The sequence below is a fragment of the Balaenoptera acutorostrata genome, chromosome 7, assembly GCF_949987535.1.
Source record: "Balaenoptera acutorostrata chromosome 7, mBalAcu1.1, whole genome shotgun sequence".
Classification (NCBI taxonomy): Eukaryota; Metazoa; Chordata; class Mammalia; order Artiodactyla; family Balaenopteridae; genus Balaenoptera; species Balaenoptera acutorostrata.
In genome coordinates this window covers 15,161,657-15,233,745 of record NC_080070.1, presented here as the reverse complement: position 1 = coordinate 15,233,745, position 72,089 = coordinate 15,161,657, and the positions used below count along the sequence as shown (strand labels likewise).

At 37.8% G+C, this 72,089-nt stretch overlaps 2 protein-coding genes across 18 annotated transcripts; both read left to right on the top strand.

The window, feature by feature from the left end:
- Positions 1–408: 408 nt before the first annotated feature.
- On the top strand, positions 409–3,911 carry FMC1 (formation of mitochondrial complex V assembly factor 1 homolog). The gene is made up of 2 exons (XM_007177073.2): positions 409–612; positions 3,617–3,911. The coding sequence occupies exons 1-2, from the start codon at positions 475–477 to the stop codon at positions 3,818–3,820; spliced, it is 342 nt and encodes a 113-aa protein (XP_007177135.1). The 5' UTR covers positions 409–474; the 3' UTR covers positions 3,821–3,911.
- An 8,614-nt stretch (positions 3,912–12,525) lies between these two features.
- On the top strand, positions 12,526–69,484 carry LUC7L2 (LUC7 like 2, pre-mRNA splicing factor). 17 transcript variants are annotated; one of them, XM_057549598.1, is made up of 14 exons: positions 12,526–13,008; positions 14,882–14,973; positions 15,934–16,017; positions 25,862–25,932; positions 26,939–27,012; positions 27,510–27,604; positions 45,116–45,214; positions 48,301–48,411; positions 52,172–52,315; positions 56,888–57,064; positions 58,473–58,564; positions 60,783–60,812; positions 64,302–64,493; positions 68,202–69,484. In XM_057549598.1, the coding sequence occupies exons 3-14, from the start codon at positions 16,000–16,002 to the stop codon at positions 68,377–68,379; spliced, it is 1,281 nt and encodes a 426-aa protein (XP_057405581.1). In that variant the 5' UTR covers positions 12,526–13,008; positions 14,882–14,973; positions 15,934–15,999; the 3' UTR covers positions 68,380–69,484. The 17 variants fall into 17 exon arrangements, with proteins under 17 accessions (XP_057405581.1, XP_057405579.1, XP_057405585.1 ...); XM_028165214.2 differs by lacking the exons at positions 12,526–13,008; positions 14,882–14,973; positions 15,934–16,017 and adding exons at positions 16,041–16,210; positions 18,739–18,839; positions 23,036–23,112; XM_057549596.1 differs by lacking the exon at positions 14,882–14,973.
- The last annotated feature ends 2,605 nt before the right edge of the window (positions 69,485–72,089 follow it).

The window sequence follows — 72,089 nt, the reverse complement described above, 5'->3', positions numbered from 1 at the left end:
CTCCCATTTCCTTCTTCTGAGCCGTAACCCCATTAAGATTTCTGCTAAGTCAATACGTTGAATTTTGACATCCCCTCTAGAAATAAAATCTCAAAACTTTCTATTTCAAATTGACACCCACTTCCGACATGCCCTGATTTTCTCCAGAGTCAGCAGTCCGTCAGCGAATGGCGTCTGAAATGACGCAGTCAGGAAAGGAACTAGGACCTTCTTTTCCCTTGCCCGGCCTTTCTCCAGGCTCTTCAGTTACACTCGGCTTTCGTTTGCTTTTCTCTTAACACCTTAGGACGCCGCTCGGCGTTCGATTAATAACGCTCCGCAAAGAAGGGAAGTGAGACATTCCACTGTCCTGCAGTCGATAGGGGGAGCCGGCAGTCTGGTTCCGACCGTACCATTAAGCGGCTGAGCAGGGGGTGGTGAGGGAGTAAGAGGGGCGTAGGGCGCCGTCCCGCACCAGGCTCGGACGACGGGAAAATGGCGGCCTTGGGGTCACCGCTGCGCACTTGGCGAGGCCTTCTCCGAGAGTTGCGCTACTTGAACGCGGCCACAGGCCGACCCTATCGCCACACCGCGGCCTATGGGTACCTCGTGAAGGCTTTCCGTGCACATCGGGTACGGAAGCCCGTGTCCGGGGGCTCCAGCGTCCCTTTCGCGGGAAGGGAGGGAGAGTCGGGTCTGGGCAGGGTGGAGCGCGCCTGGCCTTAGCCCTCATTTCTGAGGCTCTGGTTCCCTCCAAACAGATCCAGGCCGTAGTCTAAGGCCTGAGCCCGGGGACTAACCGAGGACCGGCGGGAAGGCAGAGTCGTCCTGGGGTGGAGCCGTCCCTGAGGATTTCATTGGCTGTCTTTGGCCCGTGTGGAGGGGAAAGTGAGAGGGAAGTGAAATGGCGGAAATAGAGAGGGACAAGAAAAAAGATGTCCTTGGTGGAGAGTGTAGGGTCACAGGCCACAGCATCTACCCGACACTCTCCTTTCCGGAGGAGAGCTATTCTGAGAACCAGTTTTTGATGCAGAGAGGAATATTGGGCGCTTTTTGAAGAGCAGGACTACGCCGCTTCAGGGAATGGTGCCTTGCAGGGCTGAACTAGAAACCTCTAATGAGGTGGTACTGTGAGTTACAACATTAACGTGATATGTGACCAGACAACAGTTTTTCTGCCGGTAGTAGATAAATATGTACATATGGGAGGCCATCATCCTTGGAAAATCCCTTTGTGAAATCCGCACTCCTTCTACCCCTTAGGCAAGATCGGATGGAAGATAGTTTCTTTCTTCCAAAGGGGCAACTGAGGCTCGGGGACAGTTGACCTGTACAAGCACATGTATAGGAGCAACTAGGCTCTAGGTTACTTGGTCCCCAAATAAGAGTCTTCCATTTAATTGCTGCCTTTAGAGTTACTGATCTGGCTTGGAAAGAAGTTGCAGCCTTTCTCAGAAATGATAAATTGGAGAGTTAGCTTGGGCTTTAGCAAAGGAAATTTAGCGTCCTTTGGGCAGTGTGGGAAAGGGAAAGGGGAGAACCATCATCCTAACTCTTGATTTTCTGAGCCATGGAAGTTAAAATGCAAAATGTTAGAACTAAACTTCCAACTAATTTTTAAAAGGTCACAATATTAGGGACTGTTAGGAACTTGGTTAAAAACGACGAATAAGAGCCACATGGGTGCTGTCTTTTAAGAAGCTTACGATCCACCTGAGGAGCCATATAACCAAGGACTTAGAATAAACAAGTGCTAAGGGAGTAAATAGACAACAGGGTTCCTGGCATACAGAAGGGGTAGGCTTTCAGGAGGAAGTGCATTAACCAGGGACTTGAAGAATAAATTAGAGTTAGCAAGTAAATGGGGGTTGGGGAAGATGAGGTACAAGTAAAGAAGGTGTACAACTGAAAGCCCAGCGGTGAGAGGAACTGACAGTGGAGAGCTGTTACGGCTTAGGGTGTGGTGGATGAAGTGGAGGAAGATGAGGTAGGTGGTAGGCAGGAGTTTAAACTTCATTGGAAATGTAATGGGAAGTCACTCTTAAGATTTTCAAGGTGACATGATTATAGTTGTACCTAATGGAGGCAACATGATTGCCCTTGAGAGGGCCTTGGTAATGGCTCTGAAGTTCCTTGGAAATCACCTGAAATTCATGCTAAAAATTCCAGAAACACCACTCTGTGGAATGCATATGAGGATATGGGAAAGGGTTCTATTTCCTGCTGGCTCAGAGCTAACTCAATAATCATCTATGCTCATTTTCTCTCTCCTCTCCCTAGGCTGAAGGGATTCAGTTAGCTGAATCTCCCCTTTCTCCATTGGGAAAATACAATTTTCTGTTTCATTAGATCTCTCGGTCTCTTGTGGTTCATTTACTATGTTACATTGCTGATGCTTTTCTCCTGACTCCTCATGATTCAGGCTTAGCTGAATCAAGATCAGTTATGTTCTTCCCTATACTAACATAGAATTCCTGTTTCAAATTCTATCAATTTAGACTTATATAATAGAAGTGAATGTTACCCTTTGTTGATGCTTGACATTAGTGTTGGTCACTCATAAATTTTTAATTATAAAAAGTTAAATTGATTAAAGCAGATGAATTTTATTTTTGAGCAGCTTATAGGTGCCATTTTCATATATGTGATCTGCAAATCTTAAAGCACACATTCTAGTTTTCAGATTCCAAACCTAGATATTCAAGTAAAGAAAGGTCAGAGAGAGACATACGTAGGCAGTGGTGCCCAGAGATTAATCCACACTTGAACAGGGCTCCTTAAGTCATTTGAGGCTACACACATCTTTGTCTTACCTTTCCTGCCCCTTTCTCACGGCCTCAGAACATAAAACTAGTCAAGTAAAGTCTGTGTACTAATTTAATCTGGAAGTTAATTATGATGAAGAAAAAACAAGGTTTATAGTCACTTTGGAATGGATATGGAATTTCCAGCTTCTAAAGGTCATCAGAATACAGATTTTTCAGATGAATAAGTAAATTGTGAGAGCGAGTATAATTAAGTAGTATGAACATATGCATATTACTTTTATTTATAAAACCTTCATTTTGTTACTGGTGAGGACAAAGCTATTTTTCAGAAAAATAAGTTTTTAATTTTCATTGAAATGAAAGGCATATGCCATATTAACCAAAGTCCACAGTCACATAAAATAAAGCAGCCCTTCATTTGTTTGAAGGGGAGAAAGTTCTGTATTTTATTCCTTAGGTGACATTAATGATCAGTGACCTGACTGTATTCCCCATCTCTGCCATTAACCAACCATAGAGCCTCTCTGGGCTTTAGTTCCCTCATTCGTTAAATGAGGGTGTTGAACCAAGAGATAAACTTTCTTCCGGTATTAAAATTTGAGGACAGGATGAAATGCTTCAGTGAAACTCCTTGTAAAAGTCCTCTTTGATTATCAGGTGCCAGCTTTCCTAATCATCAGCAGTTACAGTGTGCCTCTATCTATGTACAGAGTGCCTTTATATATGTTATTAAGTATGCATAAACACGTTTGTAGGTCCTCTGCAATTTACTTTTATTCTAGAGAATGCTTGTTTAATCAGTCTTTCTCTGTGGACCTGTGTCTGCAGCTGGGCTGTTAATAGAGTATCTGACCTTGCTACTTCTCCAGGTCACCAGTGAGAAGCTGTGCAGAGCCCGGCATGAGCTTCATTTCCAAGCTGCCACCTATCTCTGCCTTCTGCGCAGCACCCGAGAACATGTGGCCCTCCACCAGGAATTTCATGGCAAGGGTGAGCGCTCAGTGGAGGAGTCGGCTGGCTTAGTGGGTCTCAAGTTGCCCCAGCAGCCTGGAGGGAAGGGCTGGGAGCCATGAAAATGGAGAGATTCCTTGGATGCTGCCTTCATACAGGAATTTAATCGTTTCTATCAATATGTATTTATCATTAAATTTTTTTTAAAGTTTAGGGGTTTTCTCTGAAATTTTGTTGACTGAATTGCTCTGAAATTTTGTTGACTGAGGTTTTCTTAGGGAGGTTTCATCTTTACTCTCAGTGAATTTTCTGAAGTTCTTACACTAGGCTGATTGATGTTCTTGATTTACTTTTAAAACTCTTTATTTTTTATTTTTTAATTTAAAAAGTAATACAGGGCTTCCCTGGTGGCGCAGTGGTTAAGAATCCACCTGCTAATGCAGGGGACACGGGTTCGAGCCCTGGTCCGGGAAGATCCCACATAAAAATTAAATAAATAAATATATAAACTTAAAAAAAAAAAAAGTAATACAGCCTATTAAGGAATTAAAATGGCATAGACATATAAAATAAAGCCCTCTTACCTTTTCCCTTGTCCCTCTCTCCACTCTCCCAACCCCATTACCAGGTGGTAACGATTACTAACAGTTTGGTGTGCATCTTTCTAGATGTTTCCTATACATAAACAAACAATTATACATATATACCTTTTATCTAAAAGTACACAAATATGATGTTAAGGTCCTGGTAGGAAACAGATGGCACACTCATACAGGGTTACTGAGGAGAGTTAATGAAGGGATATTTATGAAGATATGGGTTGAATTAAGGTCAACAAGACAGTGGGGAGCTGTCATCTCCCTAGGCCTGACGGAGTTGACCCTTAGGTATAAGAACATGGCCACCACTCATCTACCGGCTGCAGGAAGACCAGGGAGAGGGCAATGGAATGAGCACACTGACCGCTCCGCCTCTGCCTTCTACCCTCCGTGTCAAATTGCTCTTCCTCCTGAATTCTGTCTCAGGGTGAAGGGCTCCGTAATGCACTTGGCTGACCAAGTCAAGAACTTGGGCTTCATTCTGTGTTTCTCTTTCTCCTCACTCTCCATATCCAGTCAGTAAGTTCTGCTTCTGCAAGAACTGTTAGCATCACCGTCTCTGTCCTAGTTCAAGCGCTGGAAATCTTTTGGCTGAACTATTAAACTAGACTCTTAAATGGTCCCCTTGCCTCTAAAGTCCTGAATTCCACAAGTAAAGATTCTCTGTGAACTACCAATAGTTCTTTATGTGTGCCCCCTTTGTGGTATATGTCAGTTTCTTCTGGTATTACAATTGTAGACATGTAATCTCTTTTTCCCTGGACTCTCAGCTCCTTTAGAGTAAGGATGATGTCTCATTCATTTCTGTAGCCTATAAAGTGTCTTCCACAGTGACTTACATAGAGAATTATTCAGTGTTTTGAATGCAAGGCTCAGTTCTGCTCACTAGGAGAACAATCTGAACAGAATACTCCAAGCACTTCAAAACATTATCTCTTTCTTCTAAGAGATTAACGTTAAAATAATAGTATTAAGAGGTCAAAACAAGCATTTGTTCAATTGAACAGATCAAAAAAAATGTTTAACATACTATTTCCCCCTGTGTTATTTCATGGACATGGGTATATTATTATCTGAAGATGTTTTACTTTGCTAAGATGAAGAAAGCAAAAGGATTAGGATAGATTGATGTTTTGATTCCTTTAGTTAAAATATTGTGTATATAACAAATAACTTTTTTTTTCTGGCCGAGCCGAGCAGCTTGCGGGATCTTAGTTCCCCGAATAGGGATTGAACCCGGGCCACAGCAGTGAAAGCGCCGAGTCCTAGCCGCTGGACCGCCAGGGAATTCCCATAACATTTTTAAAGAAAGAGATTTGAGGCAGAATTGCCTAAAAGGGTAGGAAATACTTATGGGCTTGAAGTCATATAGACCTAGGCTTTAATCCCATCTTCATAATTTACCAGCTGTGTGATCTTGGGTGGGTTAGTTGCCCTGAGCTTGTTCCCTCTTTTGTAGAATGAGAATGCCAACAAGGTGGTTGTAATAAGTGAGAATAATGTTTACATAAAACATTTGCACAGTACATAAGTGCCTGACAAAAAAGAAAAACTTGTTTTCATCTTAAACCACCGCACCCTTATTCTTTCATCATGAACCCTTCCTCTAAGCCCTATTGCCACCCGTCTTCTGAAATACAGACAACTTATTTCCCATGGTTTAAATGATTTGCTCAGGCCATTTCTGTCCTTATATAATCAACCTGGACCTCCTATCAATGGTCTTACCATCCAGAATTAGGTGAACTCAATGTTAGAAATAGACGGAATTGACTCTGGGATATGAACTGTATTAGTGATAAACTTTCTATACAGGGAATGTCCTAAAACTAGGGACTCCTGAGGTTTTGGCACTGTGTTAACTCACTGTAGTTTTTGATGTGGTACATGCTTTATCACATTCCTTTGCTGTCTCTTCTGACTGTCCTTTAACTTCAGTTGCTTCCTCTCACCGAATTCTATTAGTATTTAAATATGCTCAAGGCGCTTCCATCTAAAAACAACTATAGTTGACCCTTGAGCAATTTGGGGGATTAGGGACACCAATCCTCCACAGAGTCAAAACTCTGAGTTTAATTTATAGTCTGCCCTCCACGGTTCTGCATCTGCAGATTCAACCAACTGCAGGTCGGGTAGTACTTTGGTATTTATTATTGAAAAAAATCCACGTATAAGTGGACCAGCACGTTCAAACACATGTTGTTCAAGGGTCAGTTGTACTCAGCTTTAACTCAAATATCTTTTCAGCTCCTATCTTCTAACTCATTCCTCTTCGCAAACAAATTGAATATATTCAATGAATTGAATGAATTTATTCAGTGAATTGAGTGAATTTTCATTTTATACATTTTTTTTTTAAAGTCTTTATTGAATTTGTTACAGTACTGCTTCTGTTTTATATTTTGGTTTTTTGGCCGCGAGGCATGTGCGATCTTAACTCCCCGACCAGGGATAGAACCCGCACCCTCTGCATTGGAAGGCAAAGTCTTTTTTTTTTAATGTTTATTTATTTATTTATTTATTTTCTTATTGGTCATCCTGGAAGGCAAAGTCTTAACCACTGGACCGCCAGGGAAGTCCCCACATTTTTTAAACTTATAAAATAAGTTATATTGAGGTATAATGTACATATAATAAATATACAGGTCAATGAATAATGACAAATGAATGCATCTGTGTAATAACCACACCAATAAAGCTATAGAACATTTTCATTGCCCCCCAAAAGTTCCCTTGTGCCCATTTGCAGACAACGCCCCTTCCCCACACCTGGTCCCAGGCAACCATTGACCTGCCTGCTGTAACCATAGATTAGTTTGGCCTGTTCAAGTATTTCATCCAAATGCAGTCATATAGTATTTACTCTTTTGAGTTGGCTTCTTTTGCTCAGCATACAGATTTTGAGGTTAATAATCCATGTTGTCTCATGTACCCATTTTCTGCATTTTTCATGACCATTCATTCTTAATCCACTGCAGTCTGGTTTTTCACCCTCTACTAGAACTGCCTTGCAAATTTACAAATGACCTTCATGCCACTAAACCCAATGGATCATTCCTTATCTTGCTGACCCCTAGGGAGTATTTGTCACTGTTAACCTTTCCTTCCTTTTCTCTTGGCTTTCATGATACATTTTCTGCTTTCTTCTCTCACTCTAGCCATTTGTCCTCAGTTTCCTCTTCTGTGTATCGCTTATATGTTGGTGTTCCTCACGTTCAGACCTAGGTCCTTATCTCACACTCTACATGCTTTCCCTGGGTGATCACCTCCATTCCAAGGCTTTAATTATCATCAACAGGCTAACTCCAGTCCAGGCTCCCCTGCCAAGCTATAGACCCGTGCGTCCAGCGGCCAGACAACACCGCTTAGGTGACTCAAAGGCATCTCAAATTCAGTGCATCTAAAATGGAAACTCCTCATTCCCCCATAAAATCCCTGGTGTTCCCTGTTAGTTCATTGACATTCTCAGCCACTTAAGTCGGAAATCTGAGTTATTCGAGACTGCTTCCTCTCCTTCACATCCTCAGCTAAATAATCGTTAAATTAGATTTTACCTCCTAAGAGTCTTGACTCGCTATTGCTAGTACCCTAGCGCAGACCTCTTATCTCCTGCATCTCTTCTCTGAACCACTGCCCTCCCTAATTGGTCTCGTTAAATCCAAATTGCGCTCTTCAATCAATCCATATTCCACTGTGTACAGATCTGATCTTGTCTCTCTCCAGCTTACAACTCTTCAAGTTAAACTTTAACAAGGGCCTGCAGGATCTGGCCCTTGCCAAATCTCTTGAGCCACATCTCTACTCCCCATATGTTTGACAGTCTAGCCATACCGAAATTTGGTTCTAGGAGCCATGGCTTTCTTTCAACATTCTGCTGCGTGTGGCTTGTGGGATGTTAGTTCCCCGACCAGGGCTCAAACCCACGCCCCCTGCAGTGGAAGTATGGAGTCCTAACCACTGGACCACAAGGGAAGTCCCCCAGAATTTGAATTTTTTAATCTACATTTAAATTAACAGGAACCATGTTTATAAAATTTGATGTTAGGTATGTACTCATGCCCCAAGGATAATTGCAGTATTAAATTTTACTATATAGCCTTTATTTATTTACTATATTAGTTTATAAATTACAGTAAAATGCAGAGTTTTCTGCTCTGGATGGCTAGCAAAATGTATGCTACTTGTACCTATTCTAATTTTTAATTACCTAGTTTCTAGCATGTATAGATTAAGAGTATATACTGTTCTTGTAAGTTCCTGTTTCCTTATGAGACCTTATTCCTGAAGGAATGGATATCATTGCTAGAATGTACACAAAGACATATTCACAGAGGTTTTTGTCTTTTTCAGATAAGAGTAAATTTTAAAAATTAAAAAAAGTTTACAAACAAAGAGAACGAACTTCTGTTAATGATAGTCTAGGTAATTTGGATTAACCCTTCTGTTGAAGACAGCTAAAAAACATGGATGAAATTTTTTTTTTAATTCTTAAAATCATTAAAGAGCTATTAAGATAAGTAGGGAAATACTAGACCAAATCTTAGAAGACAAGAACCAAGAAAAGTAAGTGCAGCACACAAAGGCACATTTTTGGCTTCAGGGCATTTGCCAATTTAGTAGCAATAGCTTCAGTATTGAAACTGACCTGTATTTTTGGTGGGATTATACGGCTAGGGAGGCAAAAGGCAAAGTCTAGGGCCCACCAAGGTGGGCACTCTAATAAACTCACACTCACTTTAAACTAGGACCCTGGAGTTCACCCTCAAGTGTGAACTGGAAATAAAAAAAGCCCTTGCCAGGCTTTCAGACCGTATTTTTGCCATTTTGGTGTCAAGAGAAATTAAAGCATTGAATTTGTATCATGGTGATCCTTGACAAGTACTTCAAGTTACTATCAGAGAAAAATAAAAATCCCCTCTGGAGAAAGATAGCATTATATCCTACTTAGGGCTTATATTATTCCTACACAGAGTTTTTCAAATACATGTTCAGCACACAAAGATAACCAGACACAGAAGAAAACAAGACCCCATAAGTGAAAACCAGGAAATACAACAGACAACAGAAACAGAAACAGAAAACATCAGATATTATAATTAGCAAACTCAGATTACAAAACAATTATGATCACTAGGGTCAAAGAACAGCCACCCTTGGGAATTTCATCAAGGAACCAGAAACTATAAAAAATGACTTAGATTTGAAAAACCAAATAAAAATTCTAGAACTGAAAAACTAAAGAATTTAATGGATGGGTTTAACAGCGGACTAGATACAGTAGAAGGGAGATTAGTGTGAACTATAAAATTTGTCAGAAAAAAAGCATCAAGAAGGTAGCTTGCCAAGACAAGGTGGAAAATGCGAAGAGAGTAAAGAGACATAGAGGAAACAGTGAAAACTTTATTTGGAGGTCCAGAAGTTGATGAATGACAGTATTTGAGAATAGCTAAAAATTTCCTGGAATTGATAGATGTCAGTTCACAGATTCTAAAAGCTCAATGAATCTCAAGCAGAATAAATAAAAATAAATCCACACCCAGATACATCATAGTAAGTTGCAGAAAACCACAGGCAAAAAGAACAAAATTTGAAAGCAGCCAGCTCTCTTCAAAGGAGTGACAGACTGAGAACTGACTTCCCGGGAGCAACGAAGTCTGCAGAACAATAGAATCTACGTGCTGAAAGAAAATAACTTCCAACCTAGACTACCCATCTAGAATTGAGAAAGGCAAAATAAAGGTCTTTTCAGATCAACAAAAATGGAAGAGTTCCTTACCAGCAGGCCAAACACTAAAGCAAACCCTGAGGCAGGGTAGGCAAACTTCCCTAAAGAGCTAGATAGTAAATATTTTAGTCTTGCAGGCCATAGGGTATGGTATCTGTCACAACCACTCAACTTTGCTGTTGTAGCGCAAAAAAACCATAGACAATAACAAATCAGTAAGCCTGGTGGTATTCCAATGAAACTTCACAAAAATTGGCAATGGGCTGGATTTGATGGGTGAATTGTATATTGCTGACTCCTGTCCTAAAGTTTAAACATCAGACAAAAGGGAAATGACCCCAGATGCAGAGATTCCAGAAGGAAAGCAAAGCAAAGTGGTAAATAAACAAACATCGATGATATGAAACTTGGTTTTAAAAAACATAAAGAACTGGGAATTCCCTGGCCGTCCAATGGTTAGGACTCTGCACTTTAACTGCCGTGGGCCTGGGTTCCATCCCTGGTTGGGGAACTAAGATCCCACAAGCTGCGGGGTGCAGCCAAAAAAAAAAAACTGTAAAGAACTAAAACATATGCTTAACAAGAGCATGTATCTTGGGAAGAGGTTAAATGGAGTTAGTTTTCTAGGTTCTCTCTGGGGGAAGTGTAAAGACTTTGATACATTAAAAACGCCCCTTATAACTTCTAGGGTAACTGCTAAAAGAATAAAAACAGACTAAAATTTTCAGACTACTAGAAGGGGAAAAAATGGAATGATTAAAAGGCAGGCAAGAAAGGAGAGAAAATTAAACATAAAACAGGTGAGACAAATAGACAAAATAAGAGCTTTAAACTCAAGCACATGTGTAATTACATGAATATGAATGATTAAATGCTTCAATTAAAAGACAGTGAATATCAGACTATTGAAAAAAAACATGTTTTTTAAAAATAAGAGATACATCTAAAATGTAAGCAACCAGAAAGGTAGAAAGTAAGAGAGGGATAAGAACTAAAATCTCTTCACTGACACATAACATTTCAACATTTTAGTGTATTTTCCTCCTAAGGGTATTGTATATATAATAGTGCATTCCTCTCAGACATATTAATTTGTAAATTTTTCTTTTATTGTAAATAGTTTTCAAAGGATGATATTCCAAGTGTTGGAGTTGTTTGAATTTTCAGTTCTCTGAATAACTGGTGGGAAACTATCTGGTCAGTTACTAAACACTAGGATGAGTCTAAGATTTTTGTTGGCCCAGTATGCATTTAAAGGGATCCTGGGGGAATTCCCTGGTGGTCCAGTGGTTAGGACTCGGTGCCTTCACTGGCAGGGCACAGGTGCCATCCCTGGCCAGGGAACTAAGATCCCTCAAGCAGCGCAGTGCGGCCAAAAAGAAAAAAAGGATCTTGGGACTATGATTGTTATTTCATGTAAATTTTTTACTGATCTTGATATTAAATTATAAGTTCCAAGACAATGTATATAAAATCTTAATGAAACAAAAAATTTTACCATTATTTCCTTGCAAAGTACCTATGTCTCATCTTAAGGAATTAATATTTTACAAAAAAAAAGTTAAAACCTCAGGGCAAGGCTCTGGGCTAGGATTTTCTGCTAGCTCATTTAGTCCTCACAACAGTGCTATAAGGTATGTATCTTCATTAGACATGAGATTAAGAAATAAATCGCTGAAGGTCCCACAGTTAGTAATCGGTCGACCTACGTCTGGAATGCGGGGTGATGGCAAGCTAAGAACCCACAGGCTTGCTTTTCTGTTGTCAGGTCTGCTGATACACTGAAAAGGCCTTATCCTTCAAATTTAGCTCTCAAGCAGGAAAAAAATTCTCTACAAGATGACCTTTCCTTTGTTAGAATACTGCTTAACTTTTATAGTTTCTAATTTAGACTAACAGCTTCCTGCTATATATATAAGTAACGATGACAAATCCGAATGGGGTAGGTGGCCTGTTTCGTAGTGCAGTAATTTCAGGCGTTATTTCCTGAACCTGATTTATTCCAGTTGGGGGTGCTTAAAGCCTCCCTGCATAGATTAAGGAAGATGACCCAGCTGTCAGGTCTCCAGGGCTCCTTCTGTAGAGGGTCGGGCAGCAGTGAGAAAGGAGTCGAGTCTACACGATTTTCAGGTGGGCCCTTGAAAACGAGTTAAACGGTCAATGAATATTCGTCAGGAATACGCCCGTATTAGCTCCTAAGGCTGCTAACCTCCGTCGAAACGACGGGTATGGTCTCTACTTACTTTCGACTCGGGCTAACCCTCTGGCACACTGGCTAACTTGGGGCTGGTTCGCCAGCACAGCGCGCAACGCTGCCCTAGCGGACCTGCAGCCTGGAGCGTGAGGTTTCGCGCCCGGGGCGGATCCGGCTCGAGGGTCCGTTGAGGCACCAGAGTCTCGCGAGATCTGGAGGGCTGGGGCGGGAGAGGCCCGCGTGCACGCGCCCGAGAGCCGTTAGGGTGGAACCCCTCCCGCACGGGGCGGGCGGAGCAAATACAGTTGGACGCTAGTTGGTGGAGCCCCCGCGGGAAACGACTAAGCGCGAGGAGCGTGCGCGCTCACGTCGCGGCGACGGTGGCGGCGAGCGGCGTCAGAGCTTGGAGGGGGGGCTGACGTCGTCTGGCGGGTGGCGGTGTTGGAGACGAGAGCTTGGTTAGCCGGTATTGCTTCTGTCCCAGGAACCCGACGGAGAGTGAGGGAACGAGGGTCGCTTTCGGGGGCTGCTGCCTTCCACGTACGCGTCGTCGTGAGGAGCGCAGCCCGGACTCTCCTGCAACCCCTCCAGCTCCCTTTTCCGCACGCCTCGAGGCAGCGGCGGCAACCGAGACAGCGTCTCACCTTCCCCCACCCCTTCCCCTTGTCCCCCCGCCCGAGAGGGCCCGGTCTGCGCCCCACCCCCGTCCGTCCGCCCGCTACGCCGCCGCCATGTCCGCGCAGGCCCAGATGCGCGCGATGCTGGACCAGTTGATGGGCACCTCCCGGGACGGTAAGCCTCTGCCAGTGCCCTGGGGGTGGGGGAAGGGATGGGGAAGGCGAGGGAAGGGTCTCCGCGGGCGCACCTGGGCTTGTGTGTGTGGCTGAGTAAGGGGCTCCCAGATTGGTAACACGAGGTCCCGGCTCCCGTCCCATCCAATCAGGGCTGGGCAGGCGGGCCTGGGGGGCGGCGACCGAGCGGATTGGCGGGAACTGCTGCCAATGGGGTCAGGCGGGGCCTGGAGGCCGAAAGGAGAGTTTGAGCCTTGAGTGTTGACTTGGCTGGGACGGGAGAGCCCACGTCTCTTTTGCGTAGGCGGGCGGCCTGTTTTGTCGCTGATTAGGTACCTGCGGACCGCTAAAGCCTCCGCCCCCTGAACTAATTCCTTAACCCAGAGCTTTGGGATCAGTCCTCGTCGCCGCCTTCCAGAGTATCCAGGGAGAACTGGCCCCCATCATCCACCCCCTTACCTGGGTCCGGAGAAAACCTTTACTAGGAATCCAGTCCCAGGGATGAAACAACCATTCTTATGGGAAAATCTGACCCAAACCATGGTTTCTTGAAGCGGGTGTGTTTGGCCCATTTTGTGAAAAGAAGGATGTTACGGCCTGTTTTTTTCCGAGAGACCTCCATTTTGTTAGACAATTTAATAGAGGCTTTGTTTAGTAAATATTGACAAACCTTGCTTGTGCCCCGAATAGAACCATTTTGAAAATGTGGTGCCCAGTGAAGTAGAATTGAGGGGAAACAACGATCCTTTTAGGCGCTTAGGTTAGAGCTTGTATAGAAAACCACTAATAGCTGGATATCTTTTTGTCATAGAGAATTTCTAGATAAGATGAAATGCTGATGCTTTTTTGGTGGTGATAATTAGTAATGTACTCTTTGATATTCGACTCAAATCCATGCTAATATGGAGGAAGGGTCTAGTTCACTACTTTTTCTCTTAAAGACAAAGCCAATACTTGCTCATTTTTGTATGTTGCTTGTTCAGGCAAATAGTTTCTTAGCCATTAAATAAATGCTTTTTTTTTGACAAGTTATTTAAATTGCTTCACGTAAGAGAAAAGGCACTCTCAACTTTTTAGCAGTCGCTATTATAATTTCCTTGAATGCTCTGCAGCAAAATATGTGAGTAAAACATTATCGAATTAAAATGTTTTAGCAGTGTATACTTTGCATGATTTTTCAGTGTTCATAGTTCAGTTGCAATAAATACCCACATTTGGAACTTACCTTCGTAGAACGTATAGAAAAATAGGTGTAGATCGCAAACCTACTTGTGGTTGTGTAGAGAGGAGGCAAGATTGGGAAGGAAATGAATTTCATTTGTGTAGTAAACCCTTGAAAGTTAACGTTAATTAAAAATGCCACTGGAGAAAGTTTTACCAGTTACCATTTGTCACTTTTAGATAAGAATGGATTTTTATAACATATGGTATTGAGAAGAGACTTAATCCAGGGTCTTAGCTAACAGAATAATCTTTGTAGTAAAATTATAGAAATCATTTCATTTAAGACATACTTTACACGATCCTTTTAATTCTAGATGGGTACCGTTTTTGGTACCTTCTGCATGGATTGAATTTCCTAATTTTACTGGGAGGGTAGTTGGATCAAAGTAACTACTATCACCTGATAAATTTCCAAACTAGGCAGCCAATCTAATATTGCAAAGCTGAATTAGAATGTGTGTGTGTATATATATATGTGTATACATATATATATATACACACACACACATATATGTACATATATATTTTTCTCCTATGTGTGTAATCACCAGAAACTTGGGTTTCTTAAAAATCCAGTCTGCTTTGTATACAAATAAATTTATATTTTTATGTGTCTGTTACTGGATTTTTTTTTTTTTTTTTGCCTCCAGACTAAGAGGATTTACCAATGAACCCATGTTTACAAGTCCACGATATTATTTAGCTGAAATGACTGGATTTTCACTGCTGTGTTGGGCCAGAAGTAAGAAACATACTACTTTCAAGGAAAAGAATTGAATTTTTTTTAGCTACCCAAATTAGTTCTTCTATATATATAAGACAAGAATCAGTATTCTTTTCCTTCTTACCAGATAGTTAATGAGTTTACATATTTCATCTTATGATTCAGGACCTTTAAATAATTAGGATTTTTTTTTTTAGCGTACAGTCAACTTGAAGTTATCCAGGGATAGGGGGACGTGGATACCTTCCTGAATAACTCATGTAATTTGAAACCATATAATGGGAAGCTTTGTATTGGACACAGGAACAGCTTACAGGGAATGCTGTTGGGTGTCTTTGGTACTAAGAGGTGGAAATGGGGATCCAAGAGGTGGGAAAGAGATGGAAAAGGTAGGTAGGAGGGTATTCAAAGCAGCTGTGTCCAATTTTTTTTTTTTTTTTAAATCCCAGAGACTGACTATAAAGCAACGACTGTCATTTTGTCAGGGTGGCAGTAACCACCCCCTCAACTCTTAGTGTCCTGTCTGTGAGGGAATCTGAAGTGGCACAGGAGGCCCAGAGTACTTTCTCTTTTACCTTCTTTGCGCCCCTAATGAAAGATTTATTTCCTCTTCCCCTCCCCCAAATCAGAATTTTTAATTAGTTCCTTTTTAAACTCATTGGAGATTTAAGTCTGTTAAATGTAACTTACTTTGAATTACTTAAATTGGTTAATCATGTAGATTTTACCTAAACTTTACTGAAATTCTCAGAAATAGGAATTTTAGTAGGGAAATGGAGAGGTAATTTTGGATCCCTGGGCACTCCCAGAAAGGACAGTCCTGGCTGAGTGGTGGAAGTGGGAGGCTTTGGACAACCAGAGGGCAGCATGATGGTGCTGGGAGGCTGGGCAGGGGGATGACAAGGAGGTGGGAGAGGAATGCATAAGGGAGGTGGGAGGGCCAAAGACAAACTTTGCCTTCTTTGCAATTTTGCCTAGGGCCCTGGTGGTGGCAACCGCCTGTGTGCCACTGAAAATCGTGCCGATGCCTGGCATACTGCATAAATGGAAGCAGGGTACCGCGTGAGTTGAAACATTGGTCACACTATATAAAGTTTGTATATGTGAATCAGTGTAACTCATACCCATGTAACTGGGGGTCTGACTGTATTTGGATTTTTCTGATAAGGCATCATGGGCTAAGGAAAAGAGCACTGGGCTGAGACTCAGGAGACCTGGTTTCTAGCCCCAGCTGTACCTCTAATTGTAACCTTGGGTAAGTCACTTAACCTTTTTTGCCTCAAGTTAAATCTATAATTTGTTAAATGAGAAGCCAAGTAATTTCCTATGTTATCCTCAAAAATGTTGAAAAATAAGTATATTTTAAGTTTTTTAAAAGGGAGGAACCGTAAGTAGATATAAACTAGTATCTTATTTTGTCTGAAGTTTAAGATACATTAAATTTTATAATTACCTTTGTTTCAGTTGTTAGCATTAATGGAAGGGAGAGGGACCAGTTGTCTTCCCAGAACATACTCCACTTGAAAGCAGGGAGGAGCAGCCCAGGGGAAGTCAAGCAGCAGTTCAGCTGAATTGTCTGTGTGATGGTTGCAGGAACCTAGTGTTCTCACACAGACTGTAGTTATTTTTGTTGGGTTGGTTTAATTGGAAGGATGTCCCTTAGCTAAAGCCCTTCTGACAACAGGTACAGTTTAGTTATGAGAAGTCTCTGGCCCTGACCCCAGAAAGGCCTTGCAAGGTTCCAGGGATAGGACTTAAACAAAATTGAGGGTGTGAATTTAGAGTATATCCTAAGTTTAGCAACTAAAGAAGTTACAGAAGGTAGTTTTGGGGATTCCATACCTCTTAATTGCTTATAACCCTTAAATGGGAACAGAGACCATCTCGTAAAGGTTACACCAGGCCAGAAATGGCATCTGCCCTCAAAAACAACCAGTAGACTAATGGAATTCAGATTATAGATTAGAATTTTATAGCATCATTAGTTGCCCATTATGGTTAGGGAATGTTTAGGGGAAGTTGAAGCTTTCAGATAATTTTAGCTATTTTTGATGGTAATCCTTCTGACCATACGATGTTCTTGCTCAGTTAATAGAGTACATTAATCATAATTTAATATTTTTGCTGATCACTTATATATATGGTAGTTGTAGTTTATGGGATGTAAAATTAAAAGGAGATGTATCCTAGGAGATACCCAGGAAAATACAGTTCAGAAAATCATTTACTTGTACCTAGTACAAGTTTAGTGATATGTAACTGTTGAACCTATAGGACAGTATGACCTCGCTGCCTTTCTGCAAAATAAATTATTGAATCAACGATTGAAGTAGCGTTTTCTTCAGTGGTTTTTTTCGTAAAATCATCTTTACTGTAATCTGTGTTCCTTGACTTGTCATCAACACTGAGAGCATTTTCTTTTCATTTTCTCTCATTAACATAATGAATCATATTTATTTCTTGGTCAGTTGTAAGTCATTCTTCTATTCCACTTGGATTGTTCATTTTAAGTGAAGGAGGCATAGCCTTTAATGTGCAAATATACATTTTTTGAAATAATAATGGGCTATATCTAACTCCAGAGCTTGTAAATTCTTTAACATTATAAGAAATTTTAGCAAACATAAGGTTAAGTAGTTAAACATAAACTTAAACAGAGTTTTAGTAAATATTTGATTTTATCGGAGGTCCAAGCATATCAAAACACTGAAAACTCTGTTAACACCCACATAGTGAATCTGTTTAAAAAAACTTTAACTCACTTTGAACTCTGAAAGGTATTTGTCTACAGAACAGCCCAGGTGATAATAATATCACCTCTTAACAACTCTGCATTGTTCTTGGATTCTCTACAGTTGTTTAGCTCTCCTCAAGTAAATCTATGCTTCTGAGACATTCTTTTGCTTCGGGTAAAAAATAAAAGCAAAGAAAAATCATTTTGTCTGTCAGTCCATAAGTAGCAAGTAAATACTTTGATTTGGTTTGGGTAAGATGTCATATAAGGATAAATGGTAGTGAGCTACATGTTAAAGATGGGTAGCAAGAAGTCAAGGGCAAGTAGGTGTCATGGATGGGGGTGAGGTTTAGTGAGGGTTTCAGTACCAGGTGGTTCATATCAACATTAAAGCTTGAAGTTCCTAAGGGTTCAGGCAAGTTTGGGGTTGCAAAGATAGGCAGAGGGCTTAAAACAGTAAGTGTGGCCAAGACTAGGTAAATGAAGCAGGTACTCCTCAAGAATGGAATTCCAGAAAGGTGCTTGAAATGTTAGTGTAGTCATTGAGGACACATAATTGATTGTACTACCCAACTTAATAGTCAGTCTACTAAGAAGTTGTAGACTGTGAAGATGAGGAAAGTTAGAACATTTTGGGGAGAAAGAATGAGGGAGTGGGAGGGAGGGTAAGTTTATGACAGGAATCTTATGGATTCAGCACCTGCAAAAAAGTCATTCTGTTCCTTTTCAGTTTAAGATCTCATACATTAGCAGCTGCTGGGATAGAAATTAGAAGGCAAGGCCAAAATAGATCAGTTAATCAGTTTTGTAAGATTATTGAGGATAGAAAAGTAGTTTGTAAAAACTCTGAAATTGGCTACAGCTTAGTGTTTTTGTTTTAACTGAGTAACTTATGACTGAAGAGTCAAAGCCATTAGAAAGTAACATGTAACTCAGTCAGCTAAATAAATGTTATATTTTTCTATTGAACATGGCCTAGAGAAAGGAGTCTTTAAAACTTTTTTCTTAAAATACTCTTACTAGATACTGATCCTTATGTTCTAATTTAGTTGTGAACCATGTGCAATGATGTTGACCTCTGTGATTCAACATGAAAAGAATTTAACCAGCTGCCCTTGCTGAATCTTTTGTCATGTCTCCTGAATGCATGGTAAATTGTTTTTATTTTCTTGAAACCTCAGGTTTCTGCCTACATCAGTTTTCTCTTTCAGAGTTAAACTTTCCAAAGCTTTGCCTTTCAATAAAATAGGTTGGATATTTACTGGATAGTATCTACAGTATATATACGCCTTGCTGTTCAGCTGCTTCTATATTCTGTCCTACTACTATGATATGCAATATACCCTTTTCAGTTACTTGAGGGTGTGTTTTAGATCAGGTTTGGCACTATGGTCCACCTGCTTTTTGTAAATAAAGTTTTGTTGGAACACAATCATGCCCATTTGTGTATATATTGTCTGTAGCTGCTTTGCCTTACAACAGCAGAGTTGGGTAGTTGCAACAGAGTTAAATAGCTGGTAAGCGTAAAATATTTGCTATCTGGCCCTTTAAGAAAAAGCTTTTTGACCATTGTTCTAGATCAGTGTTTATCGAAAATGTGGTGCCCAGATCAGCAACCTTAGCATCACCTGGAAACTTGTTAGAAACACATATTCTTGGACTTAACACCCCAGGCCTACCAAATCAGAAGTTCTGGGGATGGGGGCCAGCAATTTGTGTTTTAAGAAGCCTTTCATGTGACTCTCATGCACATTAAAAGTTTGAGAAACTCTGTTCTGGTTAAATGTTTCCCAAATGTAAATCACATATATCACCTGTACTATTTTTTACCCTGTTTTCTTTTTGTTTAATTTTTTTTTTGTCAACTCACTTTCTGAAAATTTAAGCTAATTGTAAAATGAAAGTTTATGTCACCAGAAAAATAAATACAATGAAAACAACATGGTGTTAGGAGATAACTAGAGTCTGTTGTCACTTACCCTATGCTAAAAATTAGAACTCATAAGATGTATTAAGTACGTACTAAGCACCAAGTGGAAACTTTTTTCTTAATCATGATAAATAATCACTAGTGATTGAGTGGTGTTTAAAATGTCATGTTGGTGAAATCATACAACATCTAAAATTATTTTTGTCCAAATCCCATACTTTAAGAAATGCTGTATTAGTTGCTCATACGGAAGGAAAGCTGCTTCAACTGTACATGCCTAACCCACTGGGTGGAAATGACTTTTCCTTAGAAATAGACAGAAATACACACCCATGAGATAGATATCGAAGTCCCCAGAGAGGTCCATCTAGACTTCTAGGATGAAATTACGTATTTAGCTTCATCTTACCTTTCCATTAATGTTGTGGTCCATGGTGGTCAGCAATTCTGCAGGATTTCGCCAACCTCTTCCACGGTGGGATTGTGAAAGGTGCTGGCTGTGAGAAAAGCTGATGATCAAAGAAAACCCCTGGACTAGAAACTGGGGGAAGTGCTGTGATTCTGCATTATGGACCGGAACCAGCAAGGCATGCTTACTAGGAAAACAGTTGATTCACCTCAGATTTTAGAATTTTGAGAAATTCTGGTATGAAAATAAATCAGATGATTTAATGTGCCTCATAGTATTAGAGGGAATACTTCCCCAGACGTGGTGTTCTGATACTGGCCGATGTGTTTTAGGGTGTAGTAATTGTTGATGGGACTAGAACCTGAATATCCCTGGGTTGCTGAGTTGTTTCAGTTTTTTTCTTGCTTTCTTTTACTTAGAGATTATGGACGTACTTGCTTCTGTTGTCGTTTGACTCTGCAATAAAATAGTGACATAGGACTCTAATTCTCGAGGGGCTGAAAGTCTAGTAGGGAGTGAAGATTGCACATGAACAGTTACGTTTATTTTTAAGTGATAAATTCTGTGATTCTGATTGCATATAGGTGTCTAATTTTGAAGAAAGTTTTTAAAAAAATATAAAAGACCACCAAACACCTATAGGAGAACAAATGTTATTTGTTCATTAAGTAAAGTGTTACAAATGAAGTCCCTCATGTTCTCCTTCACAGTTTCAGTCCTTTCCCCCAAAGGCAATTCTTGTGAATATGTCACGGTTTTCCTGCTCTGTTGTTCAGTAGTTGTAAGGCTCAGTCTCCTTCATGGTAATCGCTGTTTTTCATTTTAACTTCCTTTATCATTGAGTTGTCTGTCGCCTCTGTCCTTTGATATTCTCATTTATTTTTCCTTTTTATTTCTTCATTAGTTTTAGATTTGGGGAGGCTCTGCTTAGCATTTATAGCTATCACCAACTATGGAGAACTTGTCTCTCTAATAGACAAATCAGCCAATTACTTTTTCTTTGGTTCTTTTCAGCTATTTCTTCATAGCCAGAGATAGCTTTCGTTACTTCTAATTTTGTGTATAAAAAGTTCTGGATGATAGAAGGCATCACATATCCAGAGTACGAGTGTTACTGTATCAGAATTGCAGCTCTGCAATTAAGTATCAAAATATGAGATTTAGCAGGCTGCAGCTTTTTAATGATGGACTTCCCTTTATGACATATACCATAAAACAAATTGTATATAATCCACTTTTAGGACTAAATTTGTGGGTAACTGTTTATTCAGGCTTTTCTAAGGTGTGTCTTAAATCTAAGAGGAGGAATATGTTGATTTCCTAAAGCATATATCCCCCTGGCAGAAATGTGATGGCATTGAGCCCTGCCAGTGACCAAGATTCTGTGCTTTTATAATGAGGGAAGGTAGGGTTGTGGCAGGGGTGGAATAGAGCCCTTGGAATGTAGCTACTTCAGTATTTCTTTCTGCACATTTCCTTCACCATTCTGTTAGCTCGTAAAGGCCCTGAGTAAGCTTTTCGTCCTGCTACCAAGGCTGTTTCCCAGTCTCATTCCTTATAATTTTTTTATATGGATTTTCATAGACAAGTAGGCTGATAGATTTAAAAAATTATTTTAGCATTATTAATCTTTGGTCATATTCAGCAAGAATGAACTTGTTTTGGAAATTTCTTCTGCAGTGGGCATTGCATTTTTAAAATGTCGGGCTTGTCATGGCGATTATGGTGGGGGTGATATTGATACCTATTTGTAATGATAAACCTTTAGGACCATATGAAAGAATTAAGAGGGATGGCCTTTCAGTACCCTTATTTTTTTGCATTTTCTGGGGGAAAGGAAAGCCTCTACTAATACTCAGTATGATTTTATAAGTTCTGTTAGAAAGAATGACTTGATATTACATTTGGAAGGGAGAATGCCTTAATTAGTTTTTCCCGCTGCCATCTTTGTCTGAGTATTTTTTCTTTCCTTATGTAATAAACGTATTCCTGAAAAGTTTGACATGTATCGAGTCCTATTAAATGTTTTCAAAGCATGAGTAATCATATAATGTTAAGACATGGTAGTGAATCTTTTCATAAAATGAACCCTATACTTTGTACTATATAAATATACAATGAATTAAACTGAGTTGTATTTATTAACAAGGTAACATGGAGTAGTAAGAGTTTTTTCTTTTAAGGTTATTATAAAAGGGTTCTTACAGGTGAGCTTTAGGCTAAATTCTAAAGGAACAACAAAGGTAGGTGGGAGATGTTAGTGGATTTGGTGAGCCTATTGGAGGAGTGTGTAAAAATGATCAAATTTGCTCTTTACTGTAATAGTTATGGTGAAGCAGTAGCTTTTATCTTGGTTCCACGTGAAGACATAGGGGTTTACTTGTCCATATGAAGACATGTGTTTACTGTACAGGACAGGTCTCTTCCTGCTCTGTTACTAGACTAGAAATTGGTCTTTATATAGTTCCCACATTATTATGTGGAGTCCTAGCTTATGTTGAAGGAAATGGTAATAAGAAGGTGGAACATTTGAAGATTTGAGGGCACAGGGAAATGAGAAACTTTAAGCTTATACACCTCTCTTTCTAGCTCTGGCTTTCCTTTCACTGAAAGGGTATGGAATTTATTTCAGAGGGAATGTGCCTGCCCTGTCCCAAGCCAACAGTGACACGTGGCCCCTAACAAGTATGCCTGTGGGGAGGGCTTTGGTTGTCACATTGGAGAATGTGGGAGAGCTTTTCCTCTTCTGGCCCCATTTATAAACTAGGATGCTTCCATTTGCTTTGTGTGCTGTTGAGTTTTCTCTTCTCTGTTTTCTCTAAGCTAAGCTCTTAGCTGATTCTGTACAAAAGAAATACTAATTAGTTGTTTTTATAAATTGCTTGCCATTAATGCCTGATAAAATGCGGTAAAATAAGGATTCTGCATACCATTATATATGTCAAATATTACAAAGTTTAAGGTTCTTTTGAAATTACAATACTAAACTCAGTTCACTTTTGCTTAGCCTTCACAGTTGTTGATCACATAGCATGGTCATCCACTCACAGCTTAAAAAAATACAGGGAGCATCGGAGAGAATGGGTAAAGTAAAATTTTGATGTTTTTAAAATAGCACCTAAATCTATGAAACTTGATTTGATTTATTGTTTGTATGGGAGGGAGAGGGAGGTTGGCACTGGAAGGGAGGGGGTGGATATTGGGAAAATAGCATGCACCATGTAAAATGATGTCAGATACCATCTAGGCTAAGATTTTTAAGTGTTGCTACTACAGTTTAACTCTGTTTCAGAAAGGGCAGGACCATAAAATGGCAGTGTTGGGATTTACAGTGGGTTTAATCTTTCCCTCCCTACAGATTGAAGGGGATTTTGAGAATAGCACTATTTGAGTAGTTTGGACAGAAGCCTTCTTTTTAGAGTGGGCTGTCCACATTCCCTGAGTGAAACTGCCTCAGTAGCACCTCAGGCTCTCTTAACGTTACTGAGGCTCTGTTAACGTTACTGAAAGACCTTGAGAGGAATAATATTTATTCCAGTTTTTATTGTACACCTATGACTCAGGTGTTCTCAAATATAGGTTATGATTCATGAAACTCATGAAGGGGCTGAACAGCAGAGGTTAAGAGAGTTGTTACTTTGAAGGTAGTTGCTTGGTAGAAAAAACATTAATAGAAATTTTGATGCTTCCATTCAGATGAAGAACACTTTTCCTTTCAAAGTTCTAAATCAAGTTTTTAATCTCAAATCTCATCATTATAGTTATGTACAAAGCCTAATTAATTAGTATTACGGAGGTCATAGAGAAGAGAGCCTGCCATGTTTTTATGGATAGGGCATTTTGTTGTTGTGAACTCAAATAACTTGGTCTAATCTCCACCCCATTATTTTTAAACTTTTTTCTTTGTTTACACATTTAAAATCTGGGTGCAGAAAAAATTAAATCAGATTTTACCCTAAAAATATTATTCTTGCCCCAGCTTTGCTATTCCTCTACATGAAGCCATTTGCCAAAGCCAGATACGACTTAACTTATTGTTTCCCAAACCTTCCTGCCTCTGTAAGCTTTGTCAAAGGTATTACCGCCAGTTTGGAATGCTCTTCTTTCCCCTTTCCTTTGGTCTAAGTCCTGTCTTTCCTTCAAATAATGGCTTCTACTATTGCATGAAGCCTTCTCTAACTCTTCAGTCCTTGGTGGTCATTCTAGTCTTAGAATTCCTGAAGTACTACTATTTGGTAGTATTTCATCCATTACATTCATCTGGCACTTGGATCATGCTTCCTTTTGTTATTACTTGTTACTGCATTTAAATATCCTGTTTCTCTAGGAAAATGAGGGGCTCCTTGAGGGTAGAGAGCTTGTCTTAAATGCCTCTTTGTAATCCCATTGCCTAGCACAGAGGATATGTTCAGTATTGGGCTTGATTCTATTATTTGGATCCAATATTAGTGTAACAGAGCAATTGTTCTTTTAACTTAGGTTATTTTTATAATGAATATATACCCAGAAAACCCAAAGATAAAGTACATTGAATTAATAAAGTAATTCCTTGTATTATAAGGAGATTTGGTTCATATTTGTTCCTTATTAATTATAGTTCCCCCCTCCCCCCTCCCCCCCCCCTCCTTTGCTTTTTAGTGGGTGCTGTTTTACCTAGTTTCTTTTGAAAAACATGGTTTGGGCCAGATATATTGACAGTTTATATTACTAGTATTTTTACTTTAAAATTCTTTGTTGGTTTAGGCAGATTATACTTTCATGGCTTAAGCCCAAATAAAATACATTTATTAAATACTGTATGGTAATATAGTCAAATTATTTTAAAATGTTAACCTTAAAGTCTCTCAAGTAAAATTTAAAAAATATCAATAAACAGATATTCAGTTGCTAGTCCCTCTCAGGGTATTTCTGTATCTCAAATTATTAGGAATTTTATTATTTCATTGTTATAAAGATTTCTGTACTGTACAGGCTGATATTTGATAGCTGTATTTATTGTGTTTACTGCAGTTATCAAATGTTTATAGAGCAACCATTCGTATGTAGTGAGGAGTTATTTAAAAATACTTTTTGGCATTTATAGAAACTGACACTTAAAGGTCCTCAGGGATAATTTTGCTTAATTCATATTTGGAATTGTTCTCATTTTATCTGATAGCAGTGTCTTCAAGGCACATATGTCTTAATATTAGATTTATGTCGTGATTTCAGAGGAAGTGCTTGACTAGTAAAACTTGTGAGAATCTTGATTTTAGTCTAAGGCCTGGCTTGTCATATTCTTGAACCATTAGTTTGACAAAGCACTGAAACAATACTGCTGTTGCATTACTGAAAAACTTAGAAACTTGTAGCAGGGAGACTTCTAGATATGTAAGTTTTTTTTTCTTCTTCAAAAATTTATATTATCTTTAAATTTCTTAGCATAATTTGGGTACATGCGAGAAAGCAAAAAGCTTCTAATACAGCATTGACATTCTGGTGTGAGCTCATCAGAGTACCATTCTGACATGAGCTTAAGGCCCTCACCAAAGTCTTGATGAAATATACTTTATAAAAAAACATTTTTCAAAACCCCAGTTTGCCCAAGGACCACTTTACAGAGCTCCAGCCTTGGACTTTTACCTGTGATCAGTCATATTCTTCTCTAGGGTTACACTTGTTAAGTCAATATTTTAAAACAAAGCAAAACAAAACACCCTGATTTTGTTCACTTTTGTTTTCATATACAAGAATCTTTACAGTCAACATGTACTTCTAGATGCTATATTGAAATTGCTGGCAGAGTCTATTCTATACAGACTGAACAATCTGGCCCCTTGTTTTATTTGTAAAGGTTCAATGTATCTATGCCTGCCTACTTCAGTCTGCAAGGGAGTGTCAGAAAGGCCCCGCATTCGCCGAGCCGTGAGTTATCACTAACTTTTCAGATGTGTTAATGAATGTGGAACAAAAGCAGTTGTGTTTAAAAGGAAAAAAGGACCATCAAAATAACCTTTATTATATATAGTAGCAGGCGTGAACACTAAATTAATTATTCCAAATTGTGGTGTCAAAAATAACCTACTTTAACTAGAGACTAGCCTCTAGAAAACCTATTGTTGAACTGCTCTGAAGCTATCATTTTAGCTATAAATTACTATTCTTAAAATTTTATAAACCTGGTTGTAAATTAATATGTTCTTTAAGTCTTTTTAACCAAGTTAAAACAATTTGAACAAAATCTTACCCCGCCTAAAAATGATAGTATTTAGTTGACTTTGAGTTAAGCTCTTCAAAATAAGACCATGTGAAAGGGGTAAAGTTTTAACCTTTTTTGTTATTCACATGTGAAAAATTAATTTAGATAATTGAATCACTTCCTAGATGAAAGATTTTAGTTCAGTGGTATTTAAAATCTATTTTGGTACCAACAGTTCTCGCTTCAGTAATTCACCAGTAGGTTTTCATTCATCAATGAGGATATCAGTTTAAGGCTAAAAATAAAACACTTTTCATTTCCTAGGGCTTATCATTCTACTTAGAGGAAATGTCCTTAAGAGTTTTTCCCCCCCCCAAAGAGATTCTAAGCAAAAAAATTGTAACTAACATCTATATTTTGTTAATATAGTTACCTTTCTTTTTCTTAGATTCATTAAAGTTTTGAGTAGATTGGCATATTTGATTAGCAGGTTGGGTGCTTCTGTTGCTTAGGAGGTGTATTATGTTAAATGAAGACAGAATGAATTTAAATGTACCCAGTTTGGCTATATATAGCACAGACTACATAAAACTTGGAGGTGTGGGACCTTTGGAGGCATTAAAGTTAACATTTCATTTAGGCAGTATGCCTTTGTTTGACTGGTGTGTAAGTCCTTCTTCCAGGTTTGTACGCTCTTAAACACGTTATTCTACCCTCTCTAACTCCTCCCAGCAGCAAAAGGGAGACACTTCAGCTGGAACAAAATAGTGGAAGAAATGGCGTCTGGGGTTCAGTGGGGATTCGCAGTGTGTATGCAATGTTTGCAAGATTACTTTATATGTTTTTCAATTAATGTAAATAATTACAATATAAATCAGTGCTTAGTGTCAAGTAGGGAACATTGTATACCAGTAGAAATTCTCCTAGTGGGTCTGCTGCAAGTCACTTAACCTCTTGGGGCCTCAGTTTCCTCATCTGCAGTATGAAGGAGTTGGACTCGATAATCTTTAAGGTCCATTCCTGCTCTACATCCTATGCTTTTCTGAAGTACTCTGTTTAACAGAATGCATTGCTTTCCCACTTTGACTATTTGAATTACATGTGCAGTACACATACTGCAACTGCATGTTGTCTAAAATAGTTTTTCTGTAGGATATTATATAAAAACTAACCCCTCTTGAGCTGATTTATAAATGTGTGTGTGTATAGCCACACATAAAAAGCTAGTGATGGTAGGGCTCTCAGAAAATACATATTTTCCAGTTGTCTAACCTTGAATGTTATTAACTTTCCTCTATTACAGGAGATACTACTCGTCAACGAATCAAATTCAGTGATGACAGAGTATGCAAGAGTCACCTTCTGAATTGTTGCCCCCATGATGTCCTGTCTGGAACTGTACGTGTTTATTAAATCTGTTGTTTTGTTATTGGTATACTACGAAAACAAACTACTTGATAAAGTCTTAATTTCGTGTCACATTATCATGCAGTGATTTTTTTTTTAAACACTTGTTAGCACAACAATTTGCATCCCTTATATTCAGGTTGATAATTTAGATCTGCAATAATTGGATTCCTCACAAAAATGATTGCTGTGTTTTACTGTATAATTTTTTCCATTCTTCAGAGCAAGCTTTTAAAAAGCATTTCTTATTTGGAACATAGAGGCAGTTATTATACAGCAGTTGCACTTTTAGTTTAGAAATAATATAAATGATTTTTTAAATTGTTTACTTCACTGTTGAGCAGAGTAGACTTTCATCCAAAACAGTATACCTTTTTATTAAGATTTGTGCACGTTTGAATGTGGAAATCATTGTGGGGAAAATATACTGGTAAATACTTAAATTTACACAACTTAATTTGCGAGTAGTGTTGTCGGTTAAAATTCATTTATATTGCTTACTCCTAGTGATGTAAAGCTCACTTAATTTAAGTTCTATATCTAGTGATGTTGGTTAATCTTAGGGCATCATTTTAATTTGGTAGATAAATCACATGATGATGGACCTATTTAAATGGGACAGAGGATTTGATTCCCTGGCTTTTGGATTTGATTGAAATGATAACTCACAAGAGCTTCCATTCACAAGGATAGCAGAGGAGGGCTGGTAGGGCCTAAACATTTAGCTGACTTTGTCATTTGTCTGAAATGAAGAAAAGATTTCAAACTTCCATTTGCAGAAGCAATGAGTTCCCTTAATTAAAGATGTCTAAATTAGTGGTTTCTTCTTTTTTTTTTTGGCCGTGCCATGTGGCATGCGGGATCTTAGTTCCCTGACCAGGCATGGAACCTGTGCACCCTGCAGTGGAAGCTCGGAGTCTTAAAGAGTGGTTTCTTCCTGATAGGAGGAGTTAAATACCCCAAATACATAAGTATCAAGGCATTTTTGATAGAAAACACCTCTTTTTCCAGTAGGAAAGACCGTCGAAACTATATTATGTTAAAAGGAATAGAAGAGCTAACATTTAAAAAATATGTAATACCTAAATTTTTTAAAAGTATAATATTAAAAGGGAAGACATCCAGTTTCTGAGCACTTGAATTAGGACTGTGACAGATAATTAACCCTCATATCTGCTCTTTAGAATTTCCATAATTAAAGTATTTTCTACTCTGCTATAATACAGTTGAAATCTATAATATTAGTAATTATCTGTAGTATTATTTGATTCTTCACATTTACTATTAAATTTAACAATGATATTTAAGGCTAAATTATCACTTCAAATGAATTTTGAGGAAAAGATTAGTCGATAAAATGGCAGAATTTAAATTTTTAGTACTTTAAAACCAGTCATAGCAGGACTTTGACATATTATATTCTTCAGGTATGGCATTAATAATGATGAAAAAAATCTAACATCACAATTGTACTTTTACATTTTATAATGTATACAATGCAGTCACATTCATTTATTTCTCAAAATAATTCTGTTGGGTATATATTCCATAGTTAGCCTTAATGACAGTAAAGTGATTTATTCAAAATCATTTAGTTCTGTTGATTTAAGGTAAAACTGGAACCAAACCCAAATTTTCTGAGCTGTAGTTTTATTCAACATGTTTTCTACTCTGTAGGTAATACTTAATCCTTCATCATGTTAAATAAAAAGGATTAGTGTTGGTCTTGGACTTTCCTTCTTATAAAGTTCTTGCTGGTGGAGTTGTAAGAAGCACATTTTTTCAAATTTTAATATCTCAAATATGCATCTTAAAATTGATGATAGAAAAACACTTTTAATTTGTAACATTTTTCTTACGGTACAGAATTTAATGATGAGGCTTAAAATTGATGGTGTCTTGGATCACATGAAAAACAGTTATGGAAAGGCACTTGCCAGGGAAACTCTGTATGAGAAATATCTCCTTTTTGTCAGCTTAATAGGCAAGAGATTGTCATATGTAAGGATGGGGTTAAGTGGTTGTGAACCTCTTAAGTAGAGTTTTAAGGGCTGGCTCTAGGACTTTGTAAGAGTCCAAGGTTGTCACAGTGATGTCCTTGAGAACTTGAAATCATCCACAGAGTGACTTTCTCATGACCCTTATTACTAAAAAGGGCTATTTATAACAGTTTATCCTATGTACAAATGGTTTGTAATTACAGAGATCAGACTTCTTTAGCATCCAATCTCTGTAGAACACATGCTGTTCTGGAACAGAATCTAATAGTTCACACTTCTGTGTGTTGAAGATGCTGATTTTTTAATTTTTTTATTTTTTTGACATGTTAGATCAAGGATGAAAAGAACTAAATTGTAACTGTTTTTATAATGCTTTTTCTTTGTCGTGTAACTGAAGGTTGCCCTTTAGTTTTCCAGACCTTGTTCCTCAGATCTGTCACTTCCAGCAGAATATGACTCATCAATATTCTAGATGATTTAGCAGAATAATACACAAATATATTTTTTGGCTTATTATTATTATAAAAAGGTTGAACTTTATACCGAGCACTTGGAGATGAAGAGTATGGTTTCTAAAAGTATACTCATAACTGACAGTATGGAATATTTTTGGAATTCAGCTTTTTTTTAAATATATATTTATTTTTTATTTATTTATGTTTGGCTGTGTTGGGTCTTCATTGCTGCTTGCAGGCTCTCTCTAGTTGCGGTGAGTGGGGGCTACTCTTCATTGTGGTGTGCAGGCTTCTCCTTGCGGTGGCTTGTCTTGTTGCAGAGCATGGGCTCTAGGCGTGCAGGCTTCAGTAGTTGTAGCTCACGGGCTCAGTAGTTGTGGCGCACGGGCTTAGTTGCTCCGCGGCATGTGGGATCTTCCCGGACCAGGGATAGAACCCTTGTCCCCTGCATTGGCAGGCGGATTCCCAACCACTGTGCCACTAGGGAAGTTCCTGGAATTCAGCTTGATGAAAATGCCCCTGTAACGTATTACCATTCTTTAGTCTGGTACTCTGGTATAACTAACTTTTTTTTTTTTTTTAATTTTATATTGGAGTATAGTTGATTTACAATGTTATGTTTCAGGTATACAGCAAAATGATTCAGTTATATGTATATCCATTCTTTTTCAGATTCTTTTCCCACGTAGGTTATTCTGGTATAACTGACTCTTAAGCTAACAAATTAATTAGAGGAGGTAAAATGTAGAACAGAGAATCAAAATAATTGTGTGTATATGTATCTTTATATTATGGTTTTTATAAGAAGCATGACTATTTCTATAATTGGGAAGTTTTTGTATTTCAAAGGCATGGATTATTTTCCTGTTCATCTAGAATTTTTTGTTCTAGTCTCACTCTTCTCCTCCTTTGGAACAATTAGTTTTCTCCCTCTTCTATTTACCATGCAGAAAGTAGACAGCATCCCCTTTCAGATTTAGGCAAAACAAAAAACCTAAGTAGAGTTGTCCTCCCCCTCCCCCCAAAAAAATGAGCCACATTATTTCTGGCACATATATTCCCTAAGGAAAGATAAGTATATTGAAGTGCTTAAAAAAAAATCTTTCCATCTAGTTCCTAGTGATCTAGGAAAAGGATATGTGATAGTAATAATTTACAGAAGGCATTAAATCTAAAGCAGAAACTTGAGATTAAGATCTACAGAGATGGAAATGTATACTCTCATAATGCATCTATCCTAAATTCAGAAGTGGCCACTACTAATTCTTATAGCCTTCATCATAGTATAATTTTAGTGTTGACAGGCCATAATGTCTTCTAGTGTAAGGCCATCATTTTTTTTTTTAACATCTTTATTGGAGTATAATTGCTTTATAATGGTGTGTTAGTTTCTGCTTTATAACAAAGTGAATCAGCTATACATATACATACATCCCCGTATCTCCTCCCTCTTGTGTCTCCCTCCCACCCTCCCTGTGCCATCCCTCTAGGTGGTCACAAAGCACTGAGCTGATCTCCCTGTGCTATGCAGCTGCTTCCCACTAGCTATCTGTTTTACATTTGGTAGTATATTTAAGTCCATGCCACTCTCTCACTTCGTCCCAGCTTACCCTTCCCCCTCCCCGTGTCCTCAAGTCCATTCTCTACGTCTGCGTCTTTATTCCTGTCCTGCCCCTACGTTCTTCAGAACCTTTTTTTTTTTTTTAGATTTCATATATATGTGTTAGCATACGGTATTTATTTTTCTCTTTCTGACTTACTTCACTCTATGACAGTCTCTAGGTCCATCCACGTTACTATGGCCATCATTTTATATAGATAGAAAAATTAAGGTTCAGAGAAATTGTCTTTGTCAGATGTCTCACAAAGAATCACAGTATATTATACCACACAGGAATCTTAGACTTATTTTAATCCGAATACTTTTTAAAGTGTTTTTTGTGTTGTTAGTTTTTTTAGGTAACACAGTTACCTAAGACAGTGACTTTCAGATGTTTCTGAAATGTCCTTAGAGGTACCTCATTCCCTGGGGACCTGGGGACAGGCCAGTCTTTCTTATTTTGACGGGAATTTTTACACATTTTAAATACAGGGATTTTTCCATGACATTCTGTTTTTTTTTTTTTTTAAGTGTAGCTCTTTTTTTAAAATTAATTAATTAATTATTTATTTATTTTTATTTATGGCTGTGTTGGGTCTTCATTTCTGTGCGAGGGCTTTCTCTAGTTGCGGCGAGTGGGGGCCACTCTTCATCGCGGTGCGCGGGCCTCTCACTATCGCGGCCTCTCTTACTGCAGAGCACAGGCTCCAGACGCGCAGGCTCAGTAGCTGTGGCACATGGGCTTAGTTGCTCCGCGGCATGTGGGATCTTCCCAGACCAGGGCTCGAACCTGTGTCCCCTGCATTGGCAGGCGGATTCTTAACCACTGCGCCACCAGGGAAGCCCGACATTTTGTTTTTATAAAGAGAGTCTGCAGCTCTGAAATAGAATTTAAGAAAAGCTGATCTTGAGAAATACTTAGGGACAGGAATATAGTAAAATTTTATCTGCCTTTTGAAGTGATTGGATGGGAGTATTTATTGGTTGTCAAAAATCCTGAGTTGATTTTATGGTGTCCCCAGTAGGTTCTGGGTTTTATCCAAAATGAAGTTTTTATTAATTGAAACTCCTTTATTGCTACTCTAACGCTTTCTTTTAAGGCCTGGTTATAATCAATCCCTTGGATACCTACAAACCTGAACTTTAAAACTGCTGAAGTCTCTTTGATAGTACAAATTTAGAGGAGCCATGAAAGTTTAGAGAAGCAGAATAAGTGATAAGGACTAAACCTGCACAAAATTTTCTCAGCCACTCAGTAGCATGTAAGTTTCATAGTAAGGGCAAGGACATTTTGTTCACTGCTATATCCGCAGCATCTAAAACGGTTTCCCTCCATTGTGTTAAATGAATAATCAATCACCCAGAAGAAGAAAGTGAAATAAATGTTCCAAAAACTAACTTTGAGTTTCAAAAATTAATGACTATGGAAAAAGTGTTACCTTCTAACAGTTAAGGAGCTGGAGAGTATCTTGATATTGAGTTGCTTATCAAAACATGACAACAGTGGTTTCACATGCAGATGTGAAAAAATTAGTCTATAGACAGTTTAAACTCATAACCTCTTCTCTGGAAAGGGTTTGTTTTGGGATATTTAGGCGTTTTTAAAGAAGTATTTTTAACATTAGCCCAGGTGGTCTAGTGGTTAGGGTTCGGCACTTTGACTGCTGTGGCCCAGGTTTAATTTAATCCCTGTTCAGGGAACTGAGATCCCACAAGCCGCCATGGCATGGCCAAAATTAAAAAAAAAAAAAAATAGAAAACAAAACATTGGCCCAGATGACTGGCTTGAATTTTTTTTTTTTTTTTTAATCTCTATGACCGCCAATTTCTAGAGCTTCCAAATTTGCAAAACTGCCAGGTAGCCCAGGTTTTTACCAGATTTGGATTTTGAAGTGTCCTTATATTAATCAGATTTGCTGCTTTTATTTTATTCTCGGTTTCTTACAAAAATACGCATTCCTTTAACAAGCAGTAAACCAAAAATACATTTGGTGCTTAGGAAATCAGAGGCGTATTAAGAGCTTCCCAGTGAATAATTAGAGCTTTACCATTAAACTTTAAAAACCCAGTCCTGGGCTTCCCTGGTGGCGCAGTGGTTGAGAATCTGCCTGCTAATGCAGGGGACACGGGTTCGAGCCCTGGTCTGGGAAGATCCCACATGCCACGGAGCAGCTGGGCCCGTGAGCCACAATTGCTGAGCCTGCGCGTCTGGAGCCTGTGCCCCGCGACGGGAGGGGCCGCGATAGAGAAAGGCCCGCGCACCGCGATGAAGAGCGGTCCCCGCACCGCGATGAAGAGTGGCCCCCGCTTGCCGCAACTGGAGAAAGCCCTCGCACGAACCGAAGACCCAACACAGCCAAAAATAAATAAATAAATAAATAAATAAATAAATAAATAAATAAGAAAATCCTTTAAAAAAAAAAAAAAAACCCAGTCCTGTGTATAATTTGGAGTATTGTTGGCAAATTGGCACATGAATACTCTGAGCTGTTCAACTTGGGGTACTTCTGTCCTTGGGAAATAACCTTTTTCTGTTATTGAGAATAATCTTGCAGTCATTAATTTCATATTCTTAAAATAAGTTAATATACTTCAGGCTTATGGAAGTGATTTTTTTAAGGGGACCCAGAGACCATGTGTTCTAGAATCTTGTTCTAGTTTAGTCTGTCTCTAATTGAGGTTGGTCAGCATGTTTGTCCGTGACTTGGATTAATGGTTAAATACAAATATACATACATGTAAATCAGATGAACTATTGTGCTGATGTCCAGTCTTTGTAGATCAAATACAAATTAATTTTACTCTAATTTTTATTCTGTAATATTGAATCAGTTTGAGGAGTCTTTTTAAACTTCATTAATAGAAAATGTCAATTATAAATAAAAGTAGAGTTGTTGTATAATGAACTTCATGTACCTGTATGCCAGCTTCAGTAAATATTTTACACACAGCTACCTTATTTCATTTATAATTACGTATGTCCTCTCCATCCTGCTGTTTGTTTTGGGGTTTTTTTTTTGTTTTTGTTTTTTATTTGTTTTGTTTTGGCTGCATTGGGTCTTTGTTGCTGCACGTGGGCTTTCTCTAGTTGTGGCAAGCGGGGGCTACTCTTTGTTGTGGTGTGCGGGCTTCTCCTTGCGGTGGCTTCTCTTGTTGCAGAGCACAGGCTCTAGGCACGCGGGCTTCAGTAGTTGTGGCTCGCGGGCTCTAGAGCACAGACTCAGTAGTTGTGGCGCACAGGCTTAGTTGCCCCGCGGCATGTGGGATCTTCCCGGACCAGGGCTTGAACCCGTCTCCCCTGCATTGGCAGGTGGATTCTTAACCACTGCACCACCAGGGAAGCGCCCTGTTGTTTTTTGAAGTGGATCTTAAATCTTGGACCTGTCATTTAGGATGACTCTTAAAACATTATAAATTAGCAAAGACCAATAATTTCCAAGCAAAGCAGAATGAGGTCTGGAAGTCATTGTTCAAGCAGGTTGTTTTTCATAGCCTGATACTTTGTCAACATGTTTCACTGTCACATTTGTTTCTCTCTCTCTTGTTTTTTTTTTTTTTTTTTTTTGGCCATGCCATGGCAACTTGTGGGTTCCCCGACCAGGGATTGAACCCGGGCCCTCGGGAGTGAGAGTGCAGAGTCCTAATCACTGGACCGGCAGGGAATTCCCACACATTTGTTTTTCTGTACAATGATTCTCAATAAATGTTATTATCTAAGAACCAGGAATCATCACTTAGTAGTCCCTGAACTCTCTAGATCTTTTTTGGAGATAGGCACAGTTTTATAAACTGCATTTTAACAAATCTGAAGAAACTAGTGTGTTCTCTGAGGCTATTCATTGAGAAAGGTGGGATAGAGTTATAAATGCATCATTTGGAAGATGTAGACAATGAACACAGAGCAAACATATGGTAAAAACCAAAAACTTGAAACAAAGATTTTTATTATACAGGTGATTAACCACAAACATCAAGCAAAGTCATGGATTGTCTTATCACTGGAAATATTTTTTTAAATGTGATGCTTTCTGTCTTGATGTGCAGGTGGCAAGATCAAATGACTTAGTATAATCCTTTCTGTTGGGTTGGCCAAAAAGTTTGTTTGGGTTTTTCTTTAAGATTGTTAGGGTTTTCCAGTAAGATCTTACGGAAAAACCTGAACGAACTTTTTGGCCAATCCAATAATTTGATGATAGTTACTCATGAAGGGAACTTTTTAAAGCATTTGGTGTTTTACTATGACCTATATTGAATAAAACATCTTGACTATATATTACCCCATAGACTCTTTTGGTCTACGGGGTCAAAAAATATAAGCATATATGTTGAGGTGTTGGATAATGTAATTTGTAAAATATCCAAATTCAGGTAGGTTTTTATGTGTCCCCCCTTTTTGGTGTTTACTATAACAGTGTTTGCAGTAATGAAATTTAGGTAATAATGGAATTAAGCAGAGCAAGAAATAGAAAAGGGCAAGCAAGAGGTATCAGATTAATGAGGGCTAAATGGAAAAAGTAAAGAGAATTCACAGTAAAAGTTAACAAAAAAAATTCCCCTTCAAGAAGTGATTTATTTTTTTATCTCTCTGAGAGTGTTGCTAATTGCTGAGATCAGCATTCATTCATTTATTCACTTAAATACTTATTGAGGACCTACTATGTGCCATGTGCAATGCTGGGGATACGGAAGTGGACAGGGGTTTCTGTTTTAGTGATGGGGGCTTACATTCTAATGTTCTTTCACAACCAAGTGTGAAAAGAAATAATGTGATTTCAGGAGTGATGTTAAGTGCTATGACAAAAATGCGTGGTTAAGTCTGAGACAGTGGGCAAGGGGCTACACTGACAGGGTGAGTGGAGAAAACTTTTGATGAAGTGACATTTGAAGAGATCTAAATGTGAAGAAAAGCCAGTCATTCCTGAGTGGAAATGAATTTATCATATGTTGCCTCTACACAGAAACTTTTGGTGGTTCCCTATTATATATATGGTCAAAAGTCTAAAATCTTTAGTAGGTCTCTCTCTCCCTTGAATGAATAAATCAGTTTGGTCCTCTGTTTTGATTTATTCACTGTTGTCTCACTACTTTCCTTGCCCAGCATGCTGATTTTTGCCTATCTCCATTTCTCTGCCTGGAATAACCTTTCTGTACAAATTTAAATCCTGCCTGGCTTACTACACACAATTGCTCTGAACCCCAGTGTAGCACCTGCCCTCCATACTACCGAGTGCGCACTTGTTTTGTCTTATTTATATATGTTCTTTCTCTCCTCAATTAGAATAGTCTTTGTGGGGCAAGGCCATTTGTTTTAATTTTATGTAGCTATCTTTGCATATCTAGGATTAGAAACGGGTAAGAAGGTATTTCCTACTATATTCTTCAAAAAAACATACATTAAGAAAAGGTAGAAGAAGAGCTTTATTTTTCTTTATCCACTCAGGAAAAAGTGAACTTGGAGGAAGAACATTCAAGTGAGAATGGGCAGTTAAGAAGTTGGGAAGTAGTAGAAAAGCAGGAACTACTTTGTGCATGCACAGTGTGCCCCATTCCTCTTCACCCACCACTCATGTTTGACTTGTTAGTTTTGAGTGACAGGATTGGAATTAGGAAAGAAAAACCTTAATTTTTGTTTTAAGACAATAGTGGCATAACTGAAACTCATATCCAGGTTTTGTTATTTCAAGGCTTCTTCCATAGTATACTAGGCTTTCTCTTGTTCTTGAGCTGGGTCTTTTTTTTATATATATATAAATATATTTATTTATGTTTGGCTGTGTTGGGTCTTCGTTGCTGCACGTGGGCTTTCTCTAGTTGCAGCGAGCGGGGGCTACTCTTCCTTGCGGTGCGTGGGCTTCTCATTGTGGTGGCTTCTCTTGTTGCGGAGCACGGGCTCTAGGCACGCGGGCTTCAGTAGTTGTGGCTCGCGGGCTCTAGAGCGCAGGCTCAGTAGTTGTGGTGCACGGGCTTAGTTGCTCCGCGGCATGTGGGATCTTCCCGGACCAGGGCTCAAACCTGTGTCCGCTGCACTGGCAGGCGGATTCTTAACCACTGCACCACCAGGCAAGCTTCTTGAGCTGGGTCTTGAAGCAGGGACTGACCATGGATGGAAGAGAGATTTTATAAATGTGAGGAGGAAGAAAGTGAAGATGTAAGAAGTGAAGGTCAAAGTGTAGATGATTTGTTTTTTTTTGAAAATAGCTTTGGCATTGGAACAGTATATGGAATGGTTCAAATGCTAGGCTAGGGGTTTGTATTTCCTGTGCTCTCTGTCCTGCTGTCATGGTTTTGTTTCACTTTTTCTCCAGCTGGTATATGTATATATTCCTTTTAGTACTTTACCAATATTGCTGTCTATTCTTATATATTCCTTGCTGTCTGACAAGGATGTTAGTCCAACCAGTAGTGTGGTGTTAATGCTTCTAAAACAGATTTTATCATGTCATATTTCTTTCCAAGTAGTCGAGCATTCTTGCATTCTTCTCTTCGTCCAGAGTAAGTTCTGCACGTGTTGATTCACATTCAAAATCTTCCAAAATCTAGTCAGTCTGTAATTTGATCCATATAGCAGTCCTGAAGTACTTGAGAAAAGAGAAGTCCTGAGAGATTAAGTGAATTTCTCAGAGTTAAATGAATAATGAGAGGTAAAGGGATATTTTCTGAGTTGGTCAGTGCCTACTCTATCTTACTTTGTTTATTATTTTGGCAATATAATCTTCGAGTATAAGAGAAGAAAGCATAAAACATGAATATTTCCCATTATTCATCCCCCACCTTCCCAGGACTAACCCCTGTTAACAATTCAATGTACATCTTCCACTGTCCTTTCTATACATTTACAAGTGTGTGTGCATGCATGTGTGTCTGTGTTTTAACAAATGGAATCTTTGAATTTTTCTCACCTGTCTTCGAGAAGCTTGCATATTAGTGGTCTACATTTTTTAAATGCCAATGTACTATTTCACAACATGGCCATTCCCTAAATTACTTACCCAGTGACTGTTAATATGTTAATTGGTTTTGGTTTGGTGTGCAGTATGGCAATGAAATCCTTGTGTGTACATCTTTATTTACATTTGCTGCTGTTGCTTTAGTTTAATGTCTTGTTTTTTTCTTTTTTTTCAATGAGAATATAAATTCCTTGATAGCACGAATTTATATTCTCATACCTTTTTGTAATTCCCTTTAGCATCTAGCTCACGGAACTGAGCAAATGTACTAACATATAACAAAGCAAAAATATTTGCAGATACTTGGAGCTGTCACTGTGTCATGTTTCTATCACTGATATATTCATTAACATATTCACTGCCATTAGCTAAGTTAACCCTTTGATTGGCACTACCGTAATACTTTGTTGATTTTGATGTTCAATTTCCACATGCTTGTGTTCCTTAAATTTTTTTCTCCAAAATTGAAGTGGCTTCATTGATTTTTCTGCTTATAAGAATAACATATGCTCATTACATTTAATTCAACCACTGTCAAAAAATTCAAACAAAATCTTCAACCTCACAGCAATGTCTGTATCGGAAGTTACAAAAATGGCATTTTATTATATGTCTTTCTTTGCCATCTTCTTTTTTCTCCACTTAGTATCAAGAACATTGTTTCTAATGGCTATATAATCTATTATATGGCTATTCCATAATTCATTTAATCACACCCCTTTCGCTAGGCTCTTAAAATGTTTCTAATTTTAAAAATCAAAAACACCATTTGTTAAACTTTATTGTTCGTTTATCTTTGTGTACTTACTTGTTTCCTCAAGTTCTTAGAAGTTGAATTGCGTAGTCAAATTGTCAAGTTTATTTAATGGTTAGGTCGTGGGTTGTGCAAACCTGATCTTCTGTGTAGGAGGGAAAAATAAGAGAAATAAACCATTTTCCTCATGATGCTTAGGGTCCATTTGAGGAGATAAGAGTCACCTTCGGAACTTCAAAAGAACAGTTAAAAAGTGCTTAACAGAGTCAACTTTATTAAGTAGTAAAACATAATATAAAATGTTGGGAGGTTATAAGAGAATTCTGTTATCAGAATTAGATATAGTTATTTGGTCAAAACTTCATGGAGGAAATGGATTTAGGATGGAAAGGACAAAATGCAGAACTGAATTTATCCAATTAAAAATAAGCATTTTCCCAATAATCTAAGAATTTAGATGTCCATTAATTGAAATACCAAGAATAAATTTGCAGAAAGAATTTGAAGTAAATTACTTGTTAAATTTAAAAATTTAAAACTCTTCCTGTGGCTTTCATCATAAATAGTTACTTTAAGTTAAAATAAATAACCAAACATTTTATTTTGTTCAGTTTGAAGCTCACCTATTTCAAAAGAGAAGCAGGAGCAGCAGGAAATATCTGTGCACTTAGTGTTCAAAGCACTATTGCATTATCAGTGATGAAGTCAGGTTTGATTTGGCTTTTGAGAATTGGTCCATGCTTAGTCATGGTGTGCTTCTATCATGGTTCCCTCTGGTGGCTTTTTAATTAGATGACTAGGGTCATGGAGAGCGTTAACATCGGCATACTTTCCCTTCACTCACTTTCACAGTGGCAGGTAATTGTTGAGTTTATTTTGGCTTGTTTTTTATTTTAAATACTCTTCACGTGCATGACATGATGCCAGAATAAGTGGTTAGTAATGATGTTATGGACAGAGGAAAATAGATGACTATTATCTAGAATTCTGAAAATTTGCCTTGCTACACCTACTGTTCTGCTGGGTCCCTGAAGAAATAAGCACTGAGGCTATTGCGGGGGGCGGGGGGGGGGGAGTGTCTTCATTATAACTAGGCTCTTTGAGCTCCTACAGCTTTGGCCCCCAAATCTACTTTGGTGAGCTAGGTAAGACTAAAGCTGCAGAGGCTTATAGCCTAGCACAGTGAAAAGCCCAAGTAAGTTTTCCTCCTGGAGGAGAGGAGCACATAGGAAAAAACAGAGAAAAATAGCTCAAAACACTTCAGAAGGAAAGCAGTTCCAACAAAGAAGATAATCCAAGGAGAGGCTAAGAAGACCTTCCCCTCCAGAGCTCAGACCAGTTTTGTCCTGGGGTGCATCTTGACCACCCTTGCTCATTAAGTCCAGGGCCCCCTGTGCCAACCAATGTTCTTCTCTGCTCTCTTTTCCTAGTTTGGTTCATTCAACAAATATTAAATATTTATTTAAGCATTCTTGTGTACCTGTATACAGGCCCAGGTACGTAGTGGATAAAATAGAAAAAAATCCTTATCCTTTTGGAGCTCATATTTTCCCTTCTGTAAATCCCCCCCCAAGGCATATATTACCCCCAGCTCTACTCCTGTCATCAAAATTCCACCTCTGCTACAGGGATATAATTGGGTATTTTTTGGTGTTCATTTTGTTCTTGACCCATGTAGTTGCTTTTCTTCTTTTGGTTGGTTGTGTGATGTAAATTTAAAGATAGACTGGGGGAAAGCCTGGAGTTCCTGCCAAAGGATGGTATGGGTGGACAACAGAGATGTTTAGATTAAACACAGTGAGGCAGTTTATAAGTTTTTGAAAACAGATTGGAAATATAGTTACGGAGAGGATAAAAATAAGGGAGATTACTGAAGGAAAGGCAGTAGACGGCTGCTTTGAATATCTGCTGTGTGCAGAGCTTTTTTAGATGTTACGGGGGATGAATGTCAACTAAAAATATTAAAAGATAAGTTAGTACTGAAATAATTGGAACTAGCATAATAAAGTGGAAGGGGTGTTAGACTAGAAATCTGCTAACCAGATTTCCTAATGAGTACCCTGAAGAAGTCAGTCTTTCTGGGCTTCAGTTCCTTTGTCTGTGGAATGGGAATAAAACTGGATCAGTGAGTGGTTCACAACACTGTACGTTAAAAACTTCTGGGAGGCTTTTACAATTCAGTTTTTGGAGGGTTGGGCTTGGGCCTGTTTTCAGAAGCTTCCACTGATATTATTTAAAAGCTCCCCGGGTCCAAGTTGAGAACTGCTGCACAGGATCAGAGGCATTTCCAATTATGACGTCTTAACATTTTATGAAATAAGCATAGCATGAACAACTATAGCTGTGGAAATATATGCAAATAGGATTGTTGGAATGATTAATGTTAAGATATTATTAAGAAATCAACAGGCTGGTGTAACAAAGGGGGTAACACCATTCTTTTTGCCATTAACTTCTTTCATTCGTGTCTTATTTTCCTGCATGTTTTTTATAAAGAGTGTTAAATGTTTTTCTACAGTTTTTTCTTAATAAATGTTGCCTAATAAGCAGCTTTGAATTTCCACGTATCTGTAGAAAGTTTCAGTTGCTGTTTCTTATCACTGGAAAACTCGTTAGTTTGTTAATCCAGGGACTAATAAATGAGAGTAAGCAGTGGGGCCTGGAAAATCTCAGCATCCTCAGCTACACTGACACTTCAGACCATTAGTGTGATGAGGACTTTTATAATGGTGGTGAATATTCCTTATTATTTCCCAAAGGATAACTTTGAGGACATTGTCTATTTATATTTTCCCATTCGTTCCTTTACATAATTAAGAACTGAGGTAATATAGTTTTATTGAGAAACCTTTTTTTAAAGGTAGTCATAAGATCTCAGAGTTGGAGGAAAGAATAAAAGTTATCTGATGGTTGAATTCTTTATTCACAACCCTAGAGAAATGGTTGTCTAAACTGTATTCGAACCTCTCAGTTATCTGGCAACTCAACTAACTCCCAAGAAAGCTTATTCCATCTTTGGAAAGCTCTGATTATTAGAAAGTTATTTTCTTACTTTGAGAGGACTAAAGTCTAACTCTCTGGAGTCCCTTGGGACCATAATACAGTGTTTCTGCTTCATATTGAAAAGTTCTTCAGTTGACTTTTCACATCTTAATTCTTCTCCAGCTAATTACATCCGTTCTCTGGCTGTTTTGTATAGCTTTGTTTTGAGACACTTTATCTTGTTTATTCATATCACTTTTGAAATGTGTTAGCACACAACAGTGTGTGTTTTGGAGGAGAGGGGTTTGCTTTTAAAACCAGCCTTCAATAAGAGATTTCTCACTTTGCTCATACTGTAGTCTATAAGTTAGTTTTGTATCACATAAATTGATCTCAGTCGTGCCACACTGTAACCCTTACTTTTGATTAGTAAGTTTTTCAATTTGTCAGATTTTTTGCTCATAACCTAGTTATTTGTAAATTTGACTTCTTGGATGCAACTGTAGGACTTCATATTTATTTCTTTGTACTAAATTTTATCTGGTATATCAATATTTTTGAATCTTAATCCAGTGAATTCACCATCCTTTTTAGCTTGGGGTATTGTACAGAATTGATAATCATACCCTTTGTTATACACATGTCCAGGTGGTTGGCAACCATGTCAGATAGGCAAAGTCATTTTTAGATAGTATATGACAAAGCTAAGGCCCAGACCTGTGTGCTGTAGGTACTCTAGTCCTGTTCCCTGCTACTAGAAACTTCCCTCTGAGTAACGCTGGCATATATTTTCTTTTTTTAAATTTTATTTATTTATTTATTTTTGGCTGTGTTGGGTCTTCGTTTTTGTGCGAGGACTTTCTCTAGGTGCGGTGAGTGGGGGCCACTCTTCATCGCGGTGCGCGGGCCTCTCACTTTCGTGGCCTCTCTTGTTGCGGAGCACAGGCTCCAGACGTGCAGGCTCAGCAATTGTGGCTCACGGGCCCAGCCACTCCGCGGCATGTGGGATCTTCCCAGACCAGGGCTCGAACCCGTGTCCCCTGCACTGGCAGGCAGACTCTCAACCACTGTGCCACCAGGGAAGCCCTGGCATATATTTTCTTAAACATCTGCTTTCTAAATCTGTAAAACTGGAACATTCTTTTCTTGGCTTCTCCTAAGGTTAGTGTGCTTCATCTCACTTTTTAGATCCAGTTTAAATGTATCCTCTTCGGAAAGGGCTTCTCTGGCTACCTCATCCCAAGTAGCCTCTCACAGTAATGGGAGCATTACTATTTTATTAGATCACTTAACTTTGTTCAGTGATACAAGTATGGTTTATTATTTGCTTCTCCTCTTCTAGAATGTCAGCTCCATGAGGTTGGAGACTGTATCTTTTGTCACTTGGTGCTATGTCCCTAGCACCTGGCATAGTGCTTGGCACAAGTTAGGTACTCAGCTGTCAGTTGAAGGATGACTTTACTGCTGCAATGTTTTGTTGTAGTTTTACTTTGTGCATAATTTGTGTAACAAAAACAAAAGGAATATTTACTATACCTTTTTGAATTATTGTATTCACTTTCACCAACTTTCCAGAGATTCTGTGACATTCCAGTGATGGGATAGCATACCTCCAGTTGGAAAATCTCTGCTTTGCTCTGATCACCTTTAATCACATCTGTAATTATCTTTACATCTAGCCCATTTTTTTCTGTTCAGTATGCTTCCAAAAGGATTTCATGAAAGATGTTATCAGTTGCCCAGATACATGTAAAAATGGACAGAATTTTAGAAATTTTTGTCTCAGATATGAGAAAAGCCTTTAATTGGGAAAATAATATCTAATTGGAATTTCAAGTAGAAGGATCCTAGTAGATTCCTTATTGAAATAAATATCTACTTGGTATTTATTTTATTTCCCTGACATATGCTTATCAAAGTGGGGCTAGATACTTATTCTTTGTGAAGTTATATTGGGTTTTAATAAATTATCTCTTTACTCGTTCACCTGGAGTCTTGTCTGGAATCCATATCAAGATTACCAGTCTATTGTTTGAGGACTCCATCTTTATTTGAAAATTAGAATGTTATTCAAAGAATATTGACTATAATTCAGCAGTTTGATTTACTCGTTCTTCTGATTTTATTTTATTTATTTATTTTTGGCTGTGTTGGGTCTTCGTTGCTGTGCGCAGGCTTTCTCTAGTTGCTGCGAGCGGGGGCTGCTCTTCGTTGTGGTGTGTGGGCTTCTCATTGCGGAGGCTTCAGTAGTTGTGGCTTGCGGGTTCTAGAGCACAAGGTCAGTAGTTGTAGCACATGGGCTTAGTTGCTCCGTGGCATGTGGGATCTTCACGGACCAGAGGTCGAACCCGTGTCCCCTGCATTGGCAGGCAGATTCTTAACCACTGCACCACCAGAGAAGCCCTGGTTTGATTTTAAATTAACTTTGATGTCTTTTCTGTGTTAAAGGGCCAAGTGAAATATGTTTTGAGATAAAAGCTAGAAGCTCTTCTCAGATTCTGACAGGCTTTTTTCCTTGTCCATTTGTTCTTAAGTACACAAGCGATCACGGTTCCCATCTGTTGGTAGACAGAATTCATGCAGGTTTTTTCATGTAGGCACCAAGTTTTATACCTGTCTGTGAAATTTTGTAATTTGAAAGTCCATAAATAAACATCTGTATGACTTAATCATTATTCTGAAGAGAATTGTGGTTGTTAATGAATTTTTGAAAAAATACATTTTCTGTTTTAATAATATGTGTCTTTTTTCTCCCCCCACCCAGAGAATGGATCTTGGAGAATGTCTGAAAGTCCATGACCTGGCTTTAAGAGCAGATTATGAAATTGCATCCAAAGAACAAGATTTTTTCTTTGAACTCGATGTATGTCATTTTGCTTCAACAATTAGATTATCTTTTGTAGTAAAATATTTTGAATATGGATTCATATCTCTTAATGGGAAAAGGCTCTTAGCAAATTATCTTTTTTGTGATTATATGAAGGGTAGTACTAAATTAAGTAAGATTATGTCCTTTCTTGACTAACAATATTTTTTAAAAATAGGTGAAACTGGGTATTTTAAGAAAATGTGTGAAAGTTGTGCACGTCATATATTCTTTTGATAATTAAGCATATTCTTCCCAATTAAGGTAGTTGTGATTAAGGAAATACCATCTTAAGCAAATGTAAACAACTAATTTCTAGTGTATATAAAGCCCTTTAATTACTGAATTTTTACATTAGTATTTATTTTTGTATTTGTAAATATATATGTAGAGAGAGGGAGGATATTAAGGACAATGTTGTTTTTTATGTAAAACTAATAGAAGAAATATTAGAGGAAATAGAAGGTACAATTTAGGTATCTAAAGGGCTCAAACTCTTGACTTTATTTTTTTTTTTATACAAACAGAATAATTGGGACTTTTTTTTTTTTTTTATAGAAAACGTACCAATCAGCATTACATAAAACATACTGATGACCATAAACCTTATATGTTTTATCAGTGAGGTAGTAGATGTTTCATTTGGTTTGGGAGATAAAGTAGTAAATAGGCCCCCCAATCTACTTGTTTGAACTTCCAAGAAGTTCTCCTAACGGAAATGAAGTCACCTATGTAAACATAATTTAATATGGGGCTGGAGCAGTCAGGGAAACACCATAAAGTGATTGTGTTATGATTTAATAGACACTGGGCATAAAATACAGCAGAAATTTACCACCATGTAGATGTAGGGGTATGGTGTTTTCAATCTTTTTCTATTATGGTATGATAATACATTGTTTTTACATATCAAGTATCTACAGATTAAATTTCTAGAAATAGAATAACTGAGTCAAAGGCCAGTTTTGCCTGGTTGCCCTCCATGAGAATTATCAATTTATACTCCCACCAGTATGTATGAAATTGTCTATTTCCCATAGGCCACATAGTGTGCTGTCAAGATTTCTGTGTAGCTTTGATAGATGAAATGTGAAATATAGTGTAATTTTAATTTGCATTTCTCTTATGAGTGAGTTTGAAAAAATTTTATAGATTTAAGATCTGTTTTTATTTCCTTTTCATTGAACTGTCAGTGTACATTTTTCAGGGGGTGGGTGCTATTTGCTAATCTTGGATGTTAGTATTTTTCTAATTGATTTGCACTGACTCTACAGATAATAAAAATTAGTCCCTTTTCTCAGATAATACATTGTATTTTTTTCCTATTTCTTTTTTGGTAGTTGTGAGTCTTGCAAAATGTTTGTATAGTTGTCCAATTTATTAATCTTTCAAAAATCTATTAGATTAATTCAAAAGGCCTTCCCTATCCTGATATGATGAGAATTCTCTCTTATGATTTCTTCTGGAATTTTTATGGCTTTGTTTTATATATTTAAATCTGTGATCCAACTTAAATTTATTCTGTTATAAGGAATTGAGGTATAGATCTCTCTTTTTCCAGATAGCTACTTAGTTGACCCAACACTATTTATGGATTAGTTCATCTTTTTTTAAAGATAAAATTTAAACTAAAAGAATTAAATAGCTGTTTCTTTCTCATCATAGATAAAAGGTTTTATTTTGCATATTCATGAAATTCATGGGTTAATCAGCCATTTTTAGAATTTGGTATGTGTTGAGTAAATTTATATTTTTAAACATTTGTGTTTTGAATTAGCTGTATTTCTCTACAGTAAGATATGAAAGTCTAAATCGGTTGGTTTGGGAATCTTTAAAGTTTACTTTTAAATGAATTATTATTTAATTATAGATATATTAATATATGCCTGGTAAGTGTCTTTTATATAAATATTGACCTGGATTTTTGCAATGCAGACACTGCTAAAATTCTCAGTGGTTTATTCTTTGAGAAAAGGGCAGGTTTTCCTGATTGTAACATTTTCATTGTGAAAAATTTGAAAAGCACATGAAAACAGATTATTAAAAATTATCCATATATTCAGAAATAATTACTGTTAACATTTAATGTATGCTCTTCCATTTTTTCTATGCTACTTTATTTTACAAAAATGGGATCTTGCTGCATTTAACGTTTTGTAACTTTTTATTTACAAATAAGTCATGACCATTTTCTTATATCCTTAATGTGTTCTACTAACACCTTTTTTAAATGGCTGAGGATTAAATTTTCCAAGTGTTACCTGGATAATATTTAGGGTATTTACAACTTTTCACCATTAAAAATAACACTGTGAAGAACATCTTTGAATATTAATTCCTCTGTATACCTCTGATTACTTTCTTTTTTTTTTTTTTTTTTAAGCCTTTCCCAGAAGCTCCCAGCAGACTTTTTTTCTTTTAAGAATTCTCTGTAAGGGACTTTTTATTTATTTATTTTTGGCTGTGTTGGGTCTTCGTTTCTGTGCGAGCGCTTTTTCTCTAGTTGCGGCGAGCGGGGGCCACTCTTCATCACGGTGCGCGGGCTCTCACTGTCGCGGCCTCTCCCGTTGCGGGGCACAGGCTCCAGACGCGCAGGCTCAGCAGCTGTGGCTCACGGGCCTAGTTGCTCCGTGGCATGTGGGATCTTCCCAGACCAGGGCTCAAACCCGTGTCCCCTGCATTGGCAGGCAGATTCTCAACCACTGTGCCACCAGGGAAGCCCTGATTACTTTCTTAAAATAGATTTCTAGAAGTAAAATTACTAAGTCAGGGGTCATTTTTAAAGCTTTTGATAACGATTACCATGGTGCCTTTTTATAAAGGCTGTGCTAGTTTGTGCTTCCTTCAGCAGAGTATGAGAGTGGCAGTTTCCTTATAGCCTTACCTTTCCTGGGAATTATTTATGTCTATTCTTTGTCAATTTGATAGATGATGAGTAGTGTTTTCAATTTGTAACTGAACCCAGTTTTGTTATTTTTTTATTCCCATGGTAGCGTCTTTAAAAAGTGTAATTTGTGAGTAAAGATATTTATGAATAAGGTTGATTTTTCTTGCAGTAATTGTCTTTTAATTAAACTTTGTAGGCTATGGATCATCTGCAGTCATTCATTGCAGATTGTGATCGAAGAACAGAAGTGGCTAAGAAAAGATTAGCAGAAACTCAGGAAGAGATTAGTGCTGAAGTTGCAGCAAAGGTAAGATTTTCAGTCATTTCATTAATACAAAGTATAGTTTTACCTCACTACTTTTGTTTTAACTTTATTTTGAAATAATTACATTCATAGGAGATTGCAAAGACATATATAGGGAATTTTACGTACTCTTCCTTTAGCCTCCCCTAGGTTAACATCTTGCACAGCTACAGTACAGTATCATAAGTCAATAAATTGGTATTGGGCCAATCCTTACATTTAATTCAGATTTCACCAGTTAGGCTTATGTGTGTATAGCTCTATGCAGTTTCATCATGTGTTACTTGGGTAACTACCACCATAATTAAGTTACTTAACTGTGTAGCATCACCACATACTCCCTTGTGTTACCCCTTTATAGCCACACCCATTCCCCACTAGCCCCTGGCCACCACTAATCTATTTTCCTTCTCTATAATTATGTAATATCATTGAATATTATGTAAGTGGAATCATGCAGTATGTATCCTTTTGAGATTGGCTTTTTTCACTCAACACAACTTCCTTACTTTTCATACAAGTTGTTCATCAGTAGTTCATTCCTTTTTATTTTTGAGTATTCCATGGTATGTATATACCACAGGTTAACCATTCACATATTGAAGGACATTTGGGAAGGACATTTTGGTTATTGGCTAATACCAATAAAGCTGCAATAAATCTTTACGTACAGATTTTTGTGTGGACATACGTTTTCATTTCTCTGGGATAAATGCCCAAGGATACAGTTATTGGATCATTTAGTAAATATATTTTTAGTTTTGAAAGCAAGTGCCAAACTTTTTTCTAGAGTGGCTGTACCATTTTACATTCCTGCCAGCAGTGTGTTAGTGATCCAGTTTCTCCACATCCATGCCAGCATTTGATGGTGTCACTATGTTTCTTTCTTTCTTTTTTTTTTTTTTGGCCGTGCGGTGTGGCATGTGGGATTTTAGCTCCCCGACCAGGGATCAAACCCGTGCCCCCTGCATTGGGAGTGTGGAGTCTTAACCACTGGACCGCCAGGGAAGTGCCACTGTGTTTCATTTTAATCATTCTGAAAGGTGTGTGGTGATATCTCACTGCAGTTTCAGTTTGCATTTCCCTAATGACTCATGATGCTGAACATTTTTTCACGTGCTTATTTGCCAACTGTATAACCTCTTTTGTATAACCTCTTCAGTGAAATGTTTGTGTATGTCTTATGCCCATTTTCCAAATGGATTGCTCATTTTTTTAATGTTGAGTGTTAAGTATTCTTCAGATGTTCTACTCTACTCACTACCTTTTAAAAATGTTTTGTTGAATACTTATATGCAAAAAGTAAATAGAAAAGTACAGTGAACCCCAGTGGATTCAAAGCCATCAGTCTTGTGCTATTGTTTCATTATTTTAAAAGCAAATTCTAGACGTCATATCATTTCACCTCTTAAACATAACCACAAAATTACATCCATAAAGGTAACAATTTTTTAATATTATCCAATATCCAGAATGTGTTCATTTTTCCTGTGTAGAGTTGGTTTGTTGAATCAGAATTCAAAGTCCACATATTGACTTTTGTTGGTTTGACTTACTACTTTATAGTATTTTGTACCATTCAGTATAGTCTGGCACATTTTATGAAAACGCAGAATGGAGACAAAGTTACTCAATAGAGTTTAGGTGACATGATTAAATATAGTGCTCATATATGTGTGTACAAAGGGAAATGGCTTCCTTTGAGGGGAGGGTTACTTTTAACCAACTTTTTCTGGAAAGTTCCCTTAAGATGGGGACTGTAAAGATGGGCATCCTAAAGTACAAGGAATCTCATTTCTCATGGTTGAAAGAGATCCACAGGTGTTGGCTAGACCCCAGCTGTATTGATTTATACAGTATTGTATTGGTTATCGATCACCACAAAAATGCTGTTTAACAGACTACCTCAAAACTTAAAACATTAAATATTTATGTAGCCCATGAGTCTATAATCAATGACTTAGGCTGAACTTGACTGGGCAGTCATTCCTGTTTCAGCTGGGCTCACTCACATGTCTTCCAGTCGGCTGGAGGCTGCTGAACTATGGCCTAGAAGGCTAGCCTGGCCATGTTCTCATGGTGGTAGCAGAGGTGCAGAAGTATCAAGCCCAGTCATACAAGCACTTTTTAAGCCTTCCCTTATGTCATATTTGCTACCGTCCTGTTAACCAAAGCCAGTTACATGGCCAGGTTCAGAGTCAGCGTATGATGGTACTCAGTTAACGTAGCAAAGGGCACAGATGCAGGAAGGGTGAAGAGTTTTGGTCATTAATGCAATCATTCTGTGGCAGGTGTTTAAAGAAAATATCATTTTGTTAAAAGTGGTAGGATAATGATAACAGAGTTGGGGATTTCTTTGAGGGACAAATATATTGGATTGAGGTAAATTTAAGAAGTAAAGATTACTGGCACACTACTTTGTTGGGACTGGATGTCCATTTCAAATCAAAACGTTCTTTGCGGGACCTGCCTGGTGGTCCAGTGGTTAAGAATCCTTCTTCCAATGCAGGGGACACGGGTTTGATCCCTGGTGAGGGAACTAAGATCCCACATGCCACAGGGCAACTAAGCCCACGTGCTGCAGTGACTGAGCCCGCACGCCACAACTAAGACCCAGTGCAGCCAAAAGCGAAAACAAAAACTTCTTTACTAATATTATTGGCCACACAGGCTGAGTACTTATTTTGTAGCCAAAGTAAAGACTGTGTTTATGTTGTCATGTGCCGTTAAAACAATAAGAATGAACTAGATTCCCACGATGATGGTGGTGGCGAGGAGGAGGCATGTCAAAACCCAAGGCAAGAATTAATCCTAACGGAAAGGCAGGGACTAAGAGAGAAGGGTACCATGCTTGTATACTGAATATCAGTAACGTGCTGCATGCACGTACGGGCCCGTCTTCTCGTTTCTCACAGCTTCGTGAGATTATCCGTACTTCTCAGATGAGGAAGTAGATTCAGGTTGTGTAATATGGCCAAAATTGCATGGCTGGTAATTGGTTTGGCAATTGGACTCTAAAGCCATATCTTTGCTTTAAAGAATATCCTCCAGTTCGTTTCTTTTACTCATGTTTGAGTGTATGCTATTTCCTGGGCATTGGAAATACAAAAATGGTATACAGATATCTTTAAAGTGGTGTGATATATATAAAAGTAATGGTCATAGAAGATACAAAGATGGCACAAAGGAGGGAATGGCCCTCTCTGCTTAAGTGTCTTAAGTGAGGGCAAGGTGTGGTGATTGATTGTTCGTCAGTGCTTCACATAATAGACTCTTGAGTTGAATCTTGAGTTGAATAGATAGACATACACTAGGCAGGTAAGGGAGGTAATGGACGACATCGCAGGAAGAGGGAGCAGTACGTGCCAAGTCACAGAGGAAGAAAACAACAGGGTAAGTTTGGGAAACTAAATATAAGTGTAGATTTGTTGTGAAGTTGGAAAACAGAAAGAGATAGTTTGGAAAGGTACAGAGAGCCAAATTGTGGATGAAAATGTATCTTATACTTGGAATGCACTGCCAAAGTGGAGGTTGAGAAGTAATAGTTACATTGAGATCAATTGTATCCCTGAATTCACTGAAGTAAAGGCAGGCAGGCTCAAAACATCTTGATGTCCCACTGGTTCATTTATGATATGCTCAGAAAGCATTAGTTATACTCATATTGCTTTAGATAACTTAGGTCTTTTCTGAGCATTTATGCAATATTTTGAACTTTGGTACATTCTGCTTTTTATTCATGATCTTTTCTGATTCTCTCCAGGCAGAACGTGTTCATGAGTTAAATGAAGAAATCGGTAAATTGTTGGCTAAGGTGGAACAGCTAGGAGCTGAAGGAAATGTGGAGGAATCCCAGAAAGTAATGGATGAAGTAGAGAAAGCACGGGCAAAGAAAAGAGAAGCAGAGGTAACTAAATTCTTTATGGTAGTTTATAGAGCCTTAGTATCTGTACTTCCTAAAGAACATATATTTGACTAGAGATTATTGAAAAATTATTACTATTAAAGGAAATTTAAACCAGTTTAAAAATATTTAACTAGTTTGTGTCATACTAATGGGTTGTATATCAAAATTAGTGGTTGTTTTGGAATTTAGAGTCATTGATCTGTTGAAATTTATAACTAGTAAATGAAATTAACTAAACTAGCTAGTCATACACAACAGTCTCACACACAATCCACACACATGCTGTCTGCATATACATGGTCACTATGATACCCTACCCCCTACTCCATGGCCCATGCAACTATAGTATTCTCCCTTCTTTCTTAGTACAGTCTGCTAACACATTGGGAGCCTCCTCTCATTCTTCCTCCACAGCACAGATCAAAATCTGATATCCTGCAGACAAAGTTCTATTTTGTTTGGCCCCCCTGATATTTTTTAGAAAATCGAATGCCTTTGGATGAAAGTGTACTCTCCCCTTTACCGTAGTCTCTGTTGTTCCTAACTGTATCACACCTGGGTTTAATTTGTTCTTATTATCTAGCCTTTTAAGGCAGAAGCTTAGATAATTGGTTTATTTTTTATTTTTTAATTTTATTGAAGTATAGTTTATTTACAATGTTGTGTTAATTTCTGCTCTGTAGCAGAGTGACTCAGTTATACATATATATTCTTTTCCATTCTGTTTTATCACAGGATATTGAATATAGTTCCCTGTGCTATACAGTAGGACCTTGTTGTTTATGCATCCTATATATACTAGTTTGCACCTGCTAATCCCAAGCTGCCAATCCTCCCTCCCCACACCCCTTAGATCATTGATTTTAGACCATTTAATGCTGTAAGTTTTCTTCTAAGCACGATGGTAGCTTAGAAGGTATGAAACAGATTTTCATATGTTGTGTTTTTATTTTCATTCATTTCTAAGTATTTGCTAATATTGCTTTGTGATTTCTTTTTTGACTTGTGGGTTTTGAAGGCATGTGTTTAGTTTTTACATATTTGGGTTTGTCTTTTGTTTGGTTTTTTTTTTTTCAGATTTTTTTCTGTTAATGATTTTAATTCAATTCTGTTGTGGTCAGAGAACATATGTGTGATTTCAGTTTTCTTAAATATGTCAATACTTGTTTTGTGGCCCTGCATATGGTCTGTACTTGAAAAGAATGATATTCTGCCTTGTTAAATGGAGTGTTCTATAAATGTCAATTGAGTCAAGATAGTTAATAGATTTTTTCAAGTCTTCTGTATCCTATTGACTTTTCTGCCTATGAGAGGAGTGTTGAAGCCTCTGTAGTTGTGGATTTGTTTATTTATGCTTTTCATTTTGTCAGTTTTTGTTCTATTTTGAAGCTCTGTTATTAGGCTAATAGACATTTAGGAGTGTTGTATCTTTTGATTATTTTAACCCTTTATTATTTTGACATGTCCTTCTCTGTCCCTGTTAATGTCCCTTGTTTTGAAATCTCCTTTATCTTACGTTAATAAAAGACTCTCCAGCTTTCTTCATAAGTTGAAGTTGTGTACTATAAACCCTAGAGAAACCACTGGAGGGGAAAAAAGAGTTATAACTAATAGTAGCAATAAAACGGAATCCTAAAAAAAATAACTTAATCCAAAAGAAAGGCAGGAGAAAAGGAACAAACAACAGATTGGACATATAGAAAATAAATAGTGGGATGGTAGACTTAAACCCAGTGTACCAGTAATTACATTAAATGGTAAATGGTCTCAACAATCCAATTAAAAAGCAGAGATTGTGAGACTAGCTTTAAAACAAAACAAAACAGCAACAAAAAACCCCCACAAGACTTAGCTATATATACTAGCTACAAGAAACACACTCTAAATACAAAGACACAGATTAAAGGTTCTAGGCTGGGAAAAGATACACCAAGTAGCCATTCTAGATAGTTTTAATGTCTTAATATTAGGATTTCTTTAAATGTAGTTAATATCAATCCAGAAAATAAATACTATGAATTTTAAAATACACAAAGTATTTTATAGCTAGCTTATTTCCCCAGAAGGCTCTTGGGTAATGAAGCCAGCAATCATTATTACTTTCCTTCCATATATTGCAGTTTTCATAAAACTTCATATACGTACACTTGGTGATTTACTAGTATTGCCCAGTAGCTCAATATTGTTAGCCTGTTATGTACTATCAGTTGATTTTTACTTAGAACAGTGCATTAAAATGTTTACTTGCCTATTATAGATTGTGTTCAACTGTACGTAATAGGAAACTTAACTTACAATGACTGAACCAAAGAAGGGTTTTGTTTTTCTCATTTAATGAATACTTGAGGTTAGGAAGCCTGGGGCTGGTACAGTAGCTCCATGATGCCATCTAGCATACAGGCTACTTCTAGCTTTAAGTTCAGCCATCCTTACTATGTGGCCTCATCTTTATGCCTTACTATGCTACCACTATGAGTACCACTACTCATAGTGGTAGCACTATGGCCACTAAGCCTAAAGCCTTTCCTCTATGCGTAAGTAGAAAGAGGAGGAATAACAAGGCACAAAAGTTGAGTTGACTCGTCTTGTGTGTTGTGCTTTCAGTTTTCCTTTTTAAAATTTTTTTATTTTGAAATATTTTAAGAAAAGTTAAAACATCGTGTGAAGAATTCCCCTACGTCCTTCACCCAGACTCTTCAACATTTTACCACATTTGCTTTATCATTTTCTTCCTACATGAGTGTGTGTGTGTGTGTGTGTTTGTGTGTGTATTTTAACTGTTTGACAATAAGTTATAAATATGCTCTTTATCCCTAGATACTTCAATGTGTATTTCTTAAAAACAAGGATTTTTATTATATAACCACAGTACAATTATCTGAATTAAGACGTAACATTGATACAGTACTATTAATTAATCTGAAGAGTTTGTTCAGTTTTTACCAGTTGTCCCAATAATGTTCGTTTTCAGAAAAGAAAAATTTTTTTGTTTAAGATCCAGTCCAGCATCACGTATTGCATTTAGTTGTTGTTTCTCTAGTCTAATATAATCTGGTACCTCAGTCTTTGTCTTACATGATCTTGACAGTTTTGAAAAGTATAGGCTAGTTATTCTGTAAAATGTCCTTCACTTTGGATTTGTCCAATATTTCTTTCTCATTAGATTTTTGAGAGGAATACCACTGAAATAATGTGTTACAGCCTTATCAAAAGGCATGTGTTAGTGGTTTGTTCATTTCTGGTGATGTTACCTATTTTTCCACTGTGAAGTTACTGTGTTTCCCTTTTGTAATTAATAAGTGTCTTGGTATTGACATTGTAAGTATTCTGTTTTCCATTGCTTCTTTTTTTTTTTTTTATAAGAATGTTAAGATCCCATTCTTTTTATTTATTTTTTAATGCTATTCTTGTCTGCTTACATTCTTTTTTTATTTATGTATGTATGTATGTATGTATGGCTGTGTTGGGTCTTCGTTTCTGTGCGAGGGCTTTCTCTAGTTGTGGCAAGCGGGGGCCACTCTTCATCGCGGTGCGCGGGCCTCTCACTATCGCGGCGGGCGGGCCTTTCACTATCGCGGCCTCTCGTTGCCGAGCACAGGCTCCAGACGCGCAGGCTCAGTAATTGTGGCTCACGGGCCGAGTTGCTCCGCGGCATGTGGGATCTTCCCAGACCAGGGCTCGAACCCGCGTGCCCTGCATTGGCAGGCAGATTCTCAACCACTGCGCCACCAGGGAAGCCCTTCCATTGCTTCTTGATCCACAGGTTATAGCAGCTGTTGATGATTTTCGTCTGAATCTGTTGACTCCTTTTTAAAGAATTTTCCTGTAGATTCTGTCCAGCAGTGTCCACTTACATCTCCTTAGCAAAAGCTACATGGAAGCTTGGAAATGTAATGTTTTTAGCTGGCCATGCTGCTGCCTCAAACAAAAATCAGAATTCTGTTAATAAGGAAAAAGAGTAGAGTGGATATGCAAATCCACTAATATTTATTATTTCATTAATGAACTTAATATAAATAAAATGATTTGAGTACAAGACATCTTAATCTCCGTAAGACACCTTTCATCTTTGTCTTTAGAGCTACTCTGTTTGATGGGAAGTCTTAACCATTTGTACGCCCTGTCTGCATTTACATAGGGGGGAAAATGATATGTGGTCAAGAAGGCAGTGGAAGGAAGCTGTAATAGTATGGAAGACATGCATTCCTTTTCCCCAAGCATGGGCGACTGCTTCTTCCTTGATCCTTCACTGATGTATACTTTTGGGGTTGCTACATCTCACTTTTAACGAAAATTATAGAAAACAGAACATTGAGAAAACCTTTTAAGAAAGTTGTATCATGTTATTGTTATGGTATTTCTTGACAAAAGAGGCTCTGATCTTTCATTTCCAGTGGAGAAGTCCCGAGGACAGAGGATCGGGGTAATGGGGAGTCTATAATATTCGTGACAAAATAGTCATGCTTTTGTGTGTTCATTAGAAACATTTTTGGTATAAACATAGTGTATTTTGTGTAATTGTATGATTTTAATGTGGTTTATATGAACATTATTTCTGTCACTTTTGTTTAGGAAGTTTATCGGAATTCTATGCCAGCTTCCAGTTTCCAGCAGCAGAAACTTCGAGTCTGTGAAGTTTGCTCTGCCTATTTAGGTCTTCATGATAATGACAGACGACTGGCTGATCATTTTGGGGGTAAACTGCACCTGGGATTTATTGAAATAAGAGAGAAGCTTGAAGAATTAAAGGTACATTGGTAAATTAATACCCCTCACTTTATCCAATATAGCCACTCATTCTTTTGATCTGTGTAAGTTGTCTTTTTGTGTAATATTCTTGATTGTGATTCAGGACTATTCTTAACTGTGATTCTGTTAACAATTCATACTGAATAGTGTAGGATTGTAAATGGAAATACCAGCTTGTTTAATGGATGATATCTGAGAAACAGACTTTAAAAATCCTCTTATTCTGGGAGGAGGTACTATTTTGTCTGGATACGATGTTGAATTAGGGAGGAACCTTGCAAACTGGGTTCTAAAATAATGCCTAAAATTTCCAGTGATACTTTATTTTTTTAATAAAACGAAGAGTAATTTAATATGATAATATTTACTTTAAAGGAAGATTGAAAAAATGATCCAATATTTATTTTAAATATTTTGCAGTTCACTAAATAGCAAACTGTAGGACCTCTAGTTTTATGCTTTTGCCCCCATTTCAGAAAGGACTTAGAAACCTATTTTTTTAAAAAGAACAATCACTGTTGCTTAAATATATAGGCTGTTGTGAGAAAGGCAACACAGCTCTTACTCGTCTGCTGAGTTCTGAGAAGATAAGCAAACACAAAAAAAGGATATTTCTAAAGAGGTGAACATAAGCAGAGTCAATGGAAAGGATCAATTTACTTTTCAGCAATCTGATGTGGCTAGTTTTTTAAAAAATGGTGGCACTGTAGCATTTTGTCATGAATTGAGGACTGTCTCAAAGATGGGAAACACTGGGAGGTGACTTTTTGTGCAGTTATCACTGAAATTAACCCAGGATCCACAGTTTGACATTTAAAATAATGTGGAATCAGAATCACCTAGACACGTCTCCATATTTGTAGTTAACTGTGAGCTCATCTCAGTATTTGGAGTAGCTAGGATGACTGTGGGTAAATTTTTTGAAATTACAAAAAGAGTTTCACTATAGCAAATGATTGTCTGGCTTGAAGTTAAAACTCAAAAATGGTACCTAATTGGGAACCTTTGCAAATATAGACGTAGCAACAGAACTGTTTAGCATTTCACTGGTACTTTTTAAAAGCAGCAGCCTCAGGATTGTAACTAGAAGTCGACAGAAGACATTTCTATATTGGAAATCTTTAAAGAGTTTAGAATTTAGAAGACGTTAAGAGGAGAAAAATCTCGTGAAAGTGACTTTGAAATATTAAGAAGTCGTGGAGAAACATGAAATTTTATGTGGAAGGGGGGAAAGAGTTTGGAAACCAGACTTGTAAGCTTAATGATTATACCTGGCAAAACTTCAAAATGAATTCTTATTAAAAACTTTTTAATGTTAGATATGGTAAAGTTTAGGATAATGCTAAGAATGGGCCCAGTAAATAATGCTTCTCATTTAGTATTATTTGAACTGTCATTGTTTTTTAAGAGAGTTGTAGCTGAGAAGCAGGAGAAAAGAAACCAGGAACGCCTGAAAAGAAGAGAAGAAAGGGAGAGAGAAGAAAGGGAGAAGCTGAGGAGGTATGGAGTAATTAATTGAGTAGTCCAAGTATCTGAAGCTGAACATCCCTGGTTCTAAAAAGAGATGTGATTATACAGGGTTTTAGATGTTAATAAATCTGGACATGAGAAATTTCTGTTTACTCTTAAAAATATTACCATGTGAAACAATGTTTATTCAAGTATGTTAACTTATGGCTGTTTAAGTTAAGGAGATTTCCTTCAAAATGTATGGAAGAGGGAATAAAGATTGCTTCACACATCTGTATGTTTAGTAAGATTTATAACAAGGCCCTTTTCTAGCCCTCTGATTTTCATAATGGGCTAGCTTTGTACCAGGCTGGCATGGAACTGTTTTATGATACATACTTGTTGATAGAAGGTTTGGGTATTTTTTTGTCCGCTTCCTTCATTGATTATTTTACGTTGTACTTTGAGTCTGTATTTCTTCAATTTAGGAGCTATAAACTATTAAAATTTTTATTCATTTATTAATAGCTAAATGTGCACAATTCTTTTTATATTGACATATTAGTTGATAAAATCATATTCTTCATATTTAGAATGTTTACATGTTCTGGGTCACCTTTACCCATTGGCAGCAAGTTGTGTGGCATCATGTTTATAAATTCAGCAATTTTCAGATGGAGGGGTATGCCACAAAACATTTACCTGTATTTCTAACTTAATAGTGTTCCCTTAATTGTATTACGTATCTCTGAAATTTAAATACCTTCTCTTCAGCAGATGTCCCTAAATTAATTAAAATCTTTGATAATACGGGACTAGGTTATGTCAGCTTCTTCCAAGCTTTGATCATGTTACACTCAGTCTATTTCAAGACATTTAAACTGACTTCATTTGTGTTACATGGCTTGTAACAGGTAATCTTTTTGCACTGTAATGACAAAACAAAACAAAGCTACATATGGACATGTTCCTGTTTAGAGGAACTGCTGTCATTCTTCCGTTGATACATATGTTCTTCGTTTACTGGTAAATTTTACCTCAGAGCTTTATCTCTGTTCTCTTTTGTGTATACTAAGTTTCTGTGGGAATATTGCCCAGTATTGTAATATTTAAGACAATATGAATGGTATTTGAAATCTCAGTTTAAGTTAAAATTCAACAGAATATAGTGCCACTAGTATAAACTATTCAACTGAGGTGATAGTCAAATGAGAAAAAAAATTCTTTGCAGGACTACATTTTCACATATGTAAAGATAATGAGAAAGTACATCACATCTTTCTCCGTTAATGACAAATGGCAAATTGCCTTTAACATTGGTTATAAAATGTTAACACTGTTTCAGAAATGTTTAAAAAAAATTTTTTTTAAACTATCTGTGAACTTGAGGACCTAAGTATGGAAGATGAGGAAATTACTAGTAAGTACAAAATGACACACAAAATGGGATTCCAACTATGGTATTGAAAAGGATAATGATAAAAATTACTGTCACTTGATGCTTATTATGTGTCAGCCACTGCACTAAGAATTTACCTATATTCATCTAATACTTGAAAGCCCCCTGTGAAATTTTTATTACTATCCCTCTTTTGCAAATGACGGACTAAGCTGAGGGAAGATACATAATCTGCCCAGGCCACACAGATAGTGAGTGATGGAAACAGTTAAGATTTACGTCAGGCTGAATCCGAAGTCATGCTGCAACCATGGTATATATGCTCCACCAAAAACCCCCTGTGACTTCCTGGTAACCGTAATATTAGCTATTACTATCTGTTGAGCTTTAATTGTGTGCTAGGAAATATGAAGAGTACTTTATGTAAGAGTATTGTGTGTCATATTAAGAAACATTGTAAGATTGAATTGAGTGTTCTAGGGATTATAGTATGAGGTGATAATTACAAAGTATTGTCTCACAGATTAGAAATTTTATTCTGTTCCCAGAGGGAAAGAAGAAGTGACAGAGATACAAATAACAAAGAATTTTTTCCAGGTTGGGAGGTGGTTTTTGGAGATTTAGTGAGTTGTGTTGTGTTTTAGTCCTCTAGGAGCATATTCTTTTTTTTAGAGCCAGGTAGCCTAGTTAAGGGGTATGCCAAAGTGGGGAAGTCTGTAAAGTTTGTGGTGCCTTTTGGAAAAATTTGTGTACATACAAGCCTTATATTTATAAAATTAATATAAAAATTAGAAATGAGGATGTAATTTTAACAGTACATTGTACCTTTTCTTCAGTTACTTTTCTAAAAATAGATATTTTTTTTTTTAGGTCTCGATCACATAGCAAGAATCCTAAAAGGTAGGTATTATACAAGATAAGTTGTGAAGCTGTGTTTTCCAAAGGTAGTTTTTATAGATTAAATATCTTTTTTAAAATGAATGAGAATTAATATAATTAGTGCTCTTAATTCTTTTGTAGCTCACATTTGAGCAGTGTCATTTGAGAAGTTGGTCAGAAGATACTCATGAGCTACTATTAGTTTTATCAGAGTAAAATCACACAGTGCCCTGGAGTTATAGAGAAAGCTAAAAATATTTCAGAATATTTTATTAAAATCTTTAGAAGCTCAGAGTAAACATGTGACAGGATTTATTTTTAAAAAATCAGTTTGGGTGGTACATCTAAGAAACACATTCTGAGAGGTTGTACCTGTTCAAAATATAAATAAATAGTTGGATACATTTTGAATGAGGAAATCCACGATGAGTTAATTAAGGGGGAAACTAAAATGTTTAGTTTGCACCCAATCTAGACTTTGAGTTTATTACTTCTCCCCTTGTACAGTGATCCCAAAAAGCTTTAAAGGGGCATTTTACGGCCTTAAAAGAGGAAGAGGACAAGATAACACTTTGTTTTGACCTTTGGCACTAATATTTGTGGGCTTTTTTTTGGTTTGTTTTTTGTGTTTTTTAAAATTAATTATTTATTTTTGGCTGTGTTGGCTCTTTGTTTCTGTGCGAGGGCTTTCTGTAGTTGCGGCGAGCGGGGGCCACTCTTCATCGCAGTGCGCGGGCCTCTCACTATCGCGGCCTCTCTTGTTGCGGAGCACAGGCTCCAGACGCTAAGGCTCAGCAGTTGTGGCTCACGGGCCTAGTTGCTCCGTGGCATGTGGGATCTTCCCGGACCAGGGCTCGAACCCGTGTCCCCTGCATTGGCAGGCGGATTCTTAACCACTGAGTCCCCAGGGAAGTCCCCTGAGCCATTCTCATGAGTCCATGCCTACGCAGAATGCCCTTTCTCATTTTTCTCAAATCCTACCATTCCTCTTATTCAAATCACATCTTGTTTTTTGAAACCTTCTGAGTATTCTTGACTCTGAAGAGTAACTGTTTCCCAAGAACTTTTTCCCTGTGAACTAGAGCATTTGTTGTTATGAAACAAAAACCTTATGTTTCTATTAGATGTCCCTTACTACTTTTTAGCATCTTTCAGCAGTATTTCTGCTTAAAACACTAAAACACTAAGTCATTAAACAGGACCAGTTGTGTCAGCTAATTTATTATATTGTTGTTGAGTTTTTCAGTCCAGGCTGATAAGTAGAGGTATTAAATAATGACACTGTCCTCTTTTACCAGTTGGTTAATGCAGCTTCTCCCTTGGTTGGAGAGAGATGTAAACTCTTTGTACATAGAACATCTTTAGATATTCAGGCCAGAAATTTAATTTCTACTACTCTAGTCCAAGCCACTTCTTACCTCACCATTTACAATAGCCTCTTAAGCAGTTTCTTAATTTCTATTTCTGTTGTCCACTTTCCTTCGCCTCAGTCTGTTTTTTACACATCGGCCAGAATGAGTTCTTTAAAAAGTGAAATAAGTCGTATCAGCCCTGTCTTCAAACCCTCTAAAGGTATTCCATTTCATTCACAGGAGAAGTTGAAACCCTCACCAGGGCTTTAAGTGGAGTGATCAGTGTGCCCCAGGGTAGTTAACAGTTTATGTCTTGTCTCAGCATGTTCATTCATAGCGCCCCCTTTGCCTCTGTAATTTAATGTTGAGCGCATCCCGGTTTGAATGACAAAGTACTCGGTCACCCTGCTTGTTAGACTCCTGATGCTACTCTGCCTTGCTAATTTCATTGCAGCCAAAAGGGTTTCTTCTATTCTTTTGACATGTTGAACTTTCTCTCACCTCAGGGCCTTTGCACCCATGTCCCCTCTACCTGAAGCAGTCTTCTCTTAGCTGGCTGATTTCCTTACTTCATTTCATCTTTGCTTAAATGCGATTTTATAAGAAAAGCCTTTCCTGCCTATTCGATACAAAAGATGACCACCTCGTTTCGTTCTGCATTTTTACCCTTCTTAATATATCATTTCTTTATTCCCTGACCTATCTTTATTTACTGCCTGCATAGCTGTGTAGGCCTCTTTCCGGAGTATAAGCTCCCTGAGGTTAAGGACTTTGCTTTATTTGCTGCTCAGTCTCCCCAGTACCTAGAGCAGTGCAGTAGACACCCAGTAAATGGTTTTACTAGACAATTATTGTGTAATCTAGTAAAATGAAATTACACGTTGGGAGAAATAATTTGTTATAATAGCTCAAAGTGAGTGATAAAAGAAAATATCATTTGATAAAAACTTGTATGGAATGAATTTTATCTTTTCCTTCTGTTTCTTTTCAGAAATATTTAATTGTGAAAGTACTCTATTCAGCTGTGGTTGATACTAGGTCCACAGTATGTCCTTTCTTTGAATATAATGTTGATATAAGCTGAATAGTTTTAAACGTTAACAAGATAATCATTTGAAAATAAACTCAGTTTGTAAATTACATCATCTGAATAATGTGCTTTTGAACTTACTCTTCTCATAATTTGATTAAGTACCTCATTCTTTCAAGTGACTTAAAATTTTTAAAAGAGCTTTACTGAGGTTTAATTTACACACCATACCATAAGTTTACCCATTTAAGTGTGCTGGTTAATGATTTTCAGTAAATTTAAAGTTGTACAGCTGTCACAATCCAGTTTAGAATGTTTCCATCACTTTTAAAGTTGCTATTAACAAAATTCATACCTTTCTTCCCTGTTGTTTCCCCTCAAATGTTTTACGTCCTCTATATATGCCATCCCCACCCTGGCCGCAGACACAATACACAAGTTAGTTTTGTGACCCAGTGGAGGCTACAGAAGTGTTTTTCCTTCTCTGTACACCTACATACTTGTAAATACTTTTTTTTTTTTTGCAGTTTTTTTTTTGCAGTAAATCTAAAATGATTTATGCATGTTAATTATTTTTTTCTCCCAAATAAATTATGTACTACTTGAATAGAGAGCTGTCTTAACTGTGTTTTGATTACACTGACAAGGCATTTAAACTTATTTCAATGGTCATATAACGTTTCCAATTCAGCGAGTTAGTAACTTTATCCTAAACAATATTCTTTCTCATGTGTCTCCTTTCTCTCCATGTTCATCAGGTACATACTTTGTTTCTAAAGTGTACTAAAAATCTTAGACGTTTAAATGAAATTAAGTCCATAAAGCATCTAGATAATACAATCCCTGGCATGTAGTAGTGTTACAGATTGTTTCCTTCATAAAAAATATTCCTGATGTAAATTTATACAACACTGATTGACCTCTAAGAACTAATGTTTAATTTTTATTTCAAAATTCTAGTATGTAGTTATTAATATACCAGCAATTCATTTTAGCGTAGATTTAGCTGATTTGAAATAGTATTGGCATTAAGTAAGGCTACTGAGGGATAGTTTCTCTTTAAAGAGGAGGCTTTAGTAAATGAGAAATGTAGTGCCAACAAAGCTAAAATCTAAATATCTTTTGTAGATCCAGGTCCAGAGAGCATCGCAGACATAGGTCTCGCTCCATGTCACGGGAACGGAAAAGGAGAACTCGATCCAAATCCCGGGAGAAACGCCATCGCCACAGGTCCCGCTCCAGCAGCCGTAGTCGCAGCCGCAGCCACCAGAGAAGTGGGCACAGTTCTAGAGACAGGAGCAGAGAGCGATCCAGGAGGAGGTACTGAGGTCCATAGGAGGATATGGAACTACCTTTACAGTTTAGACTTGGAATACTAGTGGTTTGAACTTGGCATCTGCTTATTTGTACACATTTGTGTGTGAGTGTATAACATTTTTTTCCTGATTATATGGGTAGTTCAGAAAGAATATACTTACAAGCAAGAGTAAGAAATTGGAACCAATGTGTGCAGAGGTTATTGCTTTTCTCTGCTTAGTGTGTCTTGGGAAAAAGTACTTTATGGGCAAATAATTTTAGGTACCAATACTGTTAGAGCTTTTCCAGTATGTATTGGTGAATTAGGGACTCTGAGAAGTCCTTTTCATTAAGAGTTGTCTGACTTACTGTTTTCTAAACTTCTTTGAGCTGGTGTACTTTTTCAGAGCAGACACATTCAGTATATTCTTGTTTATTCTGCACTATAGATATGCATTGTTATATACAGTTAGTTTGGCAGGGCAGGTTCAGAATTTTAAGGAAGTTAGACATCATTGGCATGAAAATTCAAAACGTGCAAGGAGAGCAGACCCAGGGTGAGGTATGTTTTAAGGACTTGAATATCTAATCAGGACAAAGGATTAGAATGTGGTGGAGCCTTAAGCACTCACGGTCTGTATAGACCAAGCTCCCCAAACTTCTCAGGTCCCATTATGGCCCTTAAGCCAGGCCATTTCTATGGAACAGAAACATTTTTTGAGTGCCTAGTATCTACTAATCTTAAGTTTTCTATGGATTACTCCACATAAAGTCCGTGATAAATTTTTAACAGCTTTCTGCAGATTTTTTTTTTCTCCCCCCCCAGCTAGCCATTCCCCGAAACTGCTCACAAACTGCATTGGATATAATAGGCTCTTTTATTTATTCCTTATATTCTTGCCTTGTTCCAAGTAGGTTCCCTCCCCAACCCCCAGCTTTACTGAGGCATAATTGACAAAGTAAGTTGTAAGACGTGTAAAGTGTGCATTGTGGTAATTTGCTCTACATACACATTGTGAAAGGATTCCTTCCATCTAGTTAGTTAACACCTCCATCACCTCACATATTTTTTTTTTACTGTTTTTGGTGAGAACATTTAAGTTCCACTCTCTCTTAGAAAACCAAGTAGTTCTTCAGGTGACTTAAAATCAGTAATAATTGTATACTTTCTACTGTATTAGGCCTAGTAAAAAAAATAAGTATAATGTAGTTGAGCAGCTTTATTCAAGTGAGTTAGGACACAGGACTAATAACATCTTTGACAATAATGAGCACTAACAAAGTGCTAAACTGGATATCAGAGTAAATAATACAGGAGCTTAGATGAGGGAAGTAAGTACCAGAGTAATAAAAAAAATGGCTTCAGGGAATAGCCTAAAACCTAGAGTGGGTATAATCCGAATTGGTAAAACCAGGTAGGCGAAAGATATTCTGGGTATTATAGGCAAATGCAGAGAATGAGCAGGGAATTTATGAGGGCAGAGCTCTGCATAGTGTGATTCTAGGCCACTTATCTCATTCTTAAAACGAGGCACACAGTACGGTGTCCAGAAAAATACATTTAAAAAAATTCTTCACGAATCTTACCTGCACTGTAAATTTTAAGAATCATTTTGCTGGTTGATTGATAGGTCTAGATAATTTCTCTTGGCAGCTTGGCTACCTGTCATTTTTTCTGATGTCTCTGAACTCTTAAATGTCGTTTTTGGTGGTGGGGATGGAGAGATGGGCATGAAGTCTCCTCTTCTGGGACCTAGTCCCTAATGTTTCCTCCGTTAGTGAAGATATATAGGAAATTTTTCCACCATACCACCTGACCCCCCTCATCTAGTATTTTCAGTATGTTGTTAATAAAGAGGATTATTTTTGTAAAATTATTTCTGTTCTCAAGAGCATTTCTAATCTTGATACTCAAATTACTTTTTCAAAGCAAAGCAATATTTTGTTTTTTTGCCAAAAATTAGCAGACAGTTGCTACTACAGTCTACATTTACTGTATAAAAGAGAATATCAAGTTATTGCTACATAGTAGTTGAGTTTAAATTTCAAGGTAAGCCCCAGTTAAAGAAAGGTCTTTTATAACTTGCCGTTCTCCTGCTCCAACTGTGAGATACTGGTCTCCACTATAAGTAGATTTCTGCTTGTGGCCTTTCCGGGTAACAGTTACCCTTGGTAAATGAGGACCGTTTGCAGTTTTCTGCTGCCTGCTGTGTTCAGACACATACAGTGCAGACTTCAGAGTCAGACTACTTGGATGAAAGTGGCCTTGGCCAAATTATCTAATTACCCCTCCTGTCTTTCCTTATCTACTTAGTATAAGGGTGCCTGCTTCATCAGGATTATTGGTAGTTTGAGTGAAATACTGAGTGAAAACTGCTTCTGTAATAAGGACACTGTAATCTCTGGCAAAATACTAGTTGATACTTAGAGTTTGTCATTATTTCTCTGGGACTTACCAGCAATGCATGTCCTTATTCTTAGGCATCATCTCAATTGTCTCTCCTCATATTCCATTCCTATAAAGACATGGATAGGAATGTGCACTGTATGATTTAACACATTTTTTTAAAATTAAGCTTATTAAAACCTTAATTAAGTAGAATGCCAGAAGTTGACGTTTAATCTTTCAACCTTTTTGGTTTAATCCTTTTTAATTGTATTTCTAAAACTGGGTAGTAGGTTAGTACTTTTTCCCCTGCCTTAGAAGTTGAAAGTGTTACTTAATCAGACCTCAGATCGTAATTCTGAACGTGGGTTAAGTGAGAGAGTTATGTAAAAAGTACCATGTCACCTGTGAAGAACCAAATAAATGTAATATGTTACTGATTTATTCTAGATGTTGAAGGTATAGAAGATTCCATATTCATTCTGATCCCCTAATGTCCTTTGGGTTTCCTTTTGATTGAATCTCTGGTATGAGCTTATTACCTTTCTTCTTGACTTGGGTATGGGAATGGAAAGGTGATATTAAACAGTTATGGTTAATCAAGATTTATTACAGTGTGATCATCTTCCTGTCTTCTGAATTTTTTCTGTCGGTTGAATGAGCTAACTCAGCAGGAATAAAGCAGAGTTTTAAAATAATAAATGGTTGCTTAAAGCCGTATCATTGAGTAGTTCTCTTACCTGAGTGCTGGCAGACTGTGGCCCGCAGGCCAAACGTGGCTCCGCAGCCTGTGTTTTTACACAGCCGGGAGCTGCGGGTGACGGGTTATAGTGGTTGTTTGTTAGGGGACTGACAGAAAGAAAAGGAAGCGTGTACCACCCTCACGTGACCTGCAACACCTAAAATATTTACTCCTCTGGGCAGACGGCAAAGAGAAAGGGTTCCTGACCCCTGTCCTAAGCCACTGATTTCCATCTGATTGGGAATCTACATTCTATTATACATATTCTTAAAATATTGGATAACATCTTTAAGGTATTGTCTATATATTATTTTTATATTAAATATGTTTGTTTGTTTGCTATGAACTGGAGAAGCTTTAGGGTTGCCTCTAAGATAATGAGAATGTCCTGTAAATCATTTTGGCTTGTGGTTTTTGACCCTTAGCTATCTGTCTTCAGCCATCTCCTTGTTTTAGTACCCTTCTCAAATACAGTAGTGCTCTTTTCTTGGATGCATTCTGTATATCTTCAGCTAATCAGTACCTTAATAAATATTTATCCGATTCTTTCATTTGGATTTTGGGTTTCCCAACACATTTTGCTCCTCAAATTAATATTTTTCAGATCCTCAAAAGAGAGATTCAGAGAACAAGACTTAGCATCACGTGACAGAGACAGGAATTCAAGAGACAGATCACCTCGTGACAGAGATCGAAAAGATAAGAAGCGGTCCTATGAGAGCGCTAATGGCAGATCAGAAGACAGGAGGAGCTCTGAAGAGCGCGAAGCAGGGGAGATATAATTAGCTGTGTACATATCCTCAATCCTTAAGCTTCCTCTGGAGTTACATACTATTGTTTAGTTTACAGCTGTTCAGGGTGACACAGTGAGCAGTTCCAGACACCGATCCAGCTAGGCTAGGTGTATAGCATCTAACTTGATCTGAACTTGTTTTCTTTGATGAAGCCTAAAACTACATCCATAGTTTCTGGTGAACTTGTAATACACTTCTGAAAGTACAGTTTTATATAATAAGATGCTTATGTCTTTATTCTTTCTAGTAGGAGTGATAGTGAATGAACTGTGTTACTTGCCTTGGGATTTTTTGAACATTTGTAAAATGCTGTCTTCCTTTCTCGTCCAAAAAACAGCAACTTTGGGAATTTCTTTTTAATCCTTCTTCCTTTGGCTCTGTATCCCCTGATACCCTCTAATTGTAAGAGAAAGGGGTGCTGGGAAGCAATATAACTTCTGTTCTAAGGTTCTATTCCCATTATTAATTACTAGCCGATTACAGTTCAGAACATTTATACTGGAATGTGTGCTGGAGAAATTTAAAATACTGGGAGTTTTGTTTGTCTAACGGTGCCTATTTTAGAGTGGGAAGTTGAACAGCTGTTGCATTACATGCTTTGCTTTTTTATTGAAATTTTGAAATCAAACATGTCTTGATTTTTCTGTTCTATTGAATAGCTACGTTCAGGATGTTTTGAGATGGGGGGTGGGGGCAGGGACTCTTTCATAAGCACTTCTTGTTTTATTTTGTGTGTGTGAAGTATAAAGATTACACCCTTATTGTAAAAAATAAAATGAAAATCACCACCACCATCATTAAACTGTAACTTGTCTAGTAAATTGTCACTAGAACTACTTGCTGTGGCCATTTCTATTCTGTTACTAATAGTGCCTTACTGTGCAAGGCACCAAAGGAAATAAACATATACTTACAGATTCAAGATGAATTGTTGCTCCACCTGGGCCCTTGCTGGCTATATTCCAGCTACTTCAGGACTGTCTCTAACAACCGCTGTAGAGAAGGACCAGACCTGCAGAAGAAATTGAGTTTATTTGTTTGTTTTTCTTCACATTGAGCAAATTGAAATAAAAACATGGTGTAACCAGTGTAATGAGACTGACGATTTCTACATTGAAAAAGCTATATACCCACTCGTGTTTATACAGTAGTTAAAACTTGCGATTCTTGAAAAACAAGAATATAATGAAATGAAATAAGGGTCTGTGAGTGAGTATAGTTAAGATGCTCTCAAGGACTATTTCTATCTTTAGTTCCGTAAGTTTAAGAAATTTGAGGGCTTCCCTGGAGGCGCAGTGGTTGAGAGTCTGCCTGCTAGTGCAGGGGACACGGGTTCGAGCCCTGGTCTGGGAAGATCCCACATGCCGCGGAGCGGCTGGGCCCGTGAGCCACAACTACTGAGCCTGCGCGTCTGGAGCCTGTGCCCCGCAACGGGAGGGGCCGCGATAGTGAAAGGCCCGCGCACCGCGATGAAGAGTGGCCCCCACTTGCCGTAACCAGAGAAAGCCCTTGCACGAACCGAAGACCCAACACAGCCAAAAATAAATAAATAAATAAATAAAGTAGCTATAAAAAAAAAATTAAAAAAAAAAAAAAAAGAAATTTGATGTGACAGAAATGTAAGCCTCAGAAACTGAAACTAATCATTTTAAGTGACATCAGATTTACATCTAAAGGGGACAAACCTCAAGTTCCCAGTTTACCAAGTTGTGCCTCATTAAATGAGGTTTTCCTGCCATATTTGGTTCCACATATTCAGTTCATACAAAGTTTTATCTGAGACCCAGCTGCATCAGTACCCATTTATTTTTGGTTGCTCAGAAATTGTTTTGTTATCTACTTTGTTCCTAGTGGTCTGGGCTGTTCTCTTCAATCCTTAAAAGCACTTTAGACTTAGTACCTTAGGGTGTGGAGTGAGGTCCAGAAGGTTAAGCTGGTAGGTGGCAAGGAAGGCTGTCTGGAACCTGACCCATCATAGTGATATATGTGGACTTAAATGCCACATATCTTAAGTGGCCACCAACAAACAGGTCAGCAGTAGCCAGTGAAGGACATCATCATCATCCAAGGGCTGGGCACCATGGTGGATCACCTCACCTGCGTGTTCCTGAACTGAATAACCCCATTTTAAAAGATCCTTTTAGAACAATTCTGTGGCTTAGATACTGCTAGTATTTTTGTTTTTATTTTATTTATTTATTTGGCTGCATTGGGTCTTCGTTGCTGCGCGCGGGCTTTCTCTAGTTGTGGCAAGCAGGGCCTACTCTTCGTTGCAGTGCACAGGCTTCTTATTGCAGTGGCTTCTCTTGTTGCAGAGCGTGGGCTCTAGGCACGCAGGCTTCAGTAGTTGTGGCTCGTGGGCTCTAGATCACAGGCTCAGTAGTTGTGGCGCATGGGCTTAGTTCGCAGCATGTGGGATCTTCCTGGACCAGGGCTCCAACTCGTGTCCCCTGCACTGGCAGGCAGATTCTTAACCACTGCGCCACCAGGGAAGTCCCACTGTTAGTATTTGGACTTCAGAGTAAATGTACATTTTTGATAGTCATCCTTGAGCCGGGGTAACCATTCTGAGTTAGAATAACCCTAAAGTATCTCTCATACACAGTTTGGTATTTTTTTGTTATCTTTAGAGAAAGTTTAGTCACATTTACAAGAACATTTGATCCTCCGGGGATGTTATGCTAAGTATTTTCCTTCAATAAGACCCTCATTTTAGGGACTTATGGTGGCACAGTGGATAACAATTGGCCTGTCAGTGCAGGGCACATGGGTTTGATTCCTGGTCCGGGAAGATCCCACGTGGCAAGGAGCAGCTAAGCCCATGTGCCACAACTACTGAGCCTACCTGCCACAACTACTGAAGCCCACACACTTAGAGCCTGTGCACCACAACAAGAGAAGCCACCACAAGGAGAACCCTGTGCACTGCAACGAAGAATAGCCCCCGCTCGCCAAAACTAGAGGAAGGCTGCACGCAGCAACAAAGACCCAACACAGCCAAAAATTAAAAAAAAAAAAAGATTTAAGACCCTCATTTTACTGTCAGCAAGCATTTTCCCCAAAGCTGCATTGCTGAGCTGTATCAACGATATCAACTCAAAAGAAAAAAAACCCTCCATTTGTAAGGAGACTTGTTTTTTCCCAGTAAGACTTTCTTACCTTTCTGATAAAAAGTTAAACCTTAGTTTTAGGGTTGATTTATCAAGTTCCTGGTATTTTTACCCTCCAAGTTCCATTTTAAGAGCCTGCTTTCATATACAATTTCATAACAGCTTTCAACATTAGCCCTTTGAGCCAGAGCCCAGCATGCATTACAGTTTTGTCATTCAAGGTAGTAATTTGTCATTCATTGTGACAAATGTAATTTGTCATTCAATATGGTATCTTTTCAAAAGGGTAGTGTTAGGTAACAGCCCATCATTGTAAGTTTTTATAAACAAATGTTGGTGATAGTTTAAAATCATAAGTACTTACAGGGTTTAACATTAAAGATCCAAGTAAATATTACATAACTTAATAAAAGTATGCACATTTAAGGTGGATACTCAACTGATAAGTACAGGTACACCTATGCAGGTTGTTAAGCCATTGAAACACACCCCTCAGTTGGTAATTAGCTGCTGCCCTGAGCTTCCTGAGTGCCTCCCCCACCCCCACACCATCCTCACATCTCTTAGGTTTAGGTCTGGTGCAGCTGA

Bases quoted from the DNA above. Each gene is read 5' to 3' on its own strand.
- LUC7L2 (XM_028165214.2), top strand. The intron at 23,113-25,861 runs GTAAAGTAAAAT...TTATTTGTAAAG, and splicing joins GGGAGCATCGGAGAGAATGG to GTTCAATGTATCTATGCCTG. The intron at 27,013-27,509 runs GTGTGTATGCAA...CCTCTATTACAG, and splicing joins GGGTTCAGTGGGGATTCGCA to GAGATACTACTCGTCAACGA.
- FMC1 (XM_007177073.2), top strand. From the start codon at position 475: ATGGCGGCCTTGGGGTCACCGCTGCGCACTTGGCGAGGCCTTCTCCGA. The intron at 613-3,616 runs GTACGGAAGCCC...CTACTTCTCCAG, and splicing joins AGGCTTTCCGTGCACATCGG to GTCACCAGTGAGAAGCTGTG.